Source organism: Gossypium arboreum, chromosome 11, assembly GCF_025698485.1.
Source record: "Gossypium arboreum isolate Shixiya-1 chromosome 11, ASM2569848v2, whole genome shotgun sequence".
Taxonomy (NCBI): Eukaryota; Viridiplantae; Streptophyta; class Magnoliopsida; order Malvales; family Malvaceae; genus Gossypium; species Gossypium arboreum.
The window spans coordinates 137575009-137647097 of NC_069080.1; the positions used below are offsets into that span (position 1 = coordinate 137575009).

General features: G+C 29.5%; 7 protein-coding genes and 1 long non-coding RNA gene across 13 annotated transcripts; 4 read left to right on the plus strand and 4 right to left on the minus strand.

The window, feature by feature from the left end:
- Positions 1–6487: 6487 nt before the first annotated feature.
- LOC108470455 (uncharacterized) lies at positions 6488–9327 on the minus strand. Its single transcript, XM_017771771.2, has 6 exons — positions 8846–9327; positions 8654–8666; positions 8358–8560; positions 7823–8119; positions 7512–7550; positions 6488–7134 (listed from the first exon to the last, which is right to left on the minus strand). Exons 1-6 carry the CDS (start codon positions 9128–9130, stop codon positions 6691–6693), a joined length of 1281 nt encoding a protein of 426 aa, XP_017627260.1. The 5' UTR covers positions 9131–9327; the 3' UTR covers positions 6488–6690.
- A 149-nt stretch (positions 9328–9476) lies between these two features.
- Positions 9477–19012, plus strand: LOC108472250 (uncharacterized). 4 transcript variants are annotated; one of them, XM_053021163.1, is made up of 13 exons: positions 9483–9804; positions 10010–10195; positions 10804–10929; positions 11170–11274; positions 11355–11387; positions 11791–11892; positions 11973–12005; positions 12376–12501; positions 16321–16608; positions 17173–17352; positions 17425–17451; positions 17904–17969; positions 18312–19012. In XM_053021163.1, the coding sequence occupies exons 2-13, from the start codon at positions 10022–10024 to the stop codon at positions 18747–18749; spliced, it is 1698 nt and encodes a 565-aa protein (XP_052877123.1). In that variant the 5' UTR covers positions 9483–9804; positions 10010–10021; the 3' UTR covers positions 18750–19012. The 4 variants fall into 4 exon arrangements, with proteins under 4 accessions (XP_052877124.1, XP_052877125.1, XP_052877123.1 ...); XM_017773757.2 differs by having other exon boundaries at positions 9486–9804; positions 11173–11274; XM_053021164.1 differs by lacking the exons at positions 11355–11387; positions 11791–11892 and having other exon boundaries at positions 9477–9804.
- Positions 19013–23962: 4950 nt separating this feature from the next.
- LOC108472249 (uncharacterized) lies at positions 23963–30397 on the plus strand. Its single transcript, XM_053020945.1, has 8 exons — positions 23963–24085; positions 24272–24606; positions 25774–26037; positions 26118–26156; positions 26534–26563; positions 26756–27373; positions 27789–28339; positions 28748–30397. The coding sequence occupies exons 2-6, from the start codon at positions 24283–24285 to the stop codon at positions 26855–26857; spliced, it is 759 nt and encodes a 252-aa protein (XP_052876905.1). The 5' UTR covers positions 23963–24085; positions 24272–24282; the 3' UTR covers positions 26858–27373; positions 27789–28339; positions 28748–30397.
- Positions 30398–35991: 5594 nt separating this feature from the next.
- LOC108470574 (uncharacterized) lies at positions 35992–40710 on the plus strand. Of its 2 annotated transcripts, none has more exons than XM_053020944.1 (7): positions 35992–36132; positions 36317–36379; positions 36576–36914; positions 37927–38190; positions 38271–38309; positions 38684–39546; positions 40000–40710. In XM_053020944.1, the coding sequence occupies exons 2-6, from the start codon at positions 36353–36355 to the stop codon at positions 38753–38755; spliced, it is 741 nt and encodes a 246-aa protein (XP_052876904.1). In that variant the 5' UTR covers positions 35992–36132; positions 36317–36352; the 3' UTR covers positions 38756–39546; positions 40000–40710. The 2 variants fall into 2 exon arrangements, with proteins under 2 accessions (XP_052876904.1, XP_052876903.1); XM_053020943.1 differs by having other exon boundaries at positions 36042–36132; positions 36571–36914.
- A 3386-nt stretch (positions 40711–44096) lies between these two features.
- On the plus strand, positions 44097–46572 carry LOC108470403 (pentatricopeptide repeat-containing protein At3g02490, mitochondrial-like). The gene has a single exon (XM_017771693.2). It carries the CDS (start codon positions 44244–44246, stop codon positions 46206–46208), a length of 1965 nt encoding a protein of 654 aa, XP_017627182.1. The 5' UTR covers positions 44097–44243; the 3' UTR covers positions 46209–46572.
- A 1124-nt stretch (positions 46573–47696) lies between these two features.
- LOC108470730 (IQ domain-containing protein IQM3-like) lies at positions 47697–51399 on the minus strand. Of its 2 annotated transcripts, XM_017772172.2 has the most exons (9): positions 50922–51399; positions 50692–50806; positions 50434–50499; positions 50264–50352; positions 49203–49290; positions 48924–49070; positions 48741–48833; positions 48555–48656; positions 47697–48455 (listed from the first exon to the last, which is right to left on the minus strand). In XM_017772172.2, the coding sequence occupies exons 1-9, from the start codon at positions 51131–51133 to the stop codon at positions 47907–47909; spliced, it is 1461 nt and encodes a 486-aa protein (XP_017627661.1). In that variant the 5' UTR covers positions 51134–51399; the 3' UTR covers positions 47697–47906. The 2 variants fall into 2 exon arrangements, with proteins under 2 accessions (XP_017627661.1, XP_052878094.1); XM_053022134.1 differs by lacking the exon at positions 50434–50499 and having other exon boundaries at positions 50922–51398.
- A 13997-nt stretch (positions 51400–65396) lies between these two features.
- On the minus strand, positions 65397–67258 carry LOC128284193 (uncharacterized). The gene is made up of 2 exons (XR_008274551.1): positions 67131–67258; positions 65397–65432 (listed from the first exon to the last, which is right to left on the minus strand). It is a non-coding gene; the product is annotated as an uncharacterized LOC128284193 (long non-coding RNA).
- Positions 65448–67148, minus strand: LOC108471311 (protein WHAT'S THIS FACTOR 1 homolog, chloroplastic). Its single transcript, XM_017772950.2, has one exon. The coding sequence runs from the start codon at positions 66786–66788 to the stop codon at positions 65583–65585; it is 1206 nt and encodes a 401-aa protein (XP_017628439.1). The 5' UTR covers positions 66789–67148; the 3' UTR covers positions 65448–65582.
- Positions 67259–72089: the final 4831 nt, after the last annotated feature.

A 72089-nucleotide genomic window follows, 5' to 3' on the forward strand; every position in this document is an offset into this window, starting at 1 on the left:
GAGTTTGATGTATGCGATGGTGTGTCTGTGACCGACATTTTCACAAGTGTTGGAGTTGTGGCGGTATATGCATGATCCTGAAAAAGGACATTAGCAAGCTGTGAAATAGATTCTACGGTATCTTCAAAAAACCATAGATATTGGTTTAGTTTTTGAGCAAGATGAAGCACTTGGTCAGTTTGTAGTTGGATATGTTGATTCCGACTTTGCTGGTGATTTAGATAAACGTGTTCAACTACGGGGTATATATTTACTCTTGCGAAAGCCCCAGTGAGTTGGAAGTTTACCTTACGTCTCTGATGGCGTGTCTACTACTGAGGAGAATATATGGTAGTTCTGAGAAGGCATTAAGGAGGCTATTTGGCTTAATGGATTGTTGAAAGACTTGGGAGTTGTTCAAAGTCACATTAGTCTATATTGTGACAGTCTGAGCGCTATTCATTTAGCGAAAAATCAAGTCTATCATTCAAGAACCAAGCATATCGACGTAAGATATCACTTTGTGCGGGAAGTCTTTGAAAAAAGGAAAAATTCTACTTTAAAAGATTCCGACAGCAGATAATCCCGCAAATATGATGACTAAGGTGGTAACAACAATCAAGTTTAATCATTGTTTAAACTTGATTAACATCCTGAGAATTTGAGCATCTTCAGGTGTATGGCGCTCGAGAGCGTATTTGTAGGCACTACAAAAAATAGCTTTATCGAATTGGGGGAGTTGAAGAAAGTGTGTGAAGATGTGATTATCCTAATCAAATCTTCAAGGTGGAGATTGTTGAAAAGTCAACAAAGGTAGGAAGCAACTTGTTAAAAAAAGGTGAAGCAAGTTGCACCGAATGTTGAAAACTTGAATGGGATAACTGCAATTTTGGTCCCTAATTTTTTAGGCCATTTGCAAGTTAGTCCCTGAACTTCAACTATAAATAGACCTTCTCATTTTTCATTTCAACCATCCCAACCAATCTTTCTCTCTTAGTTTTCTCTCTTCTCCCATTTGAGAATTCTTAAAGAATTCTATTTGTTTGTAATATTTTGGAGATAGTAAAGTTATCATCGGTGTTAGTGCGGGGCGTAGGTATAATTTACGAACCTCGTTAAAACTCTTGTGTTCTTTCTTGTCCTATTTTTCTTTCAATATTTGAGGGTATAATAATAGTATTTAATTGTGCTATTAAATTACTATAGAAGGATATTCAGCTAAGAAAAGACTTGGTATTTAAGAGATCCTTGTGATCCACCTCTCTTCCCTGGGAATTGAACTTTGTGTGATTTTTTAGTACAATAATTTACACGCTTCCGACCCTATTGGAACAACATACACAAATGTAGATTCCAAACAACAAACGAAGCTAAATTCACATGCCTTATTGAATGCGATGAATGTCACTGTCTGTACAAACAAGCAGAACACGAGATCCCTTGCTAAGTAAAAAACAAGGACTAGCTGCAGTATAAACTGAGGCAAAAAGGAATTGAGCTTTTCCAGAATAGAAAGATGGCCAAGGGCGAAGCTAGATTAATTTTGTAGGGGTCGGATGAAATTTTAATTTTTTATAGTATATATCTTTATAATTTTTAAAAGATTAAATTGAATTTTTATAATTTTAGGAGTTTTGTATTATTTTTACCGTCTCTAATGTAACCTACTTTGTAATTTCACTTTTCGGAAGAATATACTGAGATAACATTTATATCAGAGGTCTGCTCAAAAAGTATGAGGGTTTGGGTAAAAATATAAGCTCGAAAAATGAGTTTGGACAAAAAATAAGGCAGGTTTAGAAAACTGGTCAGGCCTCAAGCAAGGCCTTTTTGGTATAAGCCTAGCCCAAATATGAAAAACAAAACTGTTTTTTTATTTTACTGTTTTGTTACTATTTTCTTGTTGTTTTTAACAATTTTGCTATTGTTTCAGTTTTATGTTGCCACTATTTTAGACGCATTTACTTGTTAAGTTGCATATATCTTAATGTTATTTAAGCATACATATTTTTTAAATTTATTTTCAATTTGCTGGAAAATATTTATTTTAATATTTTTAGTATTTTTTATTTATTATATATATTAAAAATTATATAAAAAATAACATAAAAAAATTAATACGGTCAGGCTGGACCGAGTCGAGTGCAAGTACAAATATTTTTATCTAAGTAGAGTTTGAATAATATTTTATACTCATTTTTTAAACTGGACCAATTTTAACTTTAACAAACAGACCTAAAATTTTAGTTGGGCCCAACCTAAACCTAATTTGGCCCATCATCACCTCTACTCTCAATTGAGATGTCTTATAATTATATAAACTTTGATAAGTTAATAATTTATATTATATAGATTCTAAGACAATGATATATTTTCATGCCCTTATCGTCTTTTCATGTTTCTTTAGCTTTTCTCTTTCCCAGTTTGTTTTTCTTTGTCTTTTTCTTTTAATGCGGGGGTAATGCACTGTTTGAATAGCCAATAAGGAATCACGTAACGTTTCTCCTTCATTAACGGTAACCAGCTGGATTATTTCATAAAAAAATAAAGTTAAATTTTATAGTTTTAAATATTTCATTTTTTGAAATTTTAATCATATTTAAGATATTTTATATTTATAATTTTAATAAATTAACAATATTTTTAGGGCTAATTAAATAAATTGAATATGGAAGTTTAAATTTATCTCCAAACTTCAAATATTTTTAATTGACTCTTTAAAATATATATTTTTAATTTTCTTTTCAATTTTACATATATTTTAAAATTTGAGATTTTTTTAAAATTTATATCAATTTCGAAATTATTTCCTATCTTTTAATTTATATATTTGCATTTTATAGAAATTTAAAGTTTTCAAATTTTCACGTCATATTGATTATGTGTCACAATATGATATTATCACGTCGTTGAAAATAAATTCAGCTACAAATAAGCACTAAAATAGTGAATCTAAAATTTGTTTGGATATCAAGTTGGGACAAAAAACCGAAGATGCCAAGTTTGGTGCCTAATAGAAGTAAGTAAAATCTGATTTAATTTAAAAAATTAGATAAAAATTTTAAATTTTAAATTAAATAGTTCGAGTTATTTGGATCAACTCAAATAAAAAAATTAAGTTTTTCTGTTTAACTCAAATATGAGTTATAAAATTCGAGTTATCCAAAAATTCGAATAAGAAAAGACAAAACTACGTCATTTTGATAAATGTTTACCTTTCTAAAGTCATAAGTCAAAATTATTAAGTTAAAAGATAAAATTACATCATTTTGATAAATGTTTACTCATTAAGGTAAAAGACAAAACCATTATATTATTTATGTAGTTAAATAATATTATACTTCGTCTAATAGTTGAATAATCGATTCATCTTAACGCAATATTAAATATAAATAATAGGATTCGTTAAAACACAATAACTTGTTATTTTATTGCTATCAAACTCTTTTGAAATATCGTCAATCATTTTACTCTTTCGCCGGCCTATTATTGCCAAAGCCAATATCTATTCGTAAAAACAAAGCAGCAGTTGATTAGCTCCCTTTTCCTTCGCCTGCATCGTGTTCCCCATTTATATAAACCAAATTTTGACAGCAATTCATGAGGCCTCTATTGCTTGTTCTTATTCGAGGGGTCTATACAGATACAAGAAAAGGACAATAAGAAAAAAAAATGAAGTCCATTGATACAATAGCTTCTCTTGTCGTAGTTAATTTGAAATATATATATATATATATATATATATATATATGCATGTAATTTGGGTAATATATTGTTCCACTTTTGACCCATTTTTCATTGTAGGGTGGTAATGGTTGAACCAATTCTGTTTTTTTTATATGTTTTATATAATTTAGCATTTTACTCTCAATTTTGTGTTCCTGTCTAAAATTTGGTTGATTTCAATTTATGACGGTTAATGTTTTATCTTAATAATTAAGTATTATTATATATTTAATTTGAATTATTTATTTATAAAAATATTGCAATATATGTAAAAATAATTTAAAATATAAATTTATTAATTAATATATGTAAAAATAACTTTTCTAGAAAATATTTTCAAAAAGTCTGCCAAACAACAGAAAATATTTTACACATATTTATCCAAACACTAGAAAAGTAAATCATTTTCAGAAAAGTAAATCATTTTCTGTAAATTATTTTCAGGAAAACATTTTACTGGCAAACAAACGGATCCTAAGTTAAAAGACAAAATTACGTCATTTCGATAAATGTTTACTCATTAAGTTAAAAGGCAAAACCATTATATTGTTTATATAGTTAAATAATCTTGTACTTCGCCTACTAGTTAAATAATCGGTCCATATAAATGCAACCTTGAGTATAAATAGCAAGATTCGTAAATTCGACTCGACTTGACTCAAAATTTTTTGACTCAATTTGACTCGACTCGATAGAATACTCACCCCTAAATTGCTTAATACATACTTCAACTTCTTTTTTTTATTTATTATTTGGATTAAATCACATTTTGGAGTTTGAATTGTGTTTTGGATTCAATTTAGGTGCTAAACTTGCAATTGTTGTTGCATTACGGCGAAACTTTTATTGGGAACAAAAGTACTGTAAAAACGTTATCTCCTCAAAATCAAAATTCCTCAGTCTTCATCGCAGCTCTTCCAACACGTCGGTTTCTTGACGCTAGCTTTCCTCATCGGTTTCTATCATGCTCCGCTTCTGCTACTACAAAATCAGGAACCCTTCCTTCCAGATAAGTGTCCTCCCCTCTTCTTATCCCTTTTGTAACAGGGATATGCGCTAAACCATTTGCTTTCCTCAATGCATGTTAAAAAAAAAAAAAAAAAACATCTATCGAACTTCTTACTCAACTCCTTCGAGTCCTTAATATAGGCGCTTATGACAGATCTGTCATCTTGTTCTATTTGCAGTTTCCTGATAATCGATTGGGCATCCCCTTCAATTACCATTTTCTAAAAACCCAGATCGATTCCCATTTATACTGTCTGGAGATAGGCCAATGCTTCAGGCGCAAAAGAAGAAAGAATGTAGCTATTCAGAATGATTCTTGAGCCCATCACCTGCCTACCAAGCTCGAACATGATTGTTTTGTGTGATTTTTTAAGGGTGCATCAAAGTTTATTTTGATAAACGCTGGATCTTGTGGGCGCCATCTTTCCATCATAATCTCTTAGCAGGTAAATTTCTCTCTATATCATCAATTTCCTTGAGGTATTCTCTTATGAAAACAACTTATTCAATTACCTCTTTATTCCTTGTTGTCCAAATGACCCAAGGAGCACAGAACACTGTTCTACATTTGCGTGCTGAAATGGTAGACACAATATCCATTAACCAGTCTCTAAACCCACCCTGTAATACATACTGATTCCACGTTATTTCTAACTGTTGTCATATTTCTTTTACAATGATACAATCTCGGAAAACATGCTTTATCGTTTCAGTTCCATCTGAGCATCGAGGACAGACTGCTGAACTTCGAAGCCTTCTGTAATGGAGATTACAATACGTTGGAATGTAGTTATTAAATAGCCTCCATATTGTAATCTTAACTTTTGATGGCAAATCTGTCTGCCGCAGCTTCTTGTAGAAAATGGTGTGACCATTATTGTAGTGTCTAGGCTCAGATGTATCCTCTCCCTGTAATAATCTTTTATAACCACTCCTAACGGTGTACTCACCAGTTGCATCACCCCGCCAGACCAACTTATCTTTTGTGTAAATTCATAATTGAGTTAATTTGCATAAATTCAATCAATGGGATTATTAATATAATAAGATCAACCTAATTTTTTTATAAATTCAGTATTAAGTTAATCTGTGATACAAATTCAATCAACTGGATTATTAATATAATAAAATGTGGGTCAAAATTTTGTGTAATAATATCAAAATATACAAAAATAAAATATTGATTGGAGTGGTAAAGTTGATATTTTATGTTTCATAATGGTATAGGTTCGTACATTCTCATTTATAATTTTTTATTAATTTTATTTAAAACGTGAAAAATAAAATTACATTAAAATATATAAAGGTAATCTAGTAATTCCTCCAACCAAGTTGATATTCAGAAGCTATCAAAAGAAAGAAGAAAAAACCTTGTAAAAACTATTTAATTTTTAAAAAATTTTATTAAAATATAAATAATATTTAAAAGTATTTAAAAGTAGTAAAAATTGTGAATACCATTGAAATCATTAAATAATTATTAGAAATTGTAAAAATGATTTAAATTTTGTGAAAATTATAATAATTTTACCATTTTTATTAAAAATAAAAATTAAAAATTCCAAAATAGCAAGAAATTATTATCCCACGAAAAATCAAATTCAAACCTACTGATACTTATACATTAATTTTGATATTGATATTGAATATTTTAATTCAAACTCAAATTTGAGCTTAGAACTCATAATCAAACATAGATTAAATTAATTTCTTACGAAATCGATTTAATTTAATCTTATACAGTATTAAATTTTAATTGATATATGAAATAAAATTTAAAACTTAAATTCAACTCTTAATTTCTTTTGATACTTAATTTCTCAGTTTAACAAAGTATTAATCTCAAATAAGATAAACTTCACACATACAGAAAAGTAAATATAGATATCCGAAGTCAAGTACGAACACATTAAAGCCAATATTTTTGTAGACTGCAGCAAGCCTGCAACAGCAACACCAACATTTGCTCTTGGGAAGCTATATTTTTACGGTCGATTTGGGCAGATTTTGAATAGCAAAATAGGCAAGCAAATTCTTCTTCAACATATTATCAGCAAATCCCACTTGAAAACCATATTTCTTAGCATAATTAAGTGTCGCGCTCCACTTTTTCAAGGTACCCCAATCCAAATCCCCAACCGAAAAATCTTTCATCTCTTTGATCGCAGCGCAGAGCAGAACTTGAGTGGGGATATGAAAAACATCAGTAGTTTTTCCACGATCTTTTTCGATTTGGATTGCAATAGATTCGAGGTAGTCTGGAATTTTCCCCCAAGTCGTGTTCTTTAATGCCTGTTCCAAGCCTGAGAAATCTTTGCATTCCACTTGGTCGTTGCCTTTGTCATAAAGTTGGTTCTCCAAATCACGGAATTTAGATTGTACTCCTCCACGAGTTTTATCATCGGTTACACTAACTTTTACCTTCCATAGTGGTGGGAGAAAAAATTAAAACAAACAAACATGATAAACTAAAATTAAAACAAACAAACATGAAAAACAAGTCATAAATTCAGAGCAATGAAATAAATTCTGTGCTTAACTCTGGAAACATGGATTTTGAATACCGTGTGAATTATGAGAATGTTGTGTACATTAGGGTGTAAATGAGATATTGTTGCTCACAAGTTACTCGAATTTAACTTGAAAAGAATTCACATTCGAATTCGATTTGACAGTTGTCAAGCCGAGTTTAAACTCGACAGCTTGAGCTATCAATATCGAGTCGAATTTGAGGTTAGTAATACTTGACTCGAACGGTTCGTGAACCATTTCGAGTTTTTTCATATTTATGATATTACCTTTGTATAACTAAGTTGCCTTGCTTTTTCCTTCAAGTTCTGAAAAATCAAGTTAAAAAAAATTAAATTAGAGATTTAGATTATGAAATTAAACTTAGTAAATAAATTCTAATAATTTACGTACCTCTGATCGTTGTGGATCAAGTTTTAAAATCCTTAAATTAGAGATTTAGATCATGAAATTAAACTTAATAAATAAATTCTAATAATTTAGTACCACTGATCATTGTGGATCAAGTTTTTAAAAAATTAAATTAGAGACTTAGATCATGAAAGTAAACTTAGTAAATAAATTCTAATAATTTACCTACCTTTGATCGTTGTGGATCAAGTTTTTCAATCGTCTCTCCTAGTCGCCACTTCGCCTTGGCTTCTGCTAATACAGCATCCTTGCACTTGCGGTCAGTTTCTTGGATCACTTGGATAATCACGAGGAGATCAGATTGTATTGGCCATTGCATTTTCATTTGGTTGCGATGACAGAGAATTTGTTTAGAAGCTTTCGTTTTCCCGATGTTAGTGGCTTTCAGCACATTTTTCGTTTTAGTGCTCAGCAGCATATCCACCATCCGTTCCCACTTGCATCTCGAATTTGTTATCTTGCCATTCTTTTGACACAAAACAGGTATTAAGAGACAATCTACAGCATTGTCAATGCAAGAATTTTTGGACTAGACAGGGACCATTTTGGAAAAAAATCCAGATTTTGAGGCTCAGTTTATTAAACCAACTCAACACAAACAAATTTTCAAAATAAACAAATGAATATTAATCATTTACAGCCCTACTTGCAGATTCATTAAAATAAATTGAATATGAATTAGTAAGTTCGATTAAGAGACTTACATTATTTATCCCTCTTTCAGTTGGATCATCGTAAAATTTTGCTCTTATTTGTTTCCGGTACTGGATATCCCTCTGTTTCTTTTTTCGTTCTGTTTCTTGTCTCAAGTCATCGGAAACAAATTTCAGATTTCTTTTCTTGCTTCCATTCCACATAGACTGATGCACCGGATCTGCCATGCCATAACCCATCTTCTCGCACGGATCTGAGAAATTTAACTCAGATTTCCCATTTCAGAACAACAGAAAAATTATAAAGAAGGATATGATAGCGAATTAGTAGACTTAGGAGTACTTACAGGTTTCGTGTATCTATATCGGTGAAGAGAAGACAGAGAAAAGAACGCCGCCACCGAAGAGTTAAGCAGAAGAAACAAAGGAATCCGTTGGTTAGAGAAAGCTTAACTTTATTTCGAGATTTTGAATAGAATTTAATGATCTTAATTTGACAACCCATTTTGAGATCGAAAGTAAACTGATTTGAGACGTACCTTTTCCATCGTCTTCGTCCTACTCCGACAAATTTCTTGAAAAGCTGTTCTAAATGAATCAACGGGCATGTTTTCTAAATTTTTTTGCACTTTAAGCAGTCGTTGGAAAGAATAGTCGGTCACGGATTGCTCTTCATCTTCCGGTTTTTTAAGCCAAGCTGTGAAATTGCTGGTCGCAGATCGGTCTCCGGCTTCAAGAAGCATAGCTTCCAACAACAGTTCAATTTCACGGCGAATATGGGAGATCGTTCTGTCTATGAAGTAATTGATATTTTCTTCCGCCATTGATGGTTCAAACTGAAATCAAGGCAAAAATTGTTTGATTATTGCAAGAGGAAGAAAGTGAAATTGTGAATCGCAGGAGATGAAACTTCAGGGTTGTAGAGACCAGCAAACAATACAATATAATAAAAGTAACGTCGGTAGATGAGAAACGGTCCCACCATGGACTTTAATATTTTCACGCGCGCGCATATTACAATGGCTTCTCGCGATGGGCGCGAGCATATTCAACTTCAACCTAACTTTCTCGCGATGGGCGCGAGCATATTCAACTTTAACAATATTAATTATTCTTATCCATTACTGTCGAAATGAACTAAAATAGTCGTGCTAAAAAAAATTGTAATGACTTTACAAAAAATAAAAATTAAAAATAAAGCGGTAAAAAAAACTTCTTCTTTTCTAATTGAAACCACTATATACCGACCATTTTAAAAATAGTCAAAACCTTATTACCTAACCACACTGCGCACGCGTTTTCGTTGAAGCATATGGCTGCATATTTGCGTGCCAATATTCCAGTGATCTTCTTGCGACAATTTTACATAGAGGAAGTTAAAATCTCGAGCTTTTCGTGATGGAAATCTGGCTTATTTTTAATCCCATCTCATTGAAAACTTTCTTAGTTTCTTCGGTTTACTCTCTCACACCCGACCTGCTCTCTCCTCTCTTCACTGGTAGAAGTACTTAGGGTTTAATTTACTTATTCAATATCTTGTCTTGCTTTCATTTTGCATCATTTCTTTACTTTGAGTTAATATCATTTCATATGGTTTTGTTTTGCTGATTTGTAAGAAGATTTTGATGCCTTTCACCTGCAAATCGTTTGTGTTTTTCTGTTTTTTTAGTTTCAATGATTTGATTTTGATCTAAATTTCTTAGATCCGTGCCAAGATGAGCTTCGTTAACTCGCCATCCTCCGATGTTTCTCATGACCTTGACAACTTTCTGAATGTTAGTATGCCACCAGCAATCAATCACATCTATCCAGAGGAAGAGATCCCAAGTGAGAACTACTCACATGAGAATTACTTGACGCCGAGTGCAGGCAACTCTGATCCTAATGTGGTATGCGTAAATTTTTTATTTAATTTAATGATTATGTATAATATTATTATTTATTAATAGTGCATGAAATTTATATATAGACTGTACATAAAAAATTATTACTTGTAATAATTCTCTTTCTGGTCCACTAGATTTATTTTTAGACGTTTAACTATTTTACTTGAATATCAAATATAAAATTTATGCCTAACATATACATGTTCAATTTTTCTGAATTTTGTAATGCATTTAGAAGAATTTGGAAGGCCATAATTGATATTGCTACATTATTTTTAAGTCACATTAATCATAATTTCTTTTTCACTATAGTTGTGTTTTTAGACTTAGCAATATGGGTTCATGTATCTTTTAATTTTTCCTTTCTTTTCTTAAACTTAATGTCACATGTTCATTGAACTTAATATCTTGCTTAATACATTGCATTACATGCTCTCTCTTTTCTTCACTGCAATGGAAGAATGTACAGTTGACTTTATTAATTCAATATCATATCTTGCTTTGATTTTGCATAATTTCTTTACTTGAGCCGATATGGTTTTGTTTTGCTGATTTCCCGTTGATCTGCAAACTGTTTGTGTTTTTTTTGTGATCTAATCTAAATTTCACAGTTCCATGCCTCGATGATGAACACTGCTAACATGCTATTGACACAACATGGAGTGACACCAGCAACCAATTCGATGAATTTTCAAGAGGGAGGGTTCTCAGTTGAAAACCTTGGGTCTCGTATGATGGTATGCATATTTTTTTTATTTAATTTAATGATATGTGTCATGTTATTGTTTATTCATAATGCATGAAATTTATATATCGATGATACATAAACGAATATTACTTATAATAATTCTCTTTTCTGATGCACTAGAATTTTTTTGTTTTGCTGATTGGAAAGAAGATTTTGATGCAGTTGTGTTTTTCTGTTCTTTTGATTTCAATGATTTGATTTAATCTTAATTTCACATATCCGTGCCAAGAAGAGCATCGCTAACAGATCAATCCTTAAAGATTCCAATAAAGAGATTGGAGACTTGAGACAACATGGGGGATTCACCTATGGTGGAGACACGAACTTTCAAGAGGTAGAGGTTAAATTTTTACAAATTTAATTACTCAATTTAAGTCTCCAATCTAACTTTAACTTTTTAATTTGGATTTTCAGACCTCAACAAGAGCTGGGAACCATGATACTTTGGTATGCATAATTTTTTGTTTAACTTAATGATAATGTGTCATGTTATTATTTAAAGATGCTTTATGGTATATAATCATATATATAAATGCCATTATCATAATTTATGGTTTTTCTTCTGCATATCCGGGGCTTCATATTGTTGATCAGAATAAATTTACTAATTCAATATCATATCTTGCTTAAGACATTGCATTACATGCTCTCTCTTTTCTTCACTGTAGTAGAAGAACTTACAGTTGACTGTAGTAATTCAATATCATATCTTGCTTTGATTTTGCATAATTTCTTTACTTTGAGTCATTATCGTTCCATATGTTTTTGTTTTGCTGATTTGAAAGAAGATTTTGATGCCGTTGTGTTTTTCTGTTCTTTTCATTTCAATGATTTGATTTAATCTGAGAAGAGCATCCCTAACAAGTCAGTCCTTAAAGATTTCAATGAAGATATTGGAGACTTGAGACAACAGGGGGGATTCGCCTACAGTGGAGACACGAACTTTCAAGAGGTAGAGGTTAAATTTTTACAAATTTAATTACTCAATTTAAGTCTCCAATCTAACTTTAACTTTTTAATTTGGATTTTCAGACCTCAACAAGAACTGGGAATCATGATACTTTGGTATGCATTATTTTTTGTTTAATTTAATGATAATGTGTCATATTATTATTTACTGATGTTTTATGGTAATCATATAAATACCATTCTCATAATTTATGGTTTTTCTTCTGCATATCCGGGGCTTAATATTGTTGATCAAAATCTTGAATTTACTAGTTCAATATCATATCTTGCTTAATACATTGCATTACATGCTCTATCTTTTCTTCACTGCAATGGAAGAACCTACAGTTGACTTTACTAATTCAATATCATATATTGCTTTGATTTTGCATAATTTCTTTTCTTGAGCGGATATGGTTTTGTTTTGTTGATTTCCAATTGATTTGCAAACCGTTTTTTTTTTTGTGATCTAATCTAAATTTCACAGATCCATGCCTCGATGATGAACACTGCTAACATGCCATTTACACGACATGGAGTGACACCAGCAACCAATTTGTTGAATTTTCAAGGGGGAAGGTTCTCACTTGGAAACCTTAAGCCTCCTATGATGGTATGCATACTTTTTTGTTTAATTTAATGATATGTGTTGTGTTATTATTTACTGATAATGCATGAAATTTATATATCAATGATACATAAAAGAATATTACTTATAATAATTCTCTTTTATGATGCACTAATTTTTTTTAACTATGTTACTTGAATATTAAATATAAAAACTTATGCCTAACATATACGTGTTCAATTTTTCTAAAATTTTTAAAGCATTTAGAAGAATTTGGAAGACCATATTCGATGCCTACATTAATTTTAAGTCGCATTATAATCATAATTCCTTTTTCACTACAGTTGTGATTTTAGACTTAGCAATATGGGTTCATGTATCTTTATCTTTTATAAGTTTTCTTTTCTTTTTCTTTATCTTAATGTCTCATGTCATTCTTGAACTTGCTCTTCGTGCATCTTTCCGGTTAAATATTTTCTTCCTACTGTTTACTGCTATTATACTGTTGTTTTGTTATGCAAAATTTTTAACCTTCAATCTAAAAAACATTGTTGAAGAAGTGCCAAATCAATTGAATTCTCCACCTTGTTACAATTTACATATACCTTTCTTGTATGTCTTCAAACTCACAAGTCAAATTTGCAACAACAAATTCTCACGAAATGACTCATGATTTCACTATGTTGAGTCTTGAACCATAGTTTTGATATTAGTTGTAAGAATTAATGGTTGAAACGTTATCAACACAAACTAAAAGGAAAAAATTAGATATACTCATTAAAGACATTATATAACATTTGTTAGGATTTTAACCCGATTAAGCAACAAACAAGTAAAATAGCGGAATAAATTGAGAAATTGAACACACAAATTTAACGTGAAAAAACCCTTCCAAAGAGGATAAAAAACCACGGGCAAAGATAATTTTACTATAATGGCAAAAGAACGAAGAGTACAAAAGATGGAGATAAAAACTAAACCCGAAAACAAAAAATTCACAAAACGTAAACACAAAATTCTCTAAATGTGTTATGAGTTCTAATCTCTAATGGGTGTATTTTCTAAGGTTGTAAAAGAGCCTATTTATAGACTAAATTCATAGATCAAATAATAATAAAATAATCTAAACTAATCAGTGTTTGATTGAAACAAGTAAACAGAGTTTAACTGAAAGATTATTTTTCAAATTTGACTGAAAATAAGAGTCATATTTAACAAATCTCCACCTTGACTCTTATTTCCACAATGCCATCTTTGCCAAAGCCCGCCACGAGCCTATCTTGAACTATACAGGGAATTAATTGAGTCGAATTTGTGCTTAGAAACTGGAAGACTTCTAGGCTTCGACTTGTACACTGCCAAATTAAAATTAACCTGGGTTTGATTTTCACGAACACAATGCCCTAACTTTTCAAAACCTGCATCCAAAAGAGAACCTCTCTTCAACGAAACAGTCATACATTTTTCCCTCCTATGACCAAGTTGCCTCCGCTCCAAACAAGTTGACTTCAACTCTATAACGGACGAGGGACGTTCGATTTCACCAGTCACTGTATAACCTTCCAGAATATAAAGACTGCCAGTTCTTTTACCTTTTAACAAAACAAGAGCTCCACGAGATACTTTAATACCGCTCGACTCGATGTTGATTTTGCATCCTTTCAAGTCTAAAATACTTAAGGAGATGAGATTCTTTCGTAAATCAGGTACATACCTGACATCTGAGAATGTCCTAATCGTCCCATCGTGCATCTTAATTTTAACAGTACCAATACCAATTACCTTACTAGATGAATCGTTTCCCATGTGCACAACTCCACCTTCAATCGAACTGTATGTGGAGAACCATTCTCTATTGGGACACATGTGGAAAGAACATCCTGAATCTAAGATCCATTCAGACGTGAGCTTGGTGTTATCACTTGTTGACACTAACAAGAAATCATCCCCCTTTTCATCGGCCAAATTAGCACCAGCTACATCTTCCTCGTTACTCTCAATAGCTTTTTTATTTCGCAGCTTATAACAATCTGCTTTGACGTGACCTAACTTTTTACAATAGCGACACCTTTTATCTTGTTTCTTTGATGCTACCAAAACGGAAGCTTGCCTATCTATCTTGCTATCCAAATGAAGCTCATTGTCGAGTTTGTCTCTACTTAACAAATGACCCTTCACATCTTCGAACGAGAGTTTGTCTCTGCCATAAATCAGGGTCTCCCTGAAAGACTTGTATGAAGGGGGTAAAGAGCACAGTAATAGCATAGTCTGATCTTCATCGTCAATATGAACCTCAACATTCTTTAAATCATTTAAAAGAGTAATGAATTGACTGATATGATCTCTAATAAGCTCACCTTCGTTCATGCGAAACGTAAATAGACGTTGTTTCAACACTAAACAGTTAGCCAGAGACTTAGTCGCATAAAGAGTTTCTAACCTTTTCCATAAGGCAGATGAGGTCTTCTCCATCAATACCTCCTGCAATACCGTATTCGTGAGGCACAACTGGATTGCAGATAAAGCCTTTTTATCAAGCTCTTCCCATTCTGTTTTATTTAGATTCTCAGGCTTTTTCTCGATAACAACCTTTTTTAAGCCTGGTTGAACTAGAATTGCTATCATCTGAACTTGCCGCAGATTGAAATTTGTCTCACCATCGAACTTCTCAATTTCAAACCTTGTTGTTGCCATCTCTGAACGGGCTGATCTATGAAAATTAAACTAGCTCTGATACCACTTGTTAGGATTTTAACCCGATTAAGCAGCGAACAAGTAAAATAGCAGAATAAATTGAGAAATTGAACACACAAATTTAACGTGAAAAAACCCCTCCAAAGAGGATAAAAAACCACGAGCAAAGATAATTTTACTATAATGGCAAAAGAACGAAGAGTAAAAAAGATGGAGATAAAAACTAAACCCCGAAAACCCGAAAATAAAGAACCCACAAAACGTAAACACAAAATTCTCTAAATATGTTATGAGTTCTAATCTCTAATGGGTGTATTTTCTAAGGTTGTAAAAGAGCCTATTTATAGACTAAATTCATAGATCAAATAATAATAAAATAATCTAAACTAATCAGTGTTTGTTGAAACAAGTAAACAGAGTTTAACTGAAAGATTATTTTTCAAATTTGACTGAAAATAGGAGTCATATTTAACAACATTGTTTGACCTCACTGGCTTACATTGCATGGATAAAACTACAAAACAATCCTCACAAAAGATCCCATAAGAATGTCATTTTCCTTCAGCTACTTACTTTTATAAGCTAAACCCTATAGTCTATTTATAAGACTATTACTTGTCCACCAAGAAACATTTTTCATTAAGATTTTTACTTATTAATACTACCTATTTCATTAACGAACATAATCATCGTGCAATATCCATTATCTATGATTATTTATTAGACCCATGAATTTGTTGAGTACGTGTTAGTAATGACATCACATTAAATCTCAACTAATACATAAGTTAAGTTTCTTTGCTAATTTTCCATGAATCTTCTTGTTTTTCAAATTTACAGAGAGGTAGTTAAAATCTAAAGCTTTCCGTGATGGAAGTAGGCCTTATTTTAAATTCCATCTCAATTCTTTCGTTTCTTCAATTTTACTCTTCGACACCTGACCTTTTCTCTGTTTTCTTCACTGCAGTAGGAGTAAGTATGGTTGAATTTACTAATTCAGTATCATATCTTGTTTTGATTTTGCATAATTTATTTACTTTGAATCAATATCCTTCCATATGGTTTTGTTTTGCTGATTTGAATGATGATCTTGATGTTGCTAACCTGCAAATCGTTTATGTTTTTCTATTCTTTTCGTTTTAATGATTTACTTTAATCTAAATTTCTCAGATTCGTGCCAAGATGAGCATCGCTAGCACTTCATCCCACGAAGCTATCTCTAAAGGACAAGTGAACTACTCGGATCAAGAGAGCGAAGGGTTGCTTAATCGTAACCGGATGAATGACTCGATGCGGAGTATAGGCATTAAAAGAAGCTCGGAAGCTAGAGAAAAAGGCATAGAGGAACAATCACTAGAGCCGAAAAATAAAAAATTAACCCTCGAAGAGCTTGGAGAGAGAGATGGGAAGCAAATAAACAAGATAATGACAGATCGGCTTAACAGACAGATAGAGCAAGTAAATTCTCCTCATTGAATTCAATAATTATTGTTATTTATTTATTTTTATATATTGAAGGCAAAAATGCCACTAGCAACTACTAGCACGGATTGGACTCTGCATTATAAATTATGCTTCTTTTAAGTTAGTTTATTATTAAAAAGTATTGTGAAAAATGTTTTACAAAATGTTTTTAAAAATTGAATAGTGTTTATGATTTTTGTTAAAAGATGTTTTAGAAATATAAAACATTTATTTTAAAGGTGATTTTGTAAAATATAAGATTCAATGAGTAGATAAAAAAATAGTTTCATTTAAAAGAATTTTTTCAAAAATCAAAAGCTAAAAATTTTCACTTTGCAGCTTGTTTACCCCCTTTTTTTTAGTTTGAAATCATGGTTTGGGTTGAGAAGTTTTTTTCAACTTCAATAGTAAACAAAATAACTAAAGTCTGAGAATGATTTTTACTTTCAGAGTCGACAATATATCGTATTAGATGATTCAAAAAATCATTGTATCTACAATGTAAATATGTTTGTTTCTTTTAACACCTATTTTGTTTATATATTTTGGGAAAGGAAGGACAAAAAGTCAGATATGGAATTAGTGCACACCAAGAAATGGCCACTGAAAGAGGATGTCCAAGTCATTAGGCAGGAGTGCAAAAAAATAGCTAAAACCTGTGACTTAAATTCAAATGAGGCGAAGCAAAAATTGCTCGGAGAAGCAAAAAATTTGGAGATAACACAAAAAGCACGTGAGGTATGTTAAATTTTTTCAAATTTAATTACTCAGTCTAAGTCTCCACTCTAACTTTTTAATTTGGTTTTTCAGGACTCTGGGAACCCTTCCACTAATATGGTATGTATTTAATATTGACGTGTCATATTATTACTTATTGATACTGCATGAAATTTATGTATTAAAGGGAGAAATTATTTTATAAATTTTTTCCATCACATCATTTATGATCTTTTTCTAATTATTTAATGATATTGCAACAATTTTTTTAATATCGTTAACACATCATATATATATATATATATATATATTTATGCATTTAGAAGAATTTGGATGACCATATTTCATACCTCTATGTATTGCTACATCATTTATAAGTCACATTATAATCATAATTTCTTTTTCACTATAGTTGTATTTTTAGACTTAGCAATAATACATTGGATATGAATTCATGTATGTTTATCCTTTTTTTTAAGTTTTCTTTTCTTTTCTTTTTCTTTTCTTTTCTTTATCTTGATGTCTCATGTCATTTTTGAACATGCTCTTACATCTTTTTAATTAAATTTCAGGATCACATCATGAAGAATTTAGGTTTATATTTCGAGGGTCCATTCATTGAGGCATTAAAGAAAGAGGTATGATATGTACATTAGCTGACCCAAGTAGTATTTGAGAACAACCAACTAAAAAATTTTGGGAACATTGTTTAGGTTTCAGAAATTTTTATTCTAGTTATAAGGCTATTAGTTGATCATTAAGAAACCCTGTTCATTAATATTTTTACTTTTTAATAATACTTTTTTAATTAATCAACATAATCATCTTGCAATATCCATCATCTATGATTATTTATCAGATCCATGAATTTGTTAAATACGTGTTGGTAATAAATTTGTCTTTTTAAGTACATCACATTGCATATATATAATTATATACATACCATTCTCATAATTTATGGTTTTCTATGTTTGTTTCAGTTTTCTCCAAATCTTGGTAATGGCCGTTCTGCAAGGTCCCCACCTGTACACTCTGCTTTTATTGCTTTGGAAAACCAAGTTTATGACCAAGGCAACAAGCAAGTGGAGCTAGAAGATTTCCAAGGTTTACTAGAAGAGTTGAAGAAACTTCGTTGGGGGGAAATTCCAAGCTACCTTCAACCTATTGCGAGCCGAATCGTAAAGGATGTTGCAAAAGTTGAGTTTTGTCATACTACGGCTCTAGTTCTGTTTTGTGCTGCAGTAAAAGAAATGGAAGATTTTCCAACTGAGAAATTGGACTTGGATATGTTGAAGAAGTGGGGGGCAACACTTAGAAAGGCCAAGGAAGTTGGTTTTCAGGCGGGATTTGCTGATGATTGGTTAAAGAAGAATTTGCTTGCCTACTTTGCTCACACACAAATTCTTAGAGGAGGCTAAAAAAAAGAGGTTGGAAAAATCAAAGGTGACTCAGCTCTCATTGTTGAGAATCAAAGGGTGTTTTGCATTCGCAGCAAAATACACTGAACTTATTTGATTTGATGCACTTTGGGTTTCAATATTTACTTTTCTCTATTTAAACTATTTGGTTTTGGGTTAAAAAAAACAAAAAAAAACAAAAAAAAACTATGGTTTTGCGTGTTTTGTATGGACTTGGTGTTTTGCAATCATTTATATTATATGGTTTTTGAGACATTGATATATTTCATCACCATGTACTATATCTATGAAATTGTGTTAATTATTTTATCTAGTTTATTAGGTGTCGATTTGAGTGTGATCGTGAATATAAATATATATCCGATATAGTATACTTAGTTTTTTTTTAAATTCATATTTTAAAGGATTCTTGAATGTTATATCCCTTATTTGTGTGATGAATCTGAGTACTTCTTTTATTACTTATTTTTCTTAGTTATTTTTTCAATACTTAATTTTCCAATTTATTAAACATAGCATTAGTTTCAAATACGATAAACTTCACATACATAGAAAAGTAAATATAGCATTTTATTGTGTTATAATAATGTATTTATAAGTATTTTATGTTTATATAATTTTAATAGATTAATAATAATTTATATTATATGGAATATGAGACATGGAATATGATATCTAATATTGTCTATATTTGAATAATATATTGTTTAATTGTGGCTTTTGTCCTTCTATTATGTTTATATTCAATATTTAATCATTCTAGTTTAATTTAATCCTATACTTTTCAATATTATTAGTAGCAAAAATTTGACATTGTTAATTGTTGCATTAAAGTGATGCCATGATTTTTTTTATATAATTCTTTTACAATAAATATAATTCATATAACATTATTATTGCTATAGTTAATAGTGTTATCAGATTAGATGAGTTTAGATGCATTAAGGCAACCTATGCATAGCCAGTAGGCAGTAAGATTGGATTCAAACGCAGATGTAGAGGCAAGAATTAAAAAATTACTATTAAAGCATTAAATTATTTCATATTTATGAAGTTATTAAAAGTAAGGGTAAATTTTATTAATAGTCACTCAATTATTAGTAAATTTAATTTTAGTTATTTAATTATGAAAAGTTACAAAATGGTCTTTCAATTATTAGTAAATTTATTTATTTTGGTCACTTAACTATGAAAAGTTACAAATATCACCCAACTAGTCAATTTCTTCTTTTTTGGTGACAGTTGGATAACATAAAAATGAAAATACCCAAAAATCCAAGATAGTTTTTTTTTCCGCAAAAAAAATCCAAAATAGTTGGGTGACTAAAAAGTGAACAAAATAGTCATTATACGTTAGATAAAAGAGTAAATTGGTTCTTCTATTAAAAGTTTCATTCATTTCTATTGTTAAAAATTAGTTCATGTACGTCAACATGAGGTACACGTGGGATGTCACGTGTCACTATTTAGTTATTTTGTTAGTCATGTTAGCTTTTAACAATAGAAATGAGTGATTTTTTTAATAGAAAAAAGTAGTTTACCCTTTAATCTAATATATATGGACTAATATATTTATTTTTTGAGTAGGGGCAAAATGCAATCTAACAAATTTTGGTATAGGCTATCAATCCACACACACGAGCAGGAATAGGAAACTTTTGGTATACCATATTAGCCAATGATTTCCACTAGAAATATTGGTACCACGTTAGAAACTTTGATATAGTGTTACAAATTTTGGGTGAATTACAAGAGGAAAACAAAGCTCTAATAACAACGCTACTAGCACAATTCAACCCAAAATATATAGGACAGTGAACATCCTAACTATCAGGTCAGCACATAAAATCCTCGATATCTTGATTCAACAGTAATAAGCCTTTGACATTCCGGAAAAAGCTAAAAGAACAAATATAGAAAACAATAAATTGTGAGAATGATGTCCGTTGACCCGTTTGTGTCCCCCTGGATCTGCATGTTTTTGTTGGAAGGCATTATATCCATTTTGGACCTCCATTTTCTGTCAAACATGTGATTTGGTCCTTAATTCAGTTTTAATTAACATAATTTGATTCTGATTTAATTTTAATTTAGTCTATTGCACTTATTCAGATATTTTGTGTGTGTATATTTGGTGAAACGAGGAAAGCCTCTAATTTTGTTCTCAACTGTCTCGATCAAATCAAATCACATGAATAGCTCGTGCGATCTAATACTCGAGACATTATGAAAAAGTACCAAGAAATTAAGAATGAACATGAGGACGACAAATTAACAGAAGATGAGGCGAAGCAGAGATTACTCGAATTAATAGAGAAGCTTAAGAAACTAGAACAACATATCAAAAGAGGTACATCAATGTTTGAAACTCAAAGAAAATGCTAAGTTTGATTTCAAGATCTTACATTTTTGGTTTTTTTTCAGGACTTGGATAAAGTAATGGAACTTGATCCAACCTTTGTTAAAAATATGGTATATGCACACTTCTTATTGATATTAACCTATATAGTCCCCTTGGCTAGATGGGAAAATTTTCTTTTAGGCCCTCTCATAAACTAAAACATTAAATTTAAGTCTTTTTAGCCTTTTAATTAAATGGAATAATTGCCTTTTTGGCCTTATGAAAAGTTAATAATTTAATCTAAACTTTTTTTAATATTGGCCCTTCCAGAATTTTATAATTTTGTCTCTACCCTTAACGAAAATTTTGACTTCGTCCCTGCTTGTTTACATCTTGATCATTTATTTATGGCTCAATTAAATAAATTTTATGAACTCATCACGAAGACTCTAGTACACATACATATATACATACATACATACATACATACAAACATACAATATTGGTAGGTAGAGGTGTTCATAGGTCATGTCAGGCCTAGATATGATATTAAAATAATTTATTCTTTCCCAAGCTTAGCCCGACCCAAAATATGGGCTTAGAATTTTGTCCAAATCTATCACTATTTTAAACAAGTCTAATTTTTTTTTTACCCAAATCCTCTTAAATTCTGGGTAAGTAATCCGACTCATGAAGTTTATGAACAATTTCTCCAAATAGCAATTGATAACTTGAATTCTGAAAATAGTATAACTTCTTAATGTAATTATTTTCCAAATCTAAGAATTTATTATTTGGTTGTTTAGTAATGGATTTGAGATTTCATGTTTTTTTTTTTAGTTTCGAAAAATTAGTAGTACAACTAAACTTATTGATTTGAAGAATCAAGTTTATGACAAAAACCACAACAATAAAGTGGAGTTCAAAGATTTCCAAGGCTTAGAACAAGTATTAAACAACACTGCACGGGGGAAATTCCGGACTACCTCGAACTTATTGCCATATGTATCAAAAATGTTCAAAGAAAAAAAGTTACTAAGATATTCAAAATCGAAACTCGAATTCTGGTTTGCGAAATTAAGTTACCGAAAAATAAATTTACTAATAGACGTAAAAGATAAGCAGCGATAATAGTTGTTTGATACTAAGTTTGTTGAGATGGAAAGTGTACAGGCAGGTGTAGAGCCGGCACCGACCCCCTTAAAATAGAAATTTTAACTTTTAACTCCTTTATAATTTATAAATTTTTATATTAATATATGATAAAATTATACTTCAGCCCTAAAATAATAAAAATTTAATTTAATCATTTAAAATTATAAAGATATAAGCTATCAAAATGGTAAAATTATATTTTGATATCGTAAAAATATACAATTTAATTATGCTTTCTCTCAAAAAAATTTTGGTGTGTCTAAGATTGATGTATTTGAAAATGGCATGAAGTTTGTAACAAGAATCGGGATATTTTATGTTCAAACTTTTTAATAATATTAATAATTAAACCTAAATTTTTAATAAATTTTTTACACTTTTGATAATCTAAAATAGATACAATTGGATAGAATCTTTTACAAAAAGTGTGAAAATTAGAAATAGATAAGAGCTACTTATCACTTAATGAATAATATTTTCAATTAATTCAAATCAATTTTATTTATTTTAATATTATATTATCTTATAAAAACTTTAAGTTTAAAATTTGACGTTTGTTTATAATAAGTTAAAATATTTAAGAATTAAGGATAAAATTTAGAATATTTTTATAATTTAAAATTTATATTTATCAAACAATCTAATTATATTCCATAATTAATTTTAAATAGGATATCAAATAAATTTTATAATTTAAATCTAATATTTAATTTTTCTAACACTTATTTCCAAACAACACTTAAATTCTTAAAATAAAAATATAATATCTAAATTTTAAATTTACAAAAATTGTCATCATATTTGAAAAGAAATTCATTATCAAAAAGCATAAAACAGCCGTTAGAGGGAGTTTGGAAACCACTATGGCGAGGAAAGTTCGTCATTTGTCTTTTAGTCGGCATGATTCCGGATTTCACGCGTCGGGATGCAAACGTGCAGCCATAAGATTCCATTTCGAAGAGAGGATACCATAAAGAGAATAAGGGTAAATTACATTAATGTCACATAAAGAGAATAAGGGTAAATTACATTAATATCACTCAACTATTAATAAATTTAATTTTGGTCACATAACTATAAAAAGTTACAAAATAATTATCTAACTATTCAATTTTTTTCTTTTTTGGTCACCGGTAGGCTAAGGTGAAAATAAAAATACCCAAAAATTCTAGATAGTTGGGTGACTAAAAATAGACAAATTAGTCATTGTACGTCAAATTAAAATGTAAATTGATTCTTCTATTAAAATTTTTATTTATTTCTACTGTTAAAAATTAGTTCATGTATGTCAACATGAAGTACACATGGCACGTCATGAGTCACTGTTTAGTTATTTTGTCAACCATGCCAACTTTTAGTAATAGAAAAATACCAAATTACACAATATATACATGTTGAAGGTTAATTTTTTTAGAATAAAGACACAATGTATAAAAATTGAGAGTTAAAGTTTCTATTATACCAACTTTAGTAGTTGCTAAGTTAACTTTCCGTTAATAATTTAACAGCCGGTGATCAAAAAGGAAAAAAATCAAATAAGTAAGTGACCATTTGGTATCTTTTCATAAATTTACCCTTTAATAACGATACCGGATCTAATAATACAATAAAAATGATTCCACGAAGAGGGGAACAAGCAACAGAAAGATAATGCGTTGGATCAAAGAGGGTGGGGGCCGTTTTGCTTCCCTGTTTCCAGCGTTTTTTTGTCACTTTATTTGAATAAAAAAAAACATAACAAACACAGTATCCAATGACCCACCTGGCCTTCTATAATTAGACCCCCTCCAATGAGTACTCTTCGGCTGGCAGGCGACACTTTCTCTCTTCTTCTCTAACAGTAAGTACTACTAAGTTTACTTGTTCATTAAATCTCTTGCTTTGATTTTCCTGAATTTCTTGAGAAAATTTTGTTTCATATAATGTTGCTTCAATGATTTGCTTCTTCTTAATTTATATTTGAATTTTCGATTTTATTGTTTCTTTAATCAACGATTTATTCTGATCCAAGTTAAAATTTTCCCAGATCTGTGCAAGATGAGCAACGGTTACAATTTTTTGAATGACGAAGATTGGGATTATCTCGCTGGTCTGATGCACGGAGTCGCGAACGCACCATCATTGTTGGTCGAAGAGTTCAACTCGTCGATGCCGAATGGAAGCAAAAAAAGAAACCGGGATTTAGATCCCGGTAACTCACAAGAAGCTAATGGAAAAGTCGGGAAGAAACAACGCCGGTGTCCGGGAACCTTTTATAACGGTGAATCATCAAGTTCCCGGCAACAAGAACGTTTGAAAGGGAAAACCGTGGCGGGAATGGCGAAAGTTTACAAGGATCGAATTAGCAGGCGGATAAAGAACGTAAGTCTTTTAAATAAACTCACATTATTATTATGGGCAAATTTCATAAAAGGTCACTAAATTATTAGTAAATATATCTTTTGGTCACTTAACTCTAAAAAGTTACAAAATAGTGAATAAACTATTTGAAAGTTATCATTTAAGTCATTGGAATGTTAAAATCAACACTTGTACCAACCAAAATCTCTCATTTCGTTTATCTTTTACAGTATAGTTTTTTTTTTATGATATGACTTTAAAGATTACAAATCTGTAAACCAAAATCGAAATAGTTTTCTTCTTTGATCTTTGACGCTAATTATCAGACCAACTTGGATTTAAGGTATGTTTTTCTACTCGTTTATGGGTACTGATTTGTCATATCAATCGTTAAATCGTCGCTTAAAGCTTGCTAGGTTGACCTTCAAAAAAAAACTTAACACCCTAGTAACTTAAATATAACTTTTTGAATAGTTTAGTGACTTAAATAAAAACATTCAAACGATTTAGTGACCATTTTGTAACAATTTGAAGTTGAGAGACTAAAATGTAAACTTACTAATAGTTTAGTGAACTTTTGTGCAATTTACCCTATTGTTATTCACTTTATATATATTACGGGTAAATTTGAAAAAAAAACTGTTTTTGAAAGTTAATTAGGGATATAAGCAGTTTTTATTTCTAGGGAAATAAACCAAATTTGGGGACAAACGTGTTTTAATTTGGAGAGAAACAACGTGTTTAAAAACGCCTTTTACAAAATGTGTTTTTTTTTTAACAACTTAACACATTTGCTTTTTATTTTTATTTTGTTAGATAGATAGATTTTAACATTTTATTTTGGGAGTCTCGGGTTTAATTTTTTATTTTTTATTTTTATTTTTATTTAATGTTGTTTTAAATTTTTAAAAAATTTAATTAATAATTACTTTTTAAAAATAATAAATTTGGGGTAAAACAACCTAAATCCCTAATTAACTTTTAAAAAGGGCCTTTTTTCTAATTTAACCTATATAAAACATCTAATAAGGTGGTTTTTTTTCCTAGGAGAAAAGGTGAGGATGATCTTCACTCGGAAGAGAATAATACTTTATAATAGATGCAGTTTGAAAACCTTTCTATCAACAATACGTATGCATTGTTTCTTAATTCTTATCACTTGCTTTCTGTATATTTGGTAAAATGAAGGACACGAAAGCAGACATGGAAGTTATTATAAGGATAGTTTGTAACATGATGGCCATTAATGCCTCTCATCTCTTACCACGAGTTTTCGGCTCCCTCGAGCAAATCAAAACGCAATGGCCAATTCGACCTGACCTCCAACACATAAAGCAAAAGATTCAAGAAATCGAGAGCAACTACAAGGACGACAGTTTAACCGACGAGGCAAAACGAAGATTAGTTGAAGTAGGAGATGAGTTGGAGAGATTAGATCAAGAACGGCTAAAGGTACGCTCATTTTTACGAATTTGATTACTTAGTTTCCATATTCCAAGTCTCCAATATAACTTTGTAGTTTGATTTTTCAGGATTCGACAAAAGCAAGGAACCTTGATGCAGTCTTCACGGTATGTATATTCAACACAAGCTATTTTCAGCTATGTTACTCGAATTTAAGTGTGACTGTCAAATATAATTTCATATTTGATACATTTTGGATAATCAAATTTAATACGTTTATCTAAATATATAAATCAATAGTGTCTTTCCTCATTACTAGACTTCTTTTCAGACCTAACAAAAAGTCATTTTCTAACTATTTTACTTTATTTAAGATGCATTGGATGTGGGTTTGTATCTAATTCGGGTATATGTTTTTTTTCTTGTTGAATCTTTCTAAGTAATATATATGTGTTTGAAACTATAAACATGAAAAAAAATAATGCATATCTTACTTCATCAAGTTATTTGTTTTGATTATTTATTTTCATTTCTCTTATTTCAGGAGTTAAGCATGGAGACTCTACAAAAAGAGGTACGATATACATGCATATATACATATGTGCATGCATAGATTGCATATGATTCATGTTTTAAATAGAATGCATATTATATGATAGAATAAGTAAAAATGTAAAATTAAAATTGATGTTGTTTTATATTTTTCAAATACATATCACATCATTCTTATAAATTATAACCTGTTTTTTTTTTTTAATTGTTCTAGCTTTCTTCAGCATGTCTGTGGCTGATGTCGAAGAAACTACAGCAACTAATCATCTTATTATTGTTGATGAAGACCAAGATCAGCATCATGGAAGTTTGCTAACTCCTCAAGTGTTATACTCTAATTTTAGTTATCTGAAAAACCAACCTTATGACAAAAGGCAACTGTTATGCCACCTTCATATCACCTACGACCGCGGCTCGCCACACCATTGAGCACACTTTCATCATGAGCTGCCTCCACTAAAAGTGCTTGAGATTCTTCAACTGTGCAAGTCACCTGACATTCTCATGTCATCAATCTACAAGATTACATCACCGTCTCTACAAAGAGATAGGATGTGACCCTACCGCCAACAAGATACACGTAACATCACCTATGTCTCATATATAAACTTTCTCACCTAAAAGGAGGGATGATCCTCACTCCCTCTCTCTCTTCTCTCTCTTATTATCCTTCATCACATTATCACAACAGCTCTTCGCCTTTCATGCATGGGTGAAGCACCATTCACCTCTGTCAACTCTTCCCCTTGTTGATTCCTGATATCAACAACAGATTTTATAATTCAAGTTTTCCTGCTTCTCTAATCCTGCATAGCCTTTTGCCTTTAAAACAGTAAGTATTGTTGAATCTTCTTAAGCACTAAGATATATATATGTGTGTGTTTAGCTACAATGCGTATCTTACTTGACTAAGTTGTGGAGAGTCTAAGAAAGGAGGTATGATATGCATATACATAAATACATTTATATTTATACATTATTGCATTGCACATTAACTAGCTATTTAACATTTGGGAATTTGGACTTCAAAATATGATTTGGGTATTAAAAATAGTGCGTGCTATGTGATAGAATACATACAAATGTAACATTTATGATTTTTTTATACTCATGAATTTATTAAATGCCTGGTAGTAATGAGTTTGAAATTCACTTTTTTTATGTAAATATCAACTTATATATAATCATACCCACATCATTCTCATGAATATGACTTGTTTTCTGTTCTTTTTCTTGTCTTGTTGCAGCTTTCTTCAACTTGGCCATGGCTTATTAGCGTTGTTCAAGATCAAGATCATGAAAGTTTAATAACTTGTGAGGAGTTGCAGTACTTTAGTGAATTAGAAAACCAACTTTGTGACAAGGACAACAACGAAGTGGATGTCACAGACTTCCATGGCTTAGAACAAGCATTGAACAACATTGGCTGTTATAGAACACCAGACTACCTCAAACCTATTGCGACCCGAATCGAAAATGTTCGTGGAAAAGCTACCGATTTTTGCTATAACGGTATTCAAGTTCTTGTTTGTGCCGCAATCAAAGAGATGGAAGAGGTATCAATTAAGGAATTAAACTGCGACACATTGAAAAAATGGGCAGCGACACTCAACAAGGCTAAGGGACTTGGTTTTGAAGTGGGATTTGCTAACAATCTGTTGCAGAAGAATCTGTATTCCTACTTTTGTCACTCGAGGAATTTTGGACGAAACTGAAAAAAGGAAAAACAGGGTTTTGGAAATCAAAGGTGGCTGCTGAGCTCTCATGTTTTGCAGTTGCAGTTGCAGCAAAATCTTTGGTAAGTCACCATTAGAGTTGAGCTTTCTTGCATTTGAGCGTTTTATATTTACTTTTCTCTAAGACTATATGGATTTTTGGTATGAAATCGTGTGTTTGTATTGTGTTTTGCATCGTGTTATAATTGCATTTAGAATATTTCGTATTTTTATAATTTTTGATAGATTGATATATATTTTTGATAAGACGAGGATTTAAACTTATTCATAAGAAAAATAAACATTTCATCAATAAGTCACGACTTGAAGAGGATGAACACTCAATTAATAGATTACAAATTAATTCAAGTTGATAATTATTAGAATTATATAAATTCTAAGACATTGATATATATATATATATATTGCTCATTATTAAGTTTGATTTCATGATCTAAATCTCTAATTTAACTTTTAAGCTTGGTTTTCAGGACTTCAACAAAGCAAGGAACTTTGAAGCAATCTTCACTGCTAATAATATATATGGTATGCATATTTCTTATCATTCATATTAACCAACATAACAACATTTTTATTATTAAGTCTATCTTTTAATCATTTAATTTTAAAATATTATAAAATGATTACTGAACTATTTGAAAGTTTTCATTTAAGTCATTAAATTGTTAAAATCATCACTATATTGCTTTTTCTGTTCACACAGCCAACACCAATCAAAAGTTTTTCTTTCCATTTTCTTTTAAAATATATACTTATTAATAGTTCAATGACCGTAGGTGTAATTTATCTTAAATCAAATTATAATTATTTCATCTTTTCCTATGCAATAGGCTTAGTTTTTTCTTTACCTAGTAATCATTTTCAACTATATTATTTGAATTTGAGTTTGAACATCATATACACATTCATGCTCACTTTTATTTGAATATGTTTTGATACATTATTCATTTATAAATCACTTTATAATTACAATTTCTTTCCTCAATCGGAATACTTGACCTAGCAAAAAGTCATTCACAATTATGTTATATGATTTTAGATCTAAGCATCGGATACGAATCCATAACACAGGCATGGTCTGGATGTTATTTTTGCCCTTTGTTTTACTCGAGACAGGTTTCTTTGTCCAACTCGATTATATTATGAGCATCCAAACTTTATATGCTATTCAATAATGCCTTCTCATATTGAAGTAAACAACTTATATTGTTCTCAAGGGCGAAATTAGAAAAAAAAAATTTAGGAGACTAAATTAAATTGTAATTTTTCGATAGTAAAAATATAATTTTATTATTTTAATAGTTTATATATTTATAATTTTAAAAGATTAAATCAATTTTTATATTTTTAGAGAAACCAAAATATAATGTGGTTATTGTTCATCTATTCTTTTAGCTATGTTATCAGAAGTTCAATCTCCGCTCATGTAAATGGAACATATTTTATATCTAGTTGTTTACCTCTTCAAAAAATACTCCGAACGAGTGAATTAGTTACTACTACCGATAATAGATATCTTGGTTTTGAACAAAAAATAATAACAATGGACCTGAGACGGTTAGGTCAAGTCAAGTAAACTCTAATTTAAGAAACGTGTATATATCTTATACTATATTTAAGTTTTTAATTGAAATGGTGCCATTGATGAATTAGACATCAATTTAATTGAAGGAGCAACGTAACAGTTTTGGTCTTCCTGGATATTGGGTGAAGTTTTTAATGTTGTTATATTGAAGGTGATTGTTAAGGAGGTGATTCAGGGATATATGGGACCTTGGTGTATTTTGGAGAGTTTGGATAGCAATTTTTTTTTTGTTTTTTTTGTAATGTTGTTTGTTTGGAGTGTGCTTGGAAATTGCAATGGATAATTGAATTGATATACGGCCAGGTTCTGAGCCGTCGAGATGGGAGCTAGGGAATGTCTTGTCACCGCTTTTTTGGGATGTTTCGTGGTGTGGCAATGGTCATTTGCTGTTGGTTTCACAAGCCTTCTTTGATTCGCATATTTTGTAAAAGGAAGTGTGTGAATGTTTTCAAGAAAAAGGGGTTTTTGTGAAGTAAAGTGGGAGGATTGTTTATAAGAAAACTGATTGAGATGATGAAGTAATGTTTGCAAGAGATTTTTGGTGGATTTAGTCGTTTTGGAATTGGTCTGATTCTATGTAATTCCAATCAGATGCAGCATTTGGTTGGCATGCTCCACATGTTTGTTTAAAGTTATTTGTGTGTGGGATTGCAAATGTTGTTTGAGTTTGGTTGTGAAGGAGTCTTGGGTGATAAGGAGGGTATCGCAAGAGTATTTTTTTTTTTTCAGGTTTTGCTGCATCAAATGTTTCTGATATGGTTGAGAGTGGCGCGATGATGGTTTTAATTGGGAGCTATTGTTTAAAGTTTGGTGTTCGAATGAAGTCTGTGGTTCCTGAACACTTCCTTCAAAAGAATTGAAATTAGGATGTTCAGAGTTGGTTTTGTTTCCTTTTTGAAAGCAGGTAAGCAAGGTAACAAGATGGAATTTGCGCTTGCGTTTTTCAGGTTTGAAAAGGCCTGGTTTGATTAAGGCATGGTGGTGGTTCTTGGAGTGATTTTTGGAGTGTCGTTGATGTGTTTCCTCAGGTGAGTTGGTAAGCTGTTTTGTGGAATTATGAGGTTTTTGTGTTGGTTTTGTGTTTTGTTTAACAGATGGGGATTGTGGGGTTCTGGTGGGTGGTTGTTTGCTGTTATCAATGTGTGTTTGGTTTTTGGTTCTTCAGTAGGGGATACTTTCGGTGGGGGAATGTTTTGCATTTTGTAGTATGTTAGCATTTCTTGCAAATGCTGAATTTTGTAATTTCTTGATTGAGAAAAAAAAAAAGTTGTAATAATATAAAAAATTTTTTATCGAGCCACTTTTAAAAAAAATCTTTAACCCTTCAATCTTTATCCAATCATCTTTAAATCTTCAATCTTTCAATCAAGCCCTCCTCTTTGTTTTTTGTTCAAATTTAGTCTCTTTTTGTAAGAGTTTGAATTCAGCATATCAACTTCATTCGTAATAAGAAAAATCTAAATTTAATAGTATTTTATTTGATAATTAGTCAAAAATAAATATATTAAAATACAAATTTATCTTGCTATCAATTTTTTATCAAGCATTAAATAATTAATGGAAAATTAATGTGATAACTTTTAAAATTAACGTAATAGTAATTTTAACCTTTTAATATTTTTATATTATATCAATTTAGTCTTAATTTTAAAGATCTAATTCTCAATATTCATACATCGTAATTTAATCTTTTTACATATTTGTTTTTCGTTGTGACTCTTTCACCTAAAAATTAAAAGAAAAATAAAAATTCAACAACTAAATTTGATTGAAAATATATTAAAATGAAAACACCCAAATTTTGAATATAATAATTTTCATATTTTCTCATTGTATTAAATTCAACCGTCACAAAAAAAATGTAAAATGCAAAAGAAAAACTAAATTAGATAATGTATAAATATTGAGAGTTAAAGTTTCTATTATACTAATTTTAGAAGCTGCCAATGTTAACCTCCCGTTAGTAATTTAAAGACGGGTAACCAAACAAGATAATTGAATAGTTAAATAATTATTTCGTATCTTTCAATAATTAGGTGATTAAGAAAAATTTATCAATAATTAAGTGAATAGTAATGAAATTTGACCTTTAATAACGATACCAGACCTAATAATAGAGGGGAGGACTACCGACATAAAAATAATGCATTGTATCAAGGAGAGCTGTTTCTAGCTTTTTTGGGTCACTTTATTAGAAGAAAACAACAGCCATAGTATCCAATGACCCACTTGCATTCTCCTATAATTAGACCCCCTCCAATGAATACTCTTCGGCAAGCAGACGACCGTTTCTCTCCTCTAACAGTAGGTACTACAAGGTTTACTTATTCATTATCTCTCTTGCTTTGATTTTCCTGAATTTCTTGAGAAAGTTCTGTTTCATATAATTTTCCTTCAATGATTTGCTTCTTCTTAATTTGTATCTGAATGTTCGATTGTATTGTTTATATCTTAATTTAATTAAATTTTTTGAGTTATTTTTATAAAAAATCCTCAATAAAGTGAATAGTAATGATAATGATACCAGACCTAATAATACAATGAAAGTGATTACACAGAGGGGAGGACTACCGACATAAAAATAATGCGTTGTATCAAGGAGAGCTGTTTCCACCATTTTTGGGTCACTTTATTAGAAGAAAAAAACAACAGCCATAATATCCAATGACCCACTTGCATTCTTCTATAATTAGACCCCCTCCAACGAATACTCTTCCGCAAGCAGGCGACCTTTTCTCTCCTCTAACAGGTAGTTCCTACTATCATCACAGGTTAACCTAAATTAAAAGTGATTTAATTTAGTTAAAGTTTTATTAGGCTTTAATTATCAAAGAAAATATGGGTCAAATATGTGTCTATACTCTAGTAATTTAGCTCTAATTAAAATCTAATTAACAATGGCTAATTAGGAATTAAAACTAATATGACAAGATTATAAATATTAGAGTTATAATCCCCAAATTACACACAATATATCTTTTCTAATATCCCATCATTAGAAAAGAGTGAGTAAATATTCTCTGAATTTCTTGTGTGCTAATTTGGAAGATCAAATCCCCAATATCCCATCATTAGTAAATTTATTTTTAGTTACTCAACTATGAAAAGTTACAAAATGGTTATCCAACTATTCTTTATATTTTTGTGTCACTGGTTGGCTAATATAAAAATAAAAATACTCAAAAATCTAAGATAGTTGGGTAACTAAAAAATAGACAAATTAGTCATGGCAAACCAAAGAATAAATCGATTCTTCTATTAAAAGTTTCATTCATTTCTACTCTTAAAAATTAATTCATGTACTTCAATATGAAGTACACATGACACATCACGTGTCACTATTTGATTATTCTTTCAGCCATGCTAACTTTTAACAGTAGAAATTGACGAAATTTTTAATAGAAATAATCAATTTACTCATTGATCTAATGCATAGAGACTAATTTACTTTTTTTTTAGTAGAGTAGGAAAAATACAATCTAACACTTAATATGAGGACCTCCATAGCAATTTTACCAATAAAGATAATGTTTATCCTTGTGCACTAGCAAAAAGACAATTTCTACTATTTTATTAGATTACTTGATCAGGGGTATGTTCAACTATTTTTCAAGTTTTCTCTTATATTATGAGGAAGCTGGTCATATCATATATGTGGCTATTTTACCCATTTCACCCCAAAAAATAATATTTACAAAAATAATCATGATTCAAAAACATTCACTAAAATTACGTGAAATGAACAGTAAAATTGAGTTATGGGAAATAGATGGCCAACACCACTATTTTTTTCTATTAAAAAACATATTATGTAGTTCAATATATTTTAAATTAATTTTTAAATTTAATAATAATGTGAGTGATGCAATAATAATTAAAAACATGATAAGTAGTTCAATATTATTTTAAAATATAAAATATGTAATTAAATTTGGGAAATAAAAAAGATAGGAAAACAAGGAGGGGTTATGTTGAAATATTCTCAATCTTCTTTGTAGGGTGATTTTGGCCATTTGTTGGCCGGCACCACACCCCCCAAAAAATTATTTTTTAATCAGATAAAGGGATGCCGGCCATCAATGTGTCAGCACCCCAAAAAAAATTCGAAAAAAAATATATGGGTGCCGACCGTCTAGTGTCCAAAACCCCAAAATTATATTTTAATAGAAAAAAATAGTGGTGCCAGCCATCTATTTCTCATAACCTAATTTTACTGTTCATTTTAGGTCATTTGAGTGAATGTTTTTGAACCATGGTCATTTTTATAAATATTAATTTTTTTTAGATTAGATGAGTAAAATAGCCCATAAATGTATATCTAAATATGTGTGTCGGCACATGTGGCCAAAACTTTCTAAAATCAGGTTGGGTTGATTATAAAGTAAAAATTTGAAGGTTAAAATAGGTTCTGAGTATATACACGTTTTGTATATTTAGAATTTAATCCTCTTAATTTTACTTTCAAAAGTAAAGTTTTCTACTTTTGGAGTTTAAAAATTCAAATCCAATTATTATAATCGTTGAAATTCTTTGGTATGAAATTTTAAATTTTGAAAAAAAAAATCACTTTGTAGTGTCATGTAACAATAAAAATAACCTTGAAAATACTTATTAGGAATTTTTTCTTAAAAACATTAATATGAATCGTCATGATAAAATATTGTTTCCGTTGTAAGATTGTTCTTAAGAAAAATTAATGACAACATTTTAATTAAAATAATTAACAATAAGGTTAAAGTACCATGGAGGTCTTTGTATTAGAAGTCGAATTGCATTTTGCCTCATCTACTCAAAAAATAGGCAAATTAGTCCATGTAAGTTAGATCAAAAAGAAATTTGACCCTTCTATTAAAAATTGATAATTTTATGTCAGCAAAAGGTACGTGTGGCATGCCACGTGTTATTATTTGATTAATTTGCCAATCATGCCAATTTTTAATGGTAGAAATCAGTAAAATTTTTAATAAAATGACTAGTTTGCCAATGGTGAATCTTGGGACCAACTTTAAGGGTGGCCTAGTGAATATTTCAAAAACTTTCGGAGTTTAATGAGAAATCATTTTAAAAAAATTGGGGGGTCTATTTTTTTTAAAATTTTGTGAGATTTTTGAGAATTTCTAAAAAGAAATTAAGTGAGCTTAATTAAATTTTCAAAAAAAAGTATAATGAAAGTTTTCAAAAAAATTGAAGACCTAATTAAACTTTTATAAAAACTTTAAGGAGAAATAAAATTTTCCAATAATTTTTAGGGTCCAATTAAAATTTTCTAAAAGTTTAAAGAGAGAAATAAATTTTTTCTAAAATTTTGGAGGCAGGGCCTTAGCTCCCCTAAACTACCATTATGGTCTCTGCGTATGGATTAATTTATTTATTTTTTAGTTGGGGGAAAAATAAATTAATAAAAGAATAAAAATAATCACATCAACATATAAACCACAAGACAGCCGTTGCGAAGGAAAGTTGATTAACGTCTTCATCCATGGAATTTTTCCTCGACAAAATCACAATAGTAGTAATTTAATTATTGATAAGTTTTATTTCACTATTAATTATGAAAAATTATAAAATAATTATTTAATTATTTGATTTATATTTTTATCAAGCATTAAATAATTAATTAATAGTAACTTTAACCTTTTAATATTTTTACATTATATCAATTTAGTCTTAATTCTAAAAATTTAACTCTTGATATTCAAACATACTGTAATTTAGTTTTTTAACATTTTTTTTTTCGTTGTGACCCTTTCACTTAAAAAGTCTTTAAAAAAAATTGAATTGAAAATATATTAAAATAAAAACACCCAAAAATCGAATATAATAATTTTCATCTTTTCTCATTGTTTTAAATTTAACCATTCATGTCACAAAAAAAAAAGCAAAATGCAAAAAAAAATACCAAATTACATAATGTACAAATGTTGAGAGTTAAAATTTCTATTATACTAATTTTAAAAGCTGTCAAGTTAACCTCCCGTTAGTAACTTAAAGATTGATAACCAAACAACAAACAATTGAATAGTTAAATAACTATTTTGTATCTTTTCATAATTAAGTGGCTAAAAAAAATTATCAATAATTAATTGGGTGACTAGTAATGAAATTTGGGTACGTTGTCCTTCTCTATTTCTAGCTTTTTTGGGTCACTTCATTAGAAGAAAAAACAACAGCCATAGTATCCAATGACCCACTTGCATTCTTCTATAATTAGACCCCCTCCAATGGATATTCTTCAGCAAGCAGGCGACCGTTTCTCTCCTCTAACAATAGGTACTACTAAGTTTACTTATTCATTATCTCTCTTGCTTTGATTTTCCTGAATTTCTTGAGAAAATTCTGTTTCATATAATTTTCCTTCAATGATTTGCTTCTTCTTAATTTATATCTGGATGTTCGATTGTATTGTTTTTTTTTATTCAACGATTTCTTCTGATCCAAGTTAAAATTTTCACAGATCTGCGCAAGATGAGCAACGGTGACAGTCATTGGAATGACGAAGATTGGAGACTCAATATCGGTGATCTGATTTTCCTGAGTTTACTTATTCATTATTATCTCTTGCTTTGATTTTCCTGAATTACTTAAGAAAATTCTGTTTCATATAATCTTGCTTCAATGATTTGCTTCTTCTTAATTTATATCTCAATTTTCGATTTTATTGTTTTTTTATTCTACGATTTCTTCTGATCCAAGTTAAAATTCTCCCAGATCAGTGCAAGATGAGCAACGGTTACACTTTTTGGAATCACGAAGATTGGAGTCTCAATATCGCTGATCCGATATTCGAAGTCGCGAAGGAACCACCATTGTTGCTCGAGAATTTCAACTCGTCGAGCTCGGTGTTGAGTGAAAGTAAAAAAAGAAAGCGGAATTTAGATCCCGGTAACTCACAAGAAGCTAATGGAAAAGTCACGAAGAAACAACACCGGTGTCCAGGAACCTTTTATACCGGTGAACCATCAACCTCCCGGCAACAAGAACGTTTTAAAGGGAAAACCGTGGCGGGAAGGGCGAAGGTTTACAAGGATCGAATTAGCAGGCGGATAAAAAACGTAAGTCTCTTAAATAAATTCACATTATTATTATGGGCAAATTCCACAAAAAGTCACTAAACTATTAATAAATATATCTTTTGGTCACTTAACTTTAAAAAATTTACAAAAGGGTCAATAAACTATTTGAAAGTTATCATTTAAGTCAATGTTAAAATCAACACTTGTACCAACTAAAATCTCTCATTTCCTTTCTCTTTTACAGTTTAGTTTTTTTTTATTTATGAAATGACTTTTAAAATTACAAATCTGTGAATTAAAATCCAAACAGTTTTCTTCTCTGATCTTCGACGCTAACTATCAGATCGACTTGGATTTAAGGTATCTTTGTCTACTCGTTTAGTGACTTAAATGAAAACAGTCAAATGATTTAGTGATTATTTTGTAACAATTTGAAGTTGAGAGACTAAAACATAAATTTACTAATAATTTAGTGATCTTTTGTGCAATTTACCCTATTGTTATTGTTACTAATAGAAAAAAAACCTGTTTTTGAAACTTAATTAGGGATTTAACCGTTTTTATTTCCAAATTTAGGGAAATAAATCAATTTTGGACAGAAACAACTTGTTTAAAAAGGCCTTTTACAAAATGTGTTTTTTTTAATAACTTAACACATTAGCTTTTTATTGGTTAGATATCGAAATTTTAGTGATTTTGTAAAGTCTCGGGTTTGATTCTTTGTAATTCACATTCATATTTTTTTATTTAATGTTGTTTTAATTTTTTCAAAATTTTAATTAATAATTCATTTTTTAAAATAATAAATTTGGGGAAAACAGTCTAAATCCCTAATTAACTTTAAAAAAGGCCCTTCTTTTTTTTTTTTCTAATTTAACCTATATAAAACATCTAATAAGGTATTTTTTTTTCCTAGGAGAAAAGGTGAGGATGATCTTCACCTCGGAAGAGAATAATACTTTACAATAGATGCAGTTTGAAAACCTTTGTATCAACAATACTTATGCATTGTTTCTTATCACTTGCTTTCTGTATATTTGGTAAAATGAAGGACACGAAAGCAGACAAGGATGTTATTATATGGATAGTTTGTAAAATGATGGCCATTAATGCCTCTCATCTCTTACCACGAGTTCTCGGCTCCCTCGAGCAAATCAATACGCAATGGCCAATTCGACCTGACCTCCAACACATAAAGCAAAAGATTCAAGAAATCGAGAGCAACTACAAGGACGACAGTTTAACCGACGAGGCAAACCGAAGATTAGTTGAAGTAGGAGTTGAGTTGGAGAGATTAGATCAAGAACGGCTAAAGGTACGCTCATTTTTACGAATTTGATTACTTAGTTTCTATATTCCAAGTCTCCAATATAACTTTGTAGTTTGATTTTTCAGGATTCAACAAAAGCAGGGAACCTTGATGCAGTCTTCACGGTATGTATATTCAACAAAAGCTATTTTCAGTTATGTTACTGACATTTACGTGTGAGTGTTAAATATAACTCCATATTCGACATATTTTGAATGATCAAATTTAATACTTTTATCTAAATATATAAATCAATAATGTCTTTCCTCGTTGCTAGACTTCTTTTCAGACCTAACAAAACGTCATTTTCAACTATTTTACTTTATTTCATATGTATTGGATGTGGGTTTGTATCTAATACAGGTATGTTTTTTTTCTTGTTGAATCTTTCTAAGCAATATATATGTGTTTGAAACTATAAAATATGAAAAATATAATGCAAATCTTAATTTATCAAGTTATTCGTTTGATTATTTATTTTATTTCTCTTAAATTTCAGGATTTTAGCATGGAAATTCTACAAAAGAGGTACGATAGATATACATGCATACATATATATGTGCATGGATAGATTGCATATGATTCATGTTTTAAATACAATGCATATTATATGATAAAACACGTATAAATGTAAAATTAAAATTCATGTAAATATCATATTAAATCTCAATTAAGTTATATGTAATCATATACACATCACTCTTATAAATTATAACTTCTTATTTTTTATTGTTCTAGCTTTCTTCAGCATGTCTGTGGCTGATGTCGAAGAAACTACAGCAACTAATCATCTTATTATTGTTGATGAAGATCACGTTCAACATCATGGAAGTTTGCTAGCTCCTTAAGTGTTATACTCTAATTTTAGTCATCTGAAAAGCCAACCTTATGACAAAAGACAACTGGTATGCCACCTTCATATCAACTACGACCGCGGCTCGCCACACCATTGAGCACACTTTCATCATGAGCTGCCTCCGGTAAAAGTGCCTAGTATTCAACGGTGATGAAACAGTTTTTGATTGTCAAGCCACCCTTGATTGTCACGTCATCAGTCTACAGGATTACATCACCGCCTCGACAAGGAGACAGGATATGACCCTACCGCCAACAAGATGCTTACATATGGCATCTCCTATGTCTCATATATAAGCTTCCTCACCTAGTAGGGGGGGTGGGACGATTCTCAGTCCCTCTCTCTCTTTTCTCTCTTATTATCCTTCATCACCTTATCACAACAACTCTCCACTTTTCAAGGGTGAAGCACCATTCACTTCTGTCAACTCTTCCCCTTCAACAACAAATTGTGTTATTTAATTTTCCTGTTTCTCTAATCCTGCATAGACTTCTGCATTTAAAACAGTAAGTATTCTTGAATCTGCTTAAGCACTAAAATATATATATATATATATATATATATGTATGTGATATGTGTGTGCTTAGCTACAATGCATAGCTTACTTGACTAAGTTGTGGAGAGTCTAAGAAAGGAGGTACGATATGCATATACATAAATACATTTATATTTATATATTATTGCATTGCACATTAGCTAGCTATTTAACATTTGAGAATTTGGACTTCAAAATATGATTTGGGTATTAAAAATAGTGCATGTTTTGTGATAGAATACATACAAATGTAACAGTTAGGATTTCTTTATACTCATGAATTTATTAAATGCATGGTAGTAATGAATTTGAAATTCCCCTTTTATGTAATTTTATTAAATATCAACTAATTTATATATAATCATACCCACATCATTCTCATAAATATGACTTGTTTTCTTTCTTTTTTTTTGTCTTGTTGCAGCTTTCTTCAACATGGCCATGGCTTTTTAGTGCTGTTCAAGATCAAGATCATGGAAGTTTATTTACTTGTGAGGAGTTGCAGTACTCTACTGTTAGTGAATTAGAAAACGAACTTTATGACAAGGACAACAAGAAAGTGGATGTTACCGACTTCCATGGCTTAGAACAAGCATTGAACAACATTCTCTGTTTTGAAACACCGGACTACCTCAATCCTGTTGCGACCCGAATCCAAAATGTTCGTGGAACAGATACCGATTTTTGCTATCACAATATTCAAGTTCTAGTTTGTGCCGCAATCAAAGAGATGGAAGAGGTATCAATTAAGGAATTAAACTGGCACACATTGAAAAAATGGGCAGCGACACTCAATCAGGCTAAGGGACTTGATTTTGAAGTGGGATTTGCTAACAATCTGTTGCAGAAGAATCTGTGTTCCTACTTTTGTCACTCGAGGAATTTTGGACGAAACTGAAAAAGAAAAAACAGGGTTTGGGAAATCAAAGGTGGCTGCTGAGCTGTCATGTTTTGCAGTTGCAGTTGCAGTTGCAGCAAAATCTTTGGTAAGTCACCACTAGAGTTGAGCTTTCTTGTTTTTGAGCGTTTTATATTTACTTTTCTCTAAGACTATGGTTTCTGGTATGAAATCGTGTGTTTGTATTGTGTTTTGCATTTTTATATTTTCTGATAAATTGATATATATTTTTGATAAGACGAGGATTTAAACTTATTCTTAAAAAATAAACACTAAAGTCACGACTTAAAAAGGATAAATATTCGATCAATAGATCATAAGTTAATTCAAGTTGATAATTATTAGAATTATATAAATTCTAAGAAATTGATATATATATATATATATATATATATATATATATATATATATATATCTCATTATTAAGTTTGATTTCATGATCTAAATCTTCAATTTAGCTTTTAAGCTTGGTTTTCAGCACTTCAACAAAGCAAGGAACTTTGAAGTAATCTTCACTGTTAATAATATACATGGTATGCATATTTCTTATCATTCATATTAACCAACATAACAATATTTTTATTATTAAGTCTACCTTTTAATAATTTAATTTAAAAATGTTATAAAATAATCATTAAATTATTTAAAATTTTCATTTAAGTCACTAGATTGTTAAAACCATAACTATATCGTTTTCTCTATTCACATCATCAACACCAATCAAAAGTTTTTCTTTTCATTTTCTTCTAAAATGTATACTTATTAATAGTTCAATGATCATAGGTATAATTTATCCTAAATCAAATTATAATTATTTCATCTTTCCCATGCAATAGGCTTAGTTTTTTCTTTATCTAGTAATCGTTTTCAACTATATTATTTGAATTTGAGTTTGAACATCAGATACACATTCATGCTCGATACACTCTGACATATATTGAATGATCATATCCAATACTTTTATTTGAATATGTGTTGATAGTTATTCATTTATAAATCACTTTATAATTACAATTTCTTTCCTCAATCAGAATACTTGACCTAGCAAAAAGTCATTCACAATTATGTTATATGATATTAGATCTAAGCATCGGATACGAATCCGGTAACACAGGCATGGTTCTGGATGTTATTTCCGCCCTTTGTTTTACTAGAGACAAGTTTCTTTGTCCAGCTTGATTATATTATGAGCATCAAAACTTTATATGCTATTCAATGATCAGGTATACAATAATGTCTTCTCATATTGAAGTTAACAACTTGTATTGTTCTCAAGTGCGAAATCAGGAAAAAAATTAAATTGTAATTTTTACGATAGTAAAAATGTAATTTTATCATTTTAATAGTTTATATCTTTATCATTTTAAAAGATTAAATTAAATTTTATATTTTTAAGGAACCCAAAATATAATTTTACCTTTACTAATTTTAAATTTTAGAGTATGCTAGCCCCAGCCGGCCTTAATTGTTCTTAACAAAATGTTCCACCCTTACACGACTTAAAAAGGCTGATTAAATCCCACTAAATTTTTAGAAAAATGTTTATTTTCATATGTTGCAAGAACCTAAGGTACAATAATATTAATGTACGAATCATGAAATAAAATGTGGTGATTATTCATCTATTCTTTTAGTTATGTTATCAGAGGTTCAATCTCCGCTCATGTGAATGGAACATATTTTATGTCTAGTTATTTATCTCTTCAAAAAAAATATTCCGAACGAGTAAATTAGTTACTACTACTGATAATAGATATCTTGGTTTTGAACAAATAATAATAACAATGGACCTGAAACGGTAAGGTCAGTTCAAGTGCAGCGCTACTTTCATTCATATTGTATTGAAGAAAACTCTACTTTACGAAACGTGCATATATCTTATACTCTATTTAAGTATTTAATTAAGATGGTACCATTAATCAATTAGACGTCAATTTAATTGGGAAATACAAAATCTATATAAATCAATGTAAAATATATTAATTTTACCATTTTAATTAAAATTTATTTATTTTAATTATATATATATTTTTATAAATATGCATTTACATAATATTTTTCTAGATATTATAAGCATGTCATAATTTGATGTGTATACACACGTGTTTGTAATATGTATTAAACATAAACTAGTTTCCTTTAGGATCAATAAATTAGAAATCAAACAGTAACTTGAAATCAACCAACTTTGTATATCTAAAATCAAAATGTTTTTTTTCCTTAAAAAGATAAAATGATCTGAACGACTCTAAAAAGCATAGTTGTGAAATTATATGGACGAAATCATTTTAACAAATCCAATAAAACCTTAAAATCGATTGAGCTAATCAGATTCTAAATAATGGCATAATATTAAATTTAACGTTCAACGTTTATATTTTTTTTCAATTTAATCATTATTTTTTAAAGTTAAATTCGGTCTTCAACCTTTAAGAAAAATCAATTATTTTTTTAACAAAAATGCTGACTAAGACATTAATTTTTTAACAGTATTGGCATGACAAACCACATGGCAGTCCACGTTGATTCATACCAGTGGCGAAGCCAAAACAAATTTTTAGGGGGGCCGAATGAAATTTTAATTTTTTATAGTCTATATATTTATAATTTTTTAAGAATTAAATAGAACTTTTACAATTTTAAGGGGGGAAAGTACAATTTTATCTTTAGTAATTTAAAATTTTAAGAAAAATTCAAGGGTCTAAACATAAATTTTCCAATTTAGGGTGGGCCAAGGCCACTGCCAGTCTGCCAACCCCCCTGTATTTGCCACTAATTCATGCTAGCATGTAGAGGTGATCATGGGCCGGGCCGGGCCCAAATAAAATTTTAGGCCCGTCTACTAGGCCGGGCCCGGCCCGCCGAAATATGGGCCTAAAATTTTGCTCAAGCCGACCGAAATAAAATTACTAAGCCGAGCCCGGCCCGGCCCGCCCATATTAATTTTTTTCTTATTTCATTAAATAAAAAATTTAAAAATATAATAAATTAAATATATTTAAAAACATAAAAATAAATATTAAAACAAATAAAAATAATACTAAAACAATTCTTAAAACAATACACAAATTAACAATATAATAAAAATAGTTATATTAAAATTTAAAATAATTAAAAATAAAATAAAAATATATATTAATATATAATTCGGGCGGGCAGGCGGGCCTGGCCAAAAACTCTTACCGAGGCCCGTCCCGTTTTTAAGCGGGCCTCGTTTTTGCCCAAGCCCATTTTCGGACCTATATTTTACCCAAACCTCCCATTTTTAGGGCGGGCCTTGGCCGGGCAGACCGTAACCCATGATCAGCTCTACTAGCATGCTATTATTTGTTTTATATGTCATCTCAACAAATGATTTAAAAATTATAAAATTAAAAATTTTATAAATTTTTAAAATATATATATTGAAAAATCATAAAAATTAAAAAAATAAAGTGCACGTGGATTACTATGCAAATTGTCATGTTTTTAATTCGTATTTTTTTTAAAGAATAACAATTTAACTCGTTTTAAAAGGTTGATAGTCAAATTCTACTGTATTTTAAAGGCTATGGCCAAATTTAGCTTAAAAATATAGTGAGGTTTAAATTGACAAAAAATATAAATATTGGGGACTAAATTTAATATTACTCCATAAATTAAAAAATAACTACCCGGCAGAAACCTAAAACCCTGGTATTCCGCCGTCTTCCTTCGCTATTTGTTCTCAGTTTGCAAAAACCCTAATCTTGGACCTAATAACACAAACAGAAAGAATCCCAAATCAGAAAATGGTGATGAAGGTGAGACATCCATGGAGATTTCTTCTTTTCCGAAATTACCCTCGTCGATCTCCACTCCGTATTTCCGCCGTATCTCAGGTACTCATTCCCTCACCTCCTATTGTCCACTCCTTCAACAACATTGCTTCTCGTTCCCATTTCACAAGCCCCTTCAATCTTATGAAAGGTTTATCCATTTTAAATTACAACAATCAATCTAATAGTTTCTCATCCGAGGCACAAAAAGACCCAGATCATGTTTTGGTAAGTAGTGTCACTGATATTTTTACTAAGTTCAGTGGTAAGGATGATATAAAGAGAGAATTGGAGTTGAATAGTGTTGTTTTTAGCCATGAAATGGTTTTGAAAGTGTTAAAGAATGTTGAGTCTAGCCCTGATGTAGCAATTAGGTTTTTTGATTGGGTTTTGGAGACTAATGGGGAAAAGCTTAGTTCCAAATCGTATAACCGGATGTTAGGTATTTTGGGTATCAATGGGTTGATTGAGGAATTTTGGGGGTTGGTTGATGTTATGAAGAAGAAAGGGTATGGTATCTCTGGTGCCGTTCGTGATAGAGTTGCTTTGAAGTTTGAGAGAGAGGGACTGGAGAGTGATTTGGAGAGATTAAAAGGGGTTTTTGCTTCGGGATCTGTCGATAATTCGATCGAAAAGGTTTGTTCCAGGGTGTGTAAGATTATTAAGAGCGAGTTATGGGGTGATGATGTTGAAAACCGGTTACTCAATCTGAATGTTACGTTTTCAAATGATTTGGTGAAAATGGTATTGGAATATCTTGCTTCTGAGCCAGCAAAATCATTGATATTTTTCCGATGGATTGAGGAACGTGGTTTGGTGAAGCACGACGGACAGAGTTATAATGCTATGGCTAGAACTTTAGGGAGGGAAGATTGCATTGATCGATTTTGGAAAGTTGTTGATGAAATGAGAAGCCTTGGGTATGAAATGGAAATGGAGACTTATACAAAGGTTTTTGAGCACTTTTGTAAGAAGAAAATGATTAAAGAAGCTGTAGACTTGTATGAGTTCGCAATGGCCGGTTCCAATAAGCCTTCTACGAGCTCTTGTACCTTTTTGCTGAAGAAATTAGCGGTGTCTAAACAATTAGACATGCGTCTGTTTTCAAGAGTCGTGAAGACTTTTGTTGAGAATGGGAATGTCTTGACAGATTCCATGGTTGATTCAGTTCTTAAATCTTTGACGAGTGTTGGTAGACTCAGGGAATACAACAAGGTTCTAAAAGTAATCCAGGAGAATGGTTTTATAACCAGTGGTAATTTACAGTCGAAAATTACTTTTAGACTTGCTAGTGCTGGTAAAAAAGACGAAGCTTCTGAGTTTATAGCATCAAATACTGATTTAGATCACAAAGCATGGGCGTCTTTAATCGAAGGATGTTGTGCTGCTGGTGATCTCGAAACAGCATCAACTTATTTTGAAAACATGGTTGAAAAAAATGGGGTTTCCCATGCCAGCTATGCTTTTAACTGGTTGGTATATTCGTATTGCAGTAGGAAAAGAGCAAAGGATGCTTGTAAGCTTTTACACAAGTATGTTAGTGCGAATCAGTTAAAGCCATGGCATGATACTTACAAGGAATTGATAAGGAAGTTATTAGCTCAAGATGGATTTAAAGATGCATTGAGTCTCTTCGATTTGATGAAAAACGATGGTTTTCCTCCCTTTATCGATCCTTTTATCGAGTATGCTTCAAGGAGGTCCGGTAGTAGTGATGATGCTATTGCTTTTCTCAAGTCTATGACTTCACAAAGGTTTCCATCTATGTCGGTTGTTCTTCGTGTTTTTGAAGCTTTTTTCAAAGCTTCGAGGCAAAATGAAGCACAGGATTTGTTATCTAAGTGCCCAAGTTTCGTTCGCAACAATCCCGATGTTTTGAATCTCTTTTGCTCGATGAAATCAGGTAAAGTTGTCGCTGCACCTTCTATGGTTGCTTAGACTTCATTAGCTATAATTTATTGCATTTGTTACAAAAGTTTCGGCACGAAATCATTAAAGTTCTGCTGTCATAATAAAAAAGAAGAAATTTGAGGATTTTGATGATTTTTCCTGTTAGTGCTTTTGAATTATGATGTGTATTTAAGAATTTTAGACTTGATTGGTTTATGTGGTGGATACATGGTGAATTTTGCTTTTCCGACAACATATTTTGTACTTGTTATAAGCTTACCATGTCCGGGTCAAGCTCGGATTGATTATAACATGCTTGCTACGAGAAACTGTAAGATCAATCCAGATATGTGCAGGATATGACCATGATATTATCTTGGGAAGAATATATAGAATCATCATTTTGGTGAAATTTCCTTTTTAGTCCTCATCGTTTCTTATATATTTTTATGTTCCTAAAGATGGTGTCTAAATTGATCATAAGTGTTGTAATGTTAATGCTTCAATGCTGTTATGTTAGTCCATGTGTCACGATGTCTTATCCATGCTAAATTAATATGATCCATGATTCATTCTCCTTGCAAAAAAATGTGTCATCGATTATAAAAATGGAATGACCTCAAAATAGAGTGAAATAAAATTTAAAATATAAAGATTTATGTGTTTTTTATTTAAAATTTGATTAAAATTATTTTCCATTCATGTAAATACATTTGGGATCACAATTAAATATTAAATTTTGAATCTTAAATTTTTGAGACTTTGGACAACACAGTTAATATAGATGTGTTATAATCTTCTCCATGCATAACTGAATACAAAACTCAAATTTTTTTCTATTTTTTAAAGTGTAATTGACTCTCGAACTCAAATTTGTTTGTTTTTTAATTTACAAATATATTTTAAAATCATCTTTTAAAAGGTGATTGATCACACATAACAAAATTCAAAATCGTGATAGCTTAGAAATCGAATTCTTCATTTTTTCTTGAATTTGTACTGAAGTTCAAGGAAAGCGACCATGGCCAACTCTAAGTCAATACTTTTTTTTCCTAAAATATAATATTAGTATAAGATATCTTTTAGTGAAAGTATCATAGAGGTACTTATAGTAGGATAGCAATTTGTCTCTTTTACTTAGAAAAAAGGTAAATTAGTTTCTGTATATTACATCAAATAGTAAATTAATCATTTCTGTTAAAATTTTCATCTATTTGTATGCTAGAAATGGGTTGAAATTTACCTTTTTTTGAGAAGAGGAAGCAAAATGTAATATGACTCTCAATGCATGAGCCTCTATGGTACTTTTACTGAAAAATTTCATGTAATTTGTATTATATTTTGGTCTCTCTACCAAAAAAGGTAAACAAATTAGTCTTTATACAATGATCAAAATGGTTTTATTTCGTTAAAATTATTTCGTCGTAAAATTATGCCACACCATACCTCGGATCGATTCTCAATCCAATTTGTCTAACCGATAGTACTCAAAAAACCTAATACTCGAATCTGAATAATTTGAATTTGAAATCCAAATTTTAAAACCCAAATTGAATAGATATGAATTGACCCGATCAAAAATCAACCCCACCCATCCAATATCCAAATCTACTCCAAATAAAATTTTAGATTGGTTCATCAAAAAGGGCATTCTATTGCTAAAAACATTAAACGATAATGCTAGAAATATTAAAGCAGATTAGTTATATTAGTACCCAAAATATAATAACTAATGGTATATTACAATCAGATCCCCGAAATTCCATCAGCATTTGTGAAATTTGATGTCGGCTGAGACGCAGCTGATGCAAGCCCACCGGGACTCCGGCATGCCGAAGGTGTAGTAGGGGTCCGTGGTGTTCTCGGAGACAAGAACGGTGAAAGGGCGGGAGGAGTCCTCGGAGATAGGTTGACGAACTCTAATGCTTGCTGTCTCAATTCTAAGGGGTAGTCAGCTACGCACCCGATCCTCGGCCCAGCTCCAGTTGACCATTTGCGGGACAGTTGATGTCCTAATTGGTACGATTTAGCTGCCTTCTTGGAGTTGATCCTTTGCAATATGGCTCTTTCAGGCACCTCAGTTCTTGGGCTTTGAAGACCACCCGATAAAGACCTCTTGTAAGTGTTTGTGGTCTTGGTTTGATTGGCTTCGGGTGATTGTGATGACAAATTGTTCTCCGTGTTATCGGTTTCGAGTTCGGATGGCACCAAGCTTAGAGAATGCTCGGCCAGTGTCCCAACACTAGTGGATTTTCCATAATTGTAACTATCGGAATCATCGGTCGCACGGCGTATCTGAACATGAAACGAAACGTCATATAAGAAACAACACCCAACGAAACATGGAAACATCAAAATTCTGGTTCGGGGAAAATAGGTAGGCCGAAAGGTTACCTCAACTTCATTGAGGTTCACTCCATTCTCTTTAAGAAACGATAGAAAACTGGCAAGACTATCATCTGTCGGCCGATAATGTCCGCTATACGCAGAAATGGACTGAAAGATTTTGAAGAACTATCGAGTCATTCAAACGAAAACAATACCGAATCAAAAATCATTATCAACATTACGAATCAATACCTTAAGATCTCCGCGTTCAACCACCAGCCTACCAGCGGCTAACGTCACTCCTCCGGCTAAGAAACTCGAATGATGAAACATTCCTTTCTTCTTCTGCAAGGTACAACAAAAACCCGGGTTTAAGTTTCACGATGTCTTCTACGAAACAAGACAAACAGTTTCCGTTCGTATTTAAATGCTTACCTTGCCGGCATACAATTTCTTCGAGGTGCTCATAACGAATATCCATTTCCCTTCTTTCAATCCTTCGATTGTATCGAGTACGTTTCTGGTTTGTTTATGGATAATCTTTCCTTCAACAACAATGTACTCATAATTTACCCTCTCTTGCTGTTCCCCGTACCCGAAACACGAAACACGAAAAACACATCAGGATTTCGCAACAACTCGAATTAATAGTTTCATACGTCTTATGTTGGAAATTCGAATCTATATCGAATCGAACGTTATCGAGGCACTTACGGGTCCGAGATACTTGATGCATTGTTGTCGAAGCTTCGATCTCGGGCACTCGTTAAGATTAATATCTTTGCCATCACCTAAATCCAACCTGTGAAACAACACAAATCAAAAACTCCATGAGAGCTCGATCGAGATATTTCAAGTTCATAGCTATATTATTCCGACTCTTCATTGTTCCCAAAATACCAATGTCCGATGACCAAATTCTACACATATTTGGACATAAATCTCCATGAACAATTAATTGCTTAAGCAACCTTTTCCTCCCTTTGATGTCATTTCGAGTTCACATCATAAGCTCTTTAGTTCTTAATTGAATGAACAAATTTCATTTTTGGTCCCTACAAATAAATTAATAATGCAGTTTATTCCTTTTTAATTTTAGACCCTCCAAAAATTTATAATTTTATCTCATCCCCTCTTAAGTAAAATTTCCAGCTTCACCTCTGTAGCTCTCCTATTCCATTTTGCACATATTTGGACATAACCCCTTAAGCAAACCAATCCCGAACACATACCCTAAACCAGTCCGGCCTTCTAAAATAGAAAAATTGCACTTTTGATCCTCTAAAATCTATAAAACTATAAATTAATACATGATAAAATTGTAATTTAACTCTAAAAATGATAAAAATTTAATTTAAACCTTTAAAAAACTATAAAGATGCAAGCTAATATAATGGTGAAATTACATTTTAACTCTGATATAAATACATAACTAAACTGCAACCCCAATAAAAATTTTCTAACTTCGCCCTACCCTAATCTGATACTCACACCCAAGTCAGTGGCGAATCTAGGGGAGCTGGCAGGGGCCTCGGCCCTCCTAAAATGTAAAATTGCTATTTAAACTCTTGAGATTTTTTAAAAATTTTAAATTAATAAAGGCAAAATTACACTTTGACTCCCTAAAATTATAAAAATTTAATTTAATCATTTAAAATTATAAACATATAAACTATAAAAAATTAAAATTTTATCCGGTCCCTTTAAAAAATTATTCTGGCTTCCAAGTCCAAATCCGAGTAACATAGGATTCTCACACTGAATTTAAATCTTACCAGTAGAAAAATGGTTGACCAGCATCAGCTTTACACCACTCTTCATAGTAAATATGCAAATTATGCCCGTAACGATGGCGTGGATCAATCTACAGTTCAAGAATAAATAAATAAATTTTCGTTAAAAACAATTTTTTAAATTTTTTTCTGATTTAGTTAATAGAAATTACAGCTTCAATCCAATGTTGAAAAGCCAATTTTTGTGCTTTGGCATCTTCCGACAATCCCTTCCCGATCTGAAAAAAAAAACATTTTTTTTATTTATGCAAAGGAATAATATAAATAAATCAAGAACCGCCGTCAAACCCCAACTTTTAAATTTTAAAAATAATTTTTTTGAAAAAGTAAACTATTAATCATAAGTGACTAAAACGCAGACTTAGTAATAATTTAATGGTTTTGGTGCAATTTATCCAAAAAAAATTTACCTTAGAAGCATTTAAAAAAACACGATTCCACCTTGAAGCAGCAGTTTCAGGTTTTAAATTATCAAAAAACAAAATTGTGCTGTGCTTAAGCCTTGCATAATCTAAAGCCTGCCACCTGAAAATTTAATAATAATAATTAGTACCCAATAAATATATATTTTTAAATAATATGGTTTTTTTATTATTTTAAAAAAAAGACAATGTGAAAGACAAAGATTCTGTGAATTTACCAGAGTTCAGCTACAAAAGCAGAATCTGCTAACCTACGCCGTGTCCGGTAACTCCTATACACTTTCTGAACCTTAACAGCCGCCGCGTTCGAGTGGCGAAAAACCCCATCGTGACCACCATCGTGCGCGTGATTCTCCCCTGAATAATCTCGACCGTCGATCAACGACAACATTTCAAATCCACCAACATTATTCTCCGAGGAAGAAGACATGTTGTAAAACGGATCGAAATTCGAAACAGCTGTTTGGGTTTCGATTATTTCCTTTGTTTTTGCTGGTTTTGAAATCTACTTCACTTAGAAAAAAAGAAATGGTTTTAAAGCCAAATAAAGCCTTAGATTTTCAGCAAAATGAAAAAAGAAAAATTTTAAAAAAGGAAAAAAAGCCTCTGATCTTTTGGGATGAAAGAAGGAAATGAGCAAATAATATATGTGTGTGTGTGTGTATATATATAAGGTGAAGATTTAGAGAAATACCAGGGAAACACACCTGTCAATTTTTCGTATCCAACCAGGTTTTTTCTTTTCAGTGAAGTGCGTGGTTCACGCGCTATGGTTGAAAGTGGGTTTCTTTTGTAACTCGCTTAGAGTAGTTAGAGACACCGACCAGAAAAAAGGGGTTAATATATTATTTGGTATCTGATTTTGTCTTCAATGTTCACTTTAGTACCTAAGTTTTATTTTAATTGGATACTAGAGGTTTTTTCTACCTGAATTTGATTTTAATGTTTAAATTTGTTACTTGAGCTTTTTTTTTCCTAATTAAATACTTATATTGTTTTAATAGAGTATACGTGTAAGATATTCATTGTGTCGTTTGGTCTAGATACCAATTTGAAAATTAAAGTCGAACTCAAATATCAAATTGAATATTGAAATAATTTTATACTCCGAGTTCAAAACCTTTTTAATGTGATAATTATATTTTGGTCCGATGTGATTTAAACGTTTGACAAATTTTATACATTTTGATACATAAAAAATTATTAATTTTTATTATTTAATTTAGATTTTAGGGTTAATTTGAAATTATTAATATTATTATGTTTGAATTTTATATTTTTAATAAAATAATTTTAGTATTAATTGTGAATTTATTTAATAATATAATTTGTTGATTAAATACATTATAATATATGTGAATTTTTCAAAAAAATTTGGGATTCATCTAAGTTAATTATTAATTATGAAGCTTCTTAAAATCAATCCAAAGCTTCCAATTAAACATTAAAATATTAAATTAAAGTATCAAAATATATAATTTTACTAAAAATATTACATTAAAATTTGTGAATCTCGGAAGAAAAAACTAAATTCACTGTTTTATATTTTAAACAAAATTTAGGGTTTAGATTTGGACTTTTATAAAATATTTTTTATATTTCTTTGAAATATAGTTTTAATATTTAGTGACGTCGTCACTTACGGTATTAACGTTAATGTGATCTCACTATCTTTCAAATATTAATAAAAAATGTTTAAAAAATTCTTAGATTTATTCATTAATGAAATTATTTTATATTTATCAATTAAGTCTTAATTGATTGACGCGGTATTGTTGTTAATGCATGAGGACGTGAGTTCAAGTGTGTAAAACGCATTATCCTCTTATCTATGGGTTAAAGAGAGGCTATGAATAGTTTGCATTGTGTCAAAAATAATGAGATATAATCGAACCAATAATAAAATTGTTAAAAAATATTTTTTTATTTTTATATTTTATATTTATTAGAAAATCAAATAACATAGACATGTCTTGGGTTAAACTAATAAAATATTATAATATTATAATAATAATAAAACTTATTGATGTTAGAATCTATTTTAAAGTTAATTTTATTTTTATTTAAAAATAAAAATAAACATTTTATAAATATTTTCTTTAATTAAATATTTTATATAAATTTTAAAATTAAATACAAAATTGTAATTTTCAATGATAATACTAATAGATTTATGTATTATGTTTCATTTATATTTTATATTATATATATATATCATATATTTATGGTATTTTAATTATTTTTACCATTGAATTTTTCTTAAAAAATGAAAATATGTGCATCACGTGGTTAAAATTATTTTTATATTATTTTGTTTTGGATCTCGCAATAAAGTTGAAACTTGAAAGTAAATGGGAAAATATCGAAGTTTTCAATACTTTTCGGAATTTTAATTTTCAACGAAAGAGGAAGACTGGAAAAGTGTGAAGAATATGCTAAAAAAAGGGGGAAATTTGTTAAAATAGGCTCCAAATCTTTATATTTTTGGTATAGTTGAAATTTAGTCTTATTTTTATATTTAGGAATTTAGTTTATTTATTTTCGAGATTTTAAAATTTAAACCCAATTATTAATATCGTCAAAATTCTTTTATTAAATTTATTAACGTGACATTTTAAAATGAAAGAATACTCACTTTGTAGTTAGGGTAAATCAAATAAATTAAAGGCGGGACTAAATTATAAATTTTTAGAGATCAAAATATAATTTCATTGTATATTATTTTATTATTTCATCGTTTTTGAAGTGATTAAATAGTTTTTTTTTTAGATTTTGGGGAACAAGATGCAATTTTACAATATGTTAGTTTATAATTTAATCATTTATAGGGGTTGAATCATAATTTTTCCATGTTTGTCCTCTTAAATTTGCCCTTGTAAAAAAAACAACATTGTAATTAACTTGAATTTAATAACATAATTTTAATGATGATAATAATTAAATTTAAATTTTAATTTTGAAAAATAATGGCCTAAATTCTAAATCTACAAAGAATAGAAAAACTTTGAGCATATTTTAACATAAAAATTTATATAATATAAAAAAAACATTTTAAAATAGGGTAAACTGTAAAAATAGTCACTTTTATTTGCCTCAGATTACATTTTAGTCACTTATGTTTGAAAAGTTACGTTTTAGTCACTTACGTTATCGTTTTGTTACGAAATAGTTGCTTTACTGTCAAACTCTATTACCTCCTTAACGGCAGTCCTACATGGCAGTCCAAATGAATTTTAAAAGCCAACTTGGATGTCTATTTACTGGGATGAAAATAGGTTTTTAATTAAATAAATTTAATTTAAACTGCCACGTAGGACATCCAAATTGACATTTAAAATACATTTGGACTACCACGTAGGATCGCCGTTAGGGAGGTAACGGAGCTTAATGGTAGAATGACCACTTCCTAACAAAACAATAACGTAAGTGATAAAAACGTAATATCTCAAATATAAATAACTAAAATATAATATAAGGCAAATAAAAATAACTATTTTTATAATTTTTACAATATTGATTCCGTCGGCAGAGAAAACCTTCGAGATTTTGTTTCACTTTATTTCTTCAAAGCTTTTTTAATTTAATCTGAAGAGAATAAATGAATCTTAATGGAATACCGAAAGTGTTTCAATTTAAATTCTTTTTAGATTCATGGGATTAATATTTTTTAAAATATTTACAAATAAACTATAATCGCAAATAATAAATATTAGAGGAATTATTATAATTTTAAATTTAATGTAATCATGAATAATTTATACCAAATATAACTAAAATTAATTTAAAATCAATAAGAGTGAAAAGCGTAATAAATTTAAATACGATTTACACATTGTCAGATTTAAATTTAAAATAAATCTAGAAGAAAACTTACAAATAATATTTACAAATAACAGAGCTCGACCAAACATGGAAATTCTTATAATAGATTTTATTAGGTTTCTCGTCCTGTGTAAATATTATGTGTAGTTTTCATGGTTTGAGCCAAAGTTCGGTTTTAGAAAAATTTTAGACATAACTCCATCTCACTTTGGTTAGTCCAAAAAGCTCATTTCATTGTTTAAAATGTGATTAAACAATTAAATTAAATCATAAAATATATAAATATTAATATTTTTTTTTGTTTATAAATAGTAAAACGGGTTGAGTCAGGTCAGGATTGAAAGACATAAACCTAAGCCTGGTCTAAAAAAAATCGGGTTTAACAGGTTACTCAACCCGTACACATCTCTAATTCCCTCTCTTTAAATCTATTTAATTGGTTTAAGCTTTACTATATATGATTCTATTCAAATTATATTATTATTATTATTTTCAAGCCGATGTAGGTAAAAGTATCGTAGAGGCCCTTAAACTAACACGAGTTAAACTTAGATCACATTTAAAGTTCTAATTGAACAAAATTCAAGTGCAAAATAATAGTAAATGCAAAATTCCAAGCAAATCATCAATACAATTTATATTAATAATATTTATGTATTTTAAATTTATAATATGATTTTGATGACATGATTTTAATGTTTTTAAATGATTATTGATAGTAAGTCAAAAAATTGAATTCAAAGGTACCAAATATTGACATTGTGAGAATTTTTCTTAAGGGGAAATTTTAAGGGTTTTTTTAAATAATACCCATAAATAAGAAAATAATACACTTCAATAAACTCAAATTCTCGATCAACAGAAATTGTAAGGTCTTAAATGGCTTTCTACATGGCAAGTAGGCCAACATAAATATCTGGAAATTTTGGAAATTAATTTACATCTATGCCCTTTTTTGGCACAAAATAAATAACAATTAATTACTAAAAATATAAATTAAAAATAATTGATCCCAACAACAACAAATATTATTCAATTTTTACATTTTTCTCTATAATATTTAAATTTATTTTTTATATTTTACATGAAATTTTCAAATATTCGATAATCATATTGAATCTTAGTTAAATTTAAAGTCAAAGTCAAGCTAGATCAAATTGAGCTTCAAACCCGATATCTTAGGCATCAAATTCCTTATCATGGTTTTTTAGAATGTGAACGTATTTTGCACGAAATGCTTAAACTAAAGGCTTAAATGCAAAATTAGTCCTTAAACCACAACGCTTCCCTACATAGATACCTAAAGGTTTTTAGTTGAAAGCTGTATATCAGCCAATAAAAGTGAGACACATGGCATATTTTTATAGGATACCATACACTTTTGGGATAAAATTAGACAAAATTAACAGTTTAGGTTCAACTTTTTGAACAAAAGAAACTTAGGTACCTAAATGAAAAAATAGTATAATTTGAGGGATCAAATTTTAAATTAATCCTAAATTAAACAATCGTGAAGGATGAGATAATAAATCTATTTAGTCAAATTAATTCCATATTTAGTTATTGTTGGTATTATCATGTGCACTTTATTTTTTTGTAATCACGACAAATAAAATTATATTATTAATTTTTAAAATACAAAGAACTATTTATATAAACGAAATTGTTTTTTTTTAAATTTAAATTTGTGGCCCCTGTGTAGTCAGAGTGCTTTTAATTGCTTTAATTGTGACTTACCAAGTCAACACCATACAAAGACGCACTTAGAAACGGACGAGCCGACCATGAGTGTGAAAAGAAGGACTAAAATGAAATGATAATTACTATATAATATGAAATTTGTTGAGAGAACATCGGTGATCGGACCTGTTTCGCGAGAAGTCTGTTAAGTGTCGAATATAAGAGAGCCGGTTGACCCCTTAATAAGTTTGGTATTGGAATTAAGGCGTTCGTGTTCGATTTTATTTTGGATTTTATTTTTTGATTTTATTGAGAGTTAAACCAGTTTCATAGAGTGATTTTGTCAAGAGCTCAAGATAGTCATAGATTTATAGAGTGAGATAAACTTCCTCATAGGCAAAGTTAAGAATTTTGTTTAGGAGAAGAAGATAAAAATTGTAAAATTTTGAAAAAGTTAAAACTAAAAAATATATTTAAAAGGTTTAAAATTTTTGTTTAACGACAAAAATACAAATTTTTCCATTTAATAAAAGGTTAAAAAACCTTAAATTTAATCTTGGAATGGCCTAAAAGGAATACTCCCATTTAGCCAAGTAAGTCCAAGGCTTGGCTTACCCCTTTTGGCTGCCCATAGCTTTCACTTACTAAGGAAATATCAAGTTGTCAATAGATGAAGATATTTTTGATATCTAAACTCACTACTAGTTTAGACTCTCAATAAAATTCAAAAATAAAATCGAGTATAAACTTTTTAGGTTTAATAACAAATTTGTTGAGTGATCTATTGATTTTCTAAAAGATGACACTTCTCTAAATCCTTCTAGAAAAAATCGAATCTCCTTCTATAGAAATTATTATAATATAACTTAAATAATAATTTGAAAAATATATAAAAATATAAAATAAATACCAACAAATGAAAGTACGGGAGGTGCTTTGTAGGTCAATTTCGTATTTACTTTGAACTTTCCTTACCTCTTTTGCGCGTCTCTTTCACGCGCGAATATCGCAACTGACAAGTGTTGTGTTTCTAAAGTGTCAGCAAAGCTGGACTTAGGTTGGAAAGACTAAGAAGTTTTATTTTAATTATGGGTTAATATATTATTTAGTATTTAAGTTTGACTTCAATATTCAATTTGGTACCTACATCAATTGGTATCATGTGGTCCAGGGAATGTTTGATATGTATGCTCTTATAAAAAATATAGGTACTTAATTGAGATAAAAAAAAAACTCAAATACCAAAGTGAAAATTAATGCCAAAATTAGGTATTAAATTGAGTGGCATCTATTTAAAGATCCTATTAAAATGAAATCCAATGAGATTTTTTTAAATCAACGATTTAAAAAATTGGAGAAACATGAGTTGACCTTTCGACTAATTTGACCGGTTTCAACACTAAAGAAGGGAAGAAATTGATTTCTAAAGAAAAGCAACGTTTTCGATAATCAATTTAACAGATTTCAGGTTACTAGTACAAATTCCTAGTTTTGACGTGACTTGAACAATCGGCTATAGTCTCCTGATTTTTATTTTTTAACCACAATCGTTAATTTAAAAAGAATCCCACTATAATAAGATCTCATCTTAAATATTACATTAATTTAGGACAAAAAATTCAAGTATCAAGTTGAATATTAAGATCAAATTCAAGTACTAAATATTATATTAATCCTTAATTAATTATAATTATGAAAGACTATAACTATTCAAAGTCCAAGTCCACTTTTGAGTTAGTAAAACTTTAACCGCCAACTTTCGAGATGATATTTTTAGTAAAAAATCACATAATTACGAATCTCAAATATTGACTCTAAAATAGATACGTATCCAAAGTTAATGTATTAAAATTTATTTAAATATATGTAAAATATTTAAATTATGACATAAATATACGATTTTTATTAAATTTATTTTTTCATTTTTTTCATACCACGTAATGTGGTTTAGCTATTAATTAACCCCGTTGGAGCTTCTTATTACAAATGTGCCATCAACCAGTGGACTTAAATTAAAAAATTATTTTAAGAAATCCAACTAAAATTATTGTCATTTTCTTATCTCAACAACTTCGAATAAATAAATAATTTGGATTAGCTATTTATTTAGATTTTAATTTCTTGATGTTAACATGTGCAATCTTAAAAGGAAATTTGATGTTGTTATCACTTATAGTGTTAGTTTACACTGATTGGTTAGTTGGATCGAAAATTAATTACGAACATAAAATTTGAATTGATTTTTAAATAAACCATTCAATATCGATTAAAATTAAAATCAATAGTTGAATTAATTTTATTTTTAATATATATTTTAATTTTATGTTTAATGATTTATTTAATTATTATCTAACCAATCAAATTGAAAATGATAATCTAATCAGTCCAAACTCCAATCATCAATGATTATTAAAATATTAAATTAATAAAATTAATTACTGTTGAATCGAGAATTGATTGGATAACCGACATAAGTGAAACTAGAGGATGGTAGCCAAGGGCCTTGGCTCCTGTTAAATGGAAAAAATTATCTTTTAGTGTACTAATTTAGTTAGATCTGTTCGGGGTTGTCCGGCCCGAAAGTCCTCCTGAAATGTGAGAGGGTTTAGACAAAAAAAGAAGGCCCGTTTTAAAAATAAGTCGGGCCTTTGGTAAGACGTTTTGCTCGGGCCCAGTCCAAATTCACTAAATGACAAAAAAGAATTAAAAAGTTATAAGTCAACTTAACCAACTCACCTATTGATTTTTTGTCTTAATTTCTTACTTTTTATCGGTTCTGAATAAGTCGCTCAGAGATTGATCCAATCTATTTGTACGAATTGATATATCTATCGATTTCTGATTCAATCAATTTAATAGATCAATTCAATACAGTTTCAACTATATTCACCTACACTTAAATTAATTATTACTAATTATTTTTACGATTAAGTAAAAAAAAGAATTAAGATAGAACTAATTAAAAACTATTTTTTAATATTTTTGGGATATCTTTAATTTATTTATTTTCTCAATCTAATTATTGTACCAAAAATTGTTTTGGTTTAAGGTTGGCCATATTTTGTAAAAGGAAAAGAATATTCATTATATCTCAATCATAGTGTTATTATTAATAGAATTTATATTTGATGCACTTGGGTGATCTTTTTTAAATAAAAATAAGTGGATTTATTTTTTTAAAGGTTAAATTATGATATTAGCCCTTGTAATCTTCATAAATTAAGAAGTTAATTTTTCTACTTTTAAATTTTAAAATTTAAGTCTAATTCTTAACACTCTTAATTTTTTTAATAAAATTACTGGTGTGACATTTTGAAATAATAATAAAAAACTTACTCGATAGTCATGTAACTAAAATTATGGTGTTACAATGAACCTAAAGTTAACGAAAGAATTTCAACGATGTCAACAATTGGACTTACATATTTTAATTTGAAAAATAAAGGAAGCCGATTGAGTCTTAACTTGATTGGTATGAGCACTACTGCCAATACAGGAGGACGCTAGTTAGAGTGCGTTGAAGCACATTATCTTTGTAGGAGTAATTCTAAACATTGAGTCAAAAAAAAATTTATTGAAATGAAAGTAAGAGACTTAGCATGTGAGGGTTTATTGAAATTATTGCATTGACGAAGTCAACCTCAAATGAATAAGTTCCATTGACCAACACATTAATCTTATCTTCATAGCTTAGTTTAATAATAATTATCCAATAAACTTTAATTTCCTATATCTACTTTGATATTTAGTACTTATTAAAAATAATTAAGTCACGTGATTAGTTTATAAAAATTCAAGTAAAATTGTATTATAATTAGTATTTATTATTCAACACTTTCCATGCTCCTTCGCTCCCTTTAATTAAAAAGAAAATTAAGATTCTTAAAATCAAGGGTGAGTTGGTTTTGATTTTCTTTGATTTTTCATATTAATTTTTGTTATGAATTATTTATTTATTTATTTTGATAAAATTACTTTTGTTTTATGAATTTTGGACATTATTTAATAAAGTTTCAATATTTTTCATAATTATTTATTAAAATAATCAATATTTTTTATATAAAATTTTCATCATTTTAAATATGAAATATTCATAAAAAATTAAAATTAACAATTATAAAATAAATAAAACAAAATTTAATTCAATTTGGGTTTAATCATTAACACTTATTTTATAATTCATTCACAAACATCGATTATTATCTACTTTCGATTTTTCTTACTTAACACTCCTTAATAACATGTTTATATTTATAATTACGTTTTCTTTTTTATCATTTTCATTTTTATCGATTCCAACCAAACATTGTGTAAAGTTAAGCTGTCCTTTTGGCTTTATTGACAACAACTTTTTTCATAATTTTTTAAAGTATAAATTACAATTTTGAGGAAGGATAGTTAGGGTTTTTTAACGCAATATTATAAATTTTAAATTTTTTGGGAAAAAAATTCTACAAGAGTAAAAGACAAAGTATCTATATAATTAATTAATGGTTGATATTTCAACAAGTTGTACAATATTTTGCCTACCTAAGCTAAGGTAAGCTTCCTGCATTTTAATTTTGTCTTTTTTTCTTTTAAATATAATATTTAATTGTATTTTATTATTTTCGAGAGAGTATATTTTATTTATCATAACTTTTTTTAATTAATTGGTCCCCGACTTAATGCAATAATAAAACCCTCGAGCTTAAATTACTGCATCGTGTTGCTCGTGGTGCATGGCTGCTTTTTTTTTTTTCTTTCAATGGCTATAGAAACTACAACATACATACATACATACATTTTATAATCTTTATCTCGTTTCTCTAGACAAAATTTCTGGATATGTCCCTATATTATTTGTATCATCATTTTATATATATTTATATATATATCATTGATAAGAAAAATGTTATCGTAGGAAAAATTGTATGTATGTATGTATGTATGTAATTCCAATGTTGTGTAGTAATTGGATAGGGATAATTATAAAGCCAATTGTGCTATTTCAACATGTATAGCATACACAAGTACCACATGTATGTATATGAAAAATTAGTCATCTAGTTATTTTATCCATTGCATGAAGATTCTACACATTTAATAAATATAAATAACAAAATAAATGGCGCCATACAATTTGTATAATATGTTTAAATATATTGTATTTATTCATATCTAATACTCTATGAGGCTTAAATTTAAAGAAACAAACATAATTTTAGACTTAAATAAATACAAACAATTTAGATTAATGTGCAAGCTAGTCAAGATAATAAAAACTCACTAAAAGTTAGTGGTTTATACACATAATGATCAGGTCTCGACTTTTTATTAAAGAGATCAAATGCTATTTCACAAATCACCCTCTCCCTCTCCTATATTATTGAAACTTCTACAAGTTTCTTTTTTAGCTCAAGCAATTAGCACAAAATGGATAACGAATCTAGTAGTTATGAATTTGTGAACAAAAGTTTACGCGCAAAATTGTTAAATCTAAGACACCAGTTTAAGCAACCCCGAGCAATAGCAAAAAGTCTGTTAAATTGGTAAAAGTATTATGAAGGTCTTTGTGCTAGGAATTGAATTACATTTTGTCTTCTTTACTAAAAAAATGACAAATTAGCCATTGAATCAGTTCTTTTATTAAAAATTTCATCAGTTTCTACTGTTAAAAATTGGTATTTTAACGTCAAAATGTGGTGTACGTAGCATGCCACGTGTAAACTATCTAATCATTCTATCAACCATATTAGTTTTTAATAGTAGAAATTGATGAATTTGTAATAAAAATGACTAATTTGCTCCTTAATTAATCTAACGTATAAACACTAATTTACTTATTTTTTTAGTAAAAGAGACAAAATACAATTTAAATCCTAAAAATGAGCCTCTATAATATTTTTACCATATAAAACCTCATGCACACAACTAATAAAGTATGTGATACCTTTTATTCCAAACCGTCACTTTATACTTCCTATTGTTTATAACCACACCAAATTAAGCATTGAAAGGTACACCGAGATAAAACTTCGATGCCTTTCAATTTTTTTTTTAAATTATCACATTGCCTCAAAACAACCTTCCAAAATTCACATTAAAAATATATTTTTAAGATTTTGAGGTAAAAATTTAATAATTTATGTCATCTCTATAATATTTCAGTTTAAAAAAAACAGTATGAATAAACAAACCATTAGGTTTATAAAAAAAAGGCTCCTGTAAATTATAATAATCATATGAAATAATAATAGGATATAAAAAAAGAAAAAACATGTATATGAAATATTGGTGGTCATCTTTTTTCATTTTTAGGGCACACTATTATATATGAAAGGCGCAATAGCTATAAATATAAGTAATAAATGAATGTTTTAAAGTTTATTTAATATCAAATAAATTGTTTGGTGCAATGGTATCATTTGGAAGAGTATAGTCCATAAGAGTATTTTGTCATCATTCATCAACAAGAGTTGGCATAATTAGTCATAAATTAAAATGCCTTTTAGGGCACAGTGGAACCATATGCAAGTGTCCCACTTTTTTTTTTTATCACAAAATGAAAATCAATTGCTTGAAATAAATAAACAAAAGCTAGACTCTGTCAGCTCTCTTCATTAATAAACTTTAATGCCTTTCTCAATCAGTCAATCATTTATGATATATGAAAACCTACCACTAACAACCAACCATCTCCTTTATAGCCATGTCAATTTAATATGAAATGATAAGATTTTGAGGAGTGAATTGAATTATTAATGTATATGAAAGATCAAAACTATAATTTTCTTATAAGAGCTAGAATAGCAATTTTCTCCATTTACTAAGTGGTGCCCCTTTATCCCCTGGCCACTAAGGTTTAGAAGAAAATCGAGAAAATTAAAAATCTATTGGAATTGTAGTATTCAACTCAATTTTGATTTAATTTTATTGAATTCGATTAAAGTATTGTTTAAATTTATTCAGATGGATAAAATTGTAGGTTCACAAGACAATAAAACCCATTATTATATAATTTGAACCGAACTAGATTTTATTTTTATTTTATTTAATCATTTTTTCAATTTGTATATAAAATATAAAACAAATTAATAACTTTAAAAGAACCTATAAAAATATTTTTTTAAATTAAGAACCAATGAATCTAATCAATCCAAACAGATGAAATCCAAGATAACCATAATTTTTTTTGCTTATCCATTAATGGTTCTTAATATGATCTTTGAAATATATAAAATATTATGCCTAAATTAAGCCTAGCCTTGAAATATTATTGCTCTTTAGACGGTCCATTTTGTTGAGTAAATCTGTAACAAGATTGGGCCTTCAATAAGGTATAATTGGATTTGAGCTCCATCCAATTAATAATAAATAAAACGCATATTTTAGGTTGTCTCGGGCTCAGACAATATGGAAACCATTAGGCTGCTCATCATGGTCCTAGTTAGAGATGACAATGAGGTTGGGTTGCTCGACCCAAACAGGTCGAGAAAAGAAAAATTCTCAATTTCTATCTAACCTATCCCGAAATATAAAATAATTTTTATATTACATTAATTTTATAAAATTAAATAAAATACATGTTATAAAATCTCATAAAAATTAAAAATATGGAATTAATATATATATGCTAATATGTTATCAACTCCTAATTAAGATATATACAATTAAGAATCTGGTCATAAATTAAAAAAGAAATATGTTCTTTTTTAGTATAAAACAATAAATAAAAAGTAAAGTAAAACAAAAATAGTATTATTATTGTCAGATATGTTAAAATTAAATTTTAGATATGAACCATCATATACGCTAAGAAGAGTCAAAACTTATATCATTCGAGTTCAGATGTAAGTGTTTGAATATATGTCAAACATGAGTATTTCGAACAAAATAAAGATTCATACAAGCACAATTGACTATTAAAATAAAACAATTGTACAGGGTGAGAATGAGAATAGGCTATTTATAACTAAGGCACTAACCATCTCAATGAATTCATCTTTACACCAATTAGATTTGCCACTCATCAACTCGGGTGGCCGAAGCAGATGATGCCGAGAGCAAAAAGGATAGGCTAGCAGCAGCAGTATGAACCAAGGAGCAAGCAATTCTCTTTTGTGTTTTGCTTACATGCATTTGTATGTGTTTCACTTGGACATTTTGTGATTCAAACAGGCCATATTTATATATATATATATACACACATGGTTAAATTCTGCTATTAGTCCCTGTGATTTGCAAAAGTTAAGGATTTAATTCCTATACTTTAATTTGATCATTTTTAGTCCTTATACTTTTCAAATTCTTAAATTTCAGTCCTCATCGAACAAGAACTATTAAACTCCTTAAGTTCTGCTATTTCCAAAATTTAATGTCACATCAGCTTGTTATTTTCACATACTACTCACTAAAATTTAGTTAATGGGTTAACGACTATCATTTACGTCAAGACTGAAATTTCAAAATTTAAACAATATAAGGACTTGAAATGATCCAATTGAAAAATACGGACTAAGTATATAATTGTATGCATAGTACAAGACTAGTAATTGAATTTAACCAAACAAATTTAAATGCTATTTTTTGGGTCAAGACTAAAATTTCATTAAATTTAAGTACAGGGATTAAATCCACAACTTTCACAAAGTACAAAAATTAATAGCAGAATTTAACCTATATATATTGTAAACACTTGAATCCATGCATATTGCTCAATTTCACAAGCATATTGGATGCGAAGGCATGTGAAATGAACTCAACCTATCACAAAAAATGGGAAATCTAATTAACATAGTTGCTTATGGTGACAAACTGATACTCTCATAGTTGCTTATGGTGACAAACTGATACTCGACAACATGGCAATAGGCAAATCTAGGGGAGAATGCAGGGGCCGTGATCACAAAAAAATGGGAAATCTAATTAACGAGGCCATGCCTGAAGATAGTGATTTACTGATATAGATAGAACAATGCAAACAAAGACGAAAATGGAGTTCCAATTGTATTGTGATCACAAAAGTAGAGTTCTAGGAATTAACTTGTATACCACTTAACACATGTCTCCAGAAAAACAAAAATGCCAGGGGTGAATAACGACTAAGAATGGAACTAAAGTGGCTAATAACTTGCCTGATCCATGGAGGACTGATGACATGTTTTTTTGTGATGAGATGGTAAGCTAGAGTATAGGCTTGAAACCCCACATGAACAAACCCAGTCACATTTACTGATAGACAATACCTGTAAAAATACACATTTAATGAAACAGAATAATGTAATTCATTAAATCTACATACATAAATTAAGGGTTTTGCAGTTTTGCTAAGCAGACAAGGTTGAAGATTCGTTTTAATATACACAAGCGTCCACAAGGTTAGCCACTAAAAAATGTCAATCCCCTCGTAATTTCTCCCTAAATCCAGAAATCTCTTCTTCTTCTTCTTCTTCTTCTTCTTCTTCTTGCATTTGAGCAAACTTATAAAGCTTTTCATTGAAAACCAACAGTGGATCCTTTTCAATTAAGTTACCATTCTCATCATACCCATCCTTCAAAAACACCGCCCAATTCATCTCCGTCCCAGCCAAATAAAACGTCCAAGGTTGTCTCTTGAGCATCTCATAAGTTTGCCTAGTCAAACTAAACTCCTCCTTGAACTCCACAATATGATGTATCAAAGCTCTTTTCTCCAAAGTCAAGCTCAAAAACTCATGTATAATTCCAACCCTATATTTTTCCGCTTCCAAACTCCACGAGTCCAACTTCCACCCGTCAGAATAAGGCGAAACTAATGGTAACGTGTTTAGCAAGTTAAGCTTCTTCACATCATTTTCCTCCAATCCTAAATCTTTACCATACTTAACTGGAAACTTGAAAGCTTTCTTAACCTTATCTTCATTCACTAAAAACTCCTTCTCCAATGCACTAACAGCTAAACTTGGATCCCAATTTACTAACTCAAGGATTTGTTTCCCATCATCTTCAACCACGAGACGAAAATAATCAGGGTATTTCCCCATTTTGTCCCTGAAATCCTCAGGAATTCCAAATATAAGCCGTTTATGATAAATTTTGCTTAATGGAATCCGTTTATTCTTCGACATCATTAATAATTTACGGATTCTCGTGACTCGATCTTCTTCCATGGCTTCCATGATTGATCTCTCTTCGAGGAGTAATTGGTCCATAAAATCAGTAAACCCGAGCCAGATTTTATTGTCGGAGTGACGGTAAGAGGTGAAGAGCAGCGGGTAGCGGGAAATGAATTTGGTGACTTTACGGCCGCGGGGGAATCCGAGTTCCCGGTAGAGTTTTCCGGCGTCGTCGAGGCGGAGGATCTGTTCGGGTTGTTTGGATAGGAATTCTTTGGTTTTGATGAGGAATCGGTACTTGGCATCACGGGCAAGGAGGGATTCGAAATGGGGGATTTTGTTGGAGTCGGGTGTGACGGATCTGGTGCGGGGAGAATCGGGTTTGGGGCGTTTGGGTTTATGTTTCTTGGGGGTTTTGGTTATGAGAAAAGAGGTGGAGAAGGAGCGTGGATTTGGGAATTTAGGGTTTAAGAAGGGTTTTGCGAGGGAAAAAAGGCGGGAAGCCATGGCGATTCAATTGGTTCGATTGCGAAATACAGAAATTGTAATTTCACCAAGAAATCTAAGCACAGATTAAAGCAAAGACATCTAAACTCAAAACAAATTCACAAAAAAAATGGAATCGATGAGCAAAATGCGATCAATGGACCTTAGAGCAGCGACAAAGGCATCGATAAACAACGTAAACTCAAAAACAAATACAAGAAAAAAAAATTAAAAATGGAATTGATTAGCGAAAAAGTGATTGAGGGAGCTTAGATCAGCGACAAAGGCATTGATAAACAACGTAAAACTCGAAACAAATTCAAGAAAAATAATAAAAATTTGGAAGTGATCGAGTGAACTTACATTAGCGACACCATCACGAAAGGATTCATCAAATACTCGAAATGCTTTTCCGCCATTAATGGTGGGCTGATGGTGAATTGGACTAGGTCATTGATTTTAAGCCCAATTTTAAAATTGGGTTTGCTGTTACTCATGAAATATTACGAAAAAATATTTTAAATATTCCTGAAAATTTTGAGTTAATTAAACTACATTTCCCCAGGCTATGGTTCAGGTTTTAAATTGGTCTTTGATTTTTAGAACGTTTTAAAGGAGTCCTTGAAGTTTTAGTATTGTATCAAGTAGGTCTTTCAATAAGCTTAATTGTCTAGCATTAAGGATTTGCTTGGTACAAAGGAAAAAAAGATTAGGACGATGGAAAATTGAAGGGTGGAAAACTTGAAGGATGAAAAAAAGAGGCTAATTCTTTAGTTTGAATTATTATGGTATTCATAAAATATTAAAAATTTTAAATTTAAAGCTTTAAATATGTAAAATTCTACAGGAGACAGTTTCCATATCTTGTAATAATAGGAGACTGACAGCTGTGAAATCTAATATTGTCTGAAAATTTTCAGGATCAGTAGCATAGTACGGTAGCTATTATATGGCCACGCGTCGTGTTACTAGAGAGTAACAGCTGTCAAATTCTATTGGCCGCAACTTGGATTTAAACATTCATACGAACAAACATGAAAATTTGAAATTACTATAAATAAATAAATCGAAATTTGTGCCTCTTCTTGAATCAAGAAATTAAAGGATAAATTATATTATTAGTTATTTAATTATAAAAATTAAAAATTATTATTTTCACTAACAAATTAATAGCGACAGCTTTTAAGATTAGTATAATAATGATTTTAATTCATAAAATTTATATATTTTATCAATTTAAACTTAATAGTAAAAAAGTTAACACTTGACATTTAAATATCGTGTAATTTAATATTTATTTTTTATGATTTTATTTTTTAATATTTAATTTGACATTTAAATTTTATCTCAATTAAGTACATAAGTTTTTCAAAAATAATATATCAAATATTTATTAGATTATACAATATCATTCGATGTAGATGTTAGATTAAACATTAAAGTTATTAAATTAAATATTAAATTTAAATTTAAATATAGAATAATATACTAATACTTAATTTGAAATTTTTCATTAAAAATTTAATGATTTGTAATTTTTTATATAAAAGGAAATAATAAATGAAAAGAAGAATATAGTCATATCTATGTCAGCATCAAATTTATATAAAATTTTGTAATGATATATAGTACAAGTGTAACATCAGTCAGTAGGCGTCATGGGCATGGCCCCACCTGCTGACACTGCTTTTATGTCTTGATCTTTTTGGCATACAGATTCCTTAAGATATTTTTTTCTTCTATTTTCTCAACCCATTTATAAAAATTAAAATAATATATTTTATTTCAAATTCAACTTATATTCACTTATATAAATAAATTATTGAATGTGTAAATTTTTTAAAAAAATTATCACCAATTTTAAGGAGTAATATAATTTTTATCCTAAACATATCAATTACGTCCATTTTGATATATTTATTTTTTATTCACCTGATAACTAAATTTCACAGTTAAATTTATTTTAGTTTATAAACTAGAAAATAAATATAATGCAATTTTATTGATTTATTTTTTAGAATTGAGACAAAAGTGATATAATTTATAAATATTGAGTGTTAAAGTTAATAATATTCAATTTTAAAAGCTATAATTGATAGCTACTAGCTTGTTGATGACAAAAAAAAATTAAATAGTTGAGTGACAAAAGTTACTATTAGTTGAAGGACTACTAATGGAATTTACCTAATTTTTATAAATATCAATAGAACCCAATTCATTTTCAAATTAGATCGATTATTTAAAAGAAAACAATAAATTCATTAAATAAGCCTTTATAGTTGGCAAATGGGTTCGACTTGAAAACAATGACAATTATAGTAGAAATTATTTTATAAATCATTTTTATCATATTATTTATGATCATTTTACAATTATTTAATGATATTTCAATAATTTTATAAATTCTTCTCATCTCAAACATCAAACTTTCAATTTCAAACTCTAAATTTAATCTGAAATAAAAATCGTAAATCTCAAACTCCGAACCCAAACTTTGAATCTGATTAGACTATTATAAAGTAAGGGTTTTCTTTAAAAAGAAATTAAAGAAATCCCCTATTAAAAAGGTTTAGAAAATAAATAAATAAATAACTCGAAACATCACATCACGGATCAGACTTGGAGTTGCTGTTTTAACGAAGACAATATGGTGCCACTTCTCGGAGCATATTGATTTTTTTTTATTGTTACTATTAAAATTTTTAAAAATTTTAATTAGCCCTCAAAAAATTTGAAAATTCTCATCAAGTCTTTTAATTTTTAAAAAAATTTTAATTAGACCCCTCCGTTTTTTAATTCTCAGTAAACCTCCAATCTTTTTAGAACTTTTAATTAAACTTACCAATAGTTTTGAAATTTTCTCATTAAATTCCTTAAAATATTTAGTTAAACTCCCCTAAAATGACAAAATTTGCCGGTGGTCGTCCTTTAAATCATCTTCGTTTTATAGGGACCCGAAAGCATATAAACTCTTTTCTTTTTAGGAAAAAGCTTTCCCAAATTCAATCCATAATTGAAAATTTACAAACAAATATGTTTTTGGTCTCAAACAAAATTTCACCAAAACTAGTATGTTTATGTAATATCTTAAATGGCATTAAATATTTTTATTTGGTGCATTTTAAATGTAATTTTATAATGCTTAAAATATGCTTTAAGTTCTTGTACTATTCTTAAATTCAGATTTTAGTCCATGTACTTTTATTTTTACTAATTTAGTCTCTTTACTTTTTAAAATTTCAAAAGTCTAGTCTAACTTTTTATTAAATTTGTTAGTGTAACATTTTGAAATTAAAAAAAATATTAATTTAGTAGCCATGTAACCAAAAAATTGATATGATAATGAATATGAATTTAGCAAAATAATTTTAATATCATTAACAATTTGACTTGAAATTTGAAATCTCAAAGTAGAAAAACTAAAATTTAAAATTTTGAAGAATACGTGGACTTACGATGAATTTTAACCTTTCTTAATTTCAGATTGCTAAAGGCTAAGAAAAATAGGTAAATTTGTCTAAAGGTTGAGAACAAAACAAAGCTATAACTCCATGGACAAAATATAAGAAAAAGAGACTTACCTTTTTTTTTCCCCTAAATTTAATTTAATTTAAAATTTTGTACAATAAAGTCTTATATACCTTGGCTTTTAAGACAATGACAAACACCAACCATCCTTTTCTGTGGAGGTGAGCATAACATGTGAGAATGATGATTCTATTACTTGATTGAAAATTTTCACTGGCATATTTTATTTGTGGTCCAATAATTTTTATATTTTATTATTGTTTAAATATTATGTTAGTCCCTGTATTTGTATAAAATTTGTGATTTAGTCCCTGTAATTTAAAAGTTAAAAATTCAATCTTTCTACTTTTTCAATTTAAAAATTATAGTCCAATCATTATCGTAAGTAATTTCTGTCAAACTTATCAACTTATCATGTTCATGGAGACAACCTAATTAAAATTACAAATTGGTAAAATTTTGATAGAAAATACTTACGATTTTAATGGCAGGATCGAGATTTTTATATAAAAAAAGTAGATTTTTAAATTTTATCTTTTAAAGTATAGCGACTAGATCTTAGATTTTATCAAAATATAATGACTAACAACATTATTTAACCTTTAATTTTAAACATTTTTTTTCCTGTTTAAACCATCTATCTATTAGTGTACTTTTAGTATACTAAAAGGAAAAAATAAACCTTGAAGTTTGTGTGTTTGTGGATTTTCAAAATTTGCATGTCAAAAAAGAAAAAAACTTTTAAACTTTTCCCTCTCCTTCTATAGGCTTCAGGGTTGTTATTTTTTTTTACAGAATTTTTTTTTTCATCTGGTCCCTAAGCTTATTAATACTTCCTTTTTCTTGATTAGAGGCGAAGCAAAAAATTTTATTTTGGAGTTGAGTTAAAATTATAAAATTTTAAAGGACTAAAGTTTATAAATATTGTGTTAAAATGGTTTAGATTGATTAATTAGTTCTTAAGAGAGACAAAAGAATGCAAATATTCCATTTAATTAAGGGCTGAAATAAACTTTTGAAGGGCTAAAAGTGTAATTACCCTATTTACCAAGGAGTGGCAAAAAAAAAAATACAACATTTTCATTTTAAATATTGATTTATGGCAAGTGAATCAAATGCTAAAATTTATTGAATTTTTAATTATTGTTTGAAGTGACTAACTTACAATAGAAAAAGAAAATTAAAGAATTAAGTTTGCACAAATAATGATTGGTATAATTGCAAGAGATCTAACATGACGCGTCTAACAAGAAATTAATCAATATATATATATATATATATATATATTAAAAAGAATTTGTTGATTGAGTCTTAACTCAATTAACATGGACATTATTGTTTATGTAGGAAGACACAAGTTTGAATGCATTGAAATTCGTTATTTTCCTGTTTATAGGTTGATGAGGTGTTATATGTAGTTCGTCATTATAATTCTTTTGTTAAAATTTTTGGTGTAATGTTTTGATTAAAAAAAACCTTACTTGATAATCATATAACAAGAGAAATAATAATTTAATGGATCTGATTTTAATAGAATAAATAAAACGGTGTTAGCAATTGAATTTATGATTTCTTAATTCAAAAATGAAGGGCTAAATTCATAAAAATAAAAAGGACTAAATCCTAAATATATAAAAATTCAGGGACTTATAGCATATTATAACCCAAAAATTAAAGGAAATCTACTTACATTCTTCATGCGCCGGCATGGTCCACGCCGAAGGATAAAGTGGTCGGCATACCTTTTTTGAAGCAATCAAATTTTTTAATTAATTATAATTATCGTTATAAATG

Coding starts and splice junctions, on each gene's coding strand:
- LOC108470455 (XM_017771771.2), bottom strand. CDS start 9,130: ATGGCGGAAGAAAATATCAATTACTTCATAGACAGAACGATCTCCCAT. Junction 7,551..7,822: donor TTGATCCACAACGATCAAAG/GTAGGTAAATTA, acceptor TTGATTTTTCAG/AACTTGAAGGAAAAAGCAAG. Junction 7,135..7,511: donor GGCAACTTAGTTATACAAAG/GTAATATCATAA, acceptor CCACTATGGAAG/GTAAAAGTTAGTGTAACCGA.
- LOC108472250 (XM_053021163.1), top strand. CDS start 10,022: ATGAGCTTCGTTAACTCGCCATCCTCCGATGTTTCTCATGACCTTGAC. Junction 11,893..11,972: donor GAGACACGAACTTTCAAGAG/GTAGAGGTTAAA, acceptor TTGGATTTTCAG/ACCTCAACAAGAACTGGGAA. Junction 12,006..12,375: donor CTGGGAATCATGATACTTTG/GTATGCATTATT, acceptor TAAATTTCACAG/ATCCATGCCTCGATGATGAA.
- LOC108472249 (XM_053020945.1), top strand. CDS start 24,283: ATGAGCAACGGTTACAATTTTTTGAATGACGAAGATTGGGATTATCTC. Junction 24,607..25,773: donor TTAGCAGGCGGATAAAGAAC/GTAAGTCTTTTA, acceptor GGTAAAATGAAG/GACACGAAAGCAGACATGGA. Junction 26,038..26,117: donor TAGATCAAGAACGGCTAAAG/GTACGCTCATTT, acceptor TTGATTTTTCAG/GATTCGACAAAAGCAAGGAA.
- LOC108470574 (XM_053020943.1), top strand. CDS start 36,045: ATGACCCACTTGCATTCTTCTATAATTAGACCCCCTCCAATGGATATT. Junction 36,133..36,316: donor TTTCTCTCCTCTAACAATAG/GTACTACTAAGT, acceptor AAATTTTCACAG/ATCTGCGCAAGATGAGCAAC. Junction 36,380..36,570: donor AGATTGGAGACTCAATATCG/GTGATCTGATTT, acceptor AAATTCTCCCAG/ATCAGTGCAAGATGAGCAAC.
- LOC108470403 (XM_017771693.2), top strand. CDS start 44,244: ATGGTGATGAAGGTGAGACATCCATGGAGATTTCTTCTTTTCCGAAAT.
- LOC108470730 (XM_017772172.2), bottom strand. CDS start 51,133: ATGTCTTCTTCCTCGGAGAATAATGTTGGTGGATTTGAAATGTTGTCG. Junction 49,071..49,202: donor GCATCAAGTATCTCGGACCC/GTAAGTGCCTCG, acceptor TACGGGGAACAG/CAAGAGAGGGTAAATTATGA. Junction 48,456..48,554: donor TGAACCTCAATGAAGTTGAG/GTAACCTTTCGG, acceptor TTTCATGTTCAG/ATACGCCGTGCGACCGATGA.
- LOC108471311 (XM_017772950.2), bottom strand. CDS start 66,788: ATGGCTTCCCGCCTTTTTTCCCTCGCAAAACCCTTCTTAAACCCTAAA.